This window comes from Oculina patagonica, chromosome 6 (genome assembly GCF_052425735.1).
Source record: "Oculina patagonica isolate OP01 chromosome 6, crgOcupat, whole genome shotgun sequence".
NCBI lineage: Eukaryota > Metazoa > Cnidaria > Anthozoa > Scleractinia > Oculinidae > Oculina > Oculina patagonica.
In genome coordinates this window covers 23,926,656-23,997,676 of record NC_135763.1, presented here as the reverse complement: position 1 = coordinate 23,997,676, position 71,021 = coordinate 23,926,656, and the positions used below count along the sequence as shown (strand labels likewise).

Below are 71,021 nucleotides of genomic sequence, written 5' to 3'. Positions count from 1 at the left end.
ATCTGTTATATTCTGCTGTTTGTACTCCTGTGATCTTTGATTAAGTTTAAAATAAACCACATCATCTAAATCCCAGCATAGTTCCCTTTTCAGTAAAACAAGGGATTCATCAAAATACTCCATGATAAGAACCAGATCTATTTTCTCCGCCAGTTCATCAATGTGTTTCTTGATCATCACCGGGTCATTGTAATATTTGTGCTGAAGACCAAGGTCGAATGTCTGTCCTGTGAAAAATGGTTAAACAAATTTGTAAAAGAAAACGGTAATGCTGGGCACATTTGAACAAAATAAATGGCTTTTGTTGATAACTACTAAAAATACAGGGTACGAATTCCAAACTAATAACAATTACATCAAAGTTGTATTGTATTACTCGAACATGATTTTTGTCACAGATCTGGAATAAAACGATAAACCGCTCTTCCAAGAAATGTCCTCTTTGCTGTGTTTGCCCCCCCTCCCCCTGACAGACCACAATACTTATTTGTCTTAAATACTCGAAAAAAATAACTGAATTTTTTAAGATTTTCATCGTAATAGGAGGTTTACAAATATGTTTGTGAATTTTCAGAAGAAGATTGTATTTATTACACATTCCACTCGAAATTATGTGATAATCTATACTAGTAGTACATATCTAACATAGCGGTTATCGCTCATACGTCAAATTGGGCCTATTGAACTTGCGTTTATTTCGACATTTGGACCTCTTGTCCTGCGAATAGATGATGATATTTGCGATAAAAGGCAATCCAATTTAACTTATAGGTGCAAGCCAAAATTGCATAATATTTCATAGAAGATGCGTGACTTACCATTCTTTGCCATGTTAATGTTGATGTCTAATCGTGGCAGCTGCTGCAGGTAGTTCAAAAGATACTGTCTGGGTTTGGTCAAAAACTCATCAAACGTGTTACTAGTGGTGTTCATGCCAAGCAGAGTGTCAATTTGATACCCGTAAAAGACAGATTCGAAATGACCCATAGGCTTTCGAATCATAGCAATGTAGTAAGAGTCCTGAAACAAAATATGAAATCAATCAGTTAATGAACCAGTGAGTAAACGAAAAGAGAATTCCCATTAAAGCTCTTTTAAGCCCTCCGGTCTGGAAGTTCTATTTTTTGATACGCCCTTCCACCTCCCTACGTGGTATATAATCATGACAATTTAAGAGTAAGAAAACAAGGGAAATTTTCTATCGCAGCTTAGCTTAGTTTCTTGCCCCCGGGTTGGGGATAGGGACGGAATACGTCCATCGCATGTACCTATTATTGTCATTAAAGATGCGAATATGTTCATCGTGGTGTAAGATAGGAATGAAATTTTATTCGTTTGTCTCACGATAGAATCGATTTGAGGTGTTGATCGCGACGTTTCTACTGCAATACCGCTAGTCTTCATCAGGCGATGGTCGATTGTTTACGCGTCGCTATTTATGTCACGTTGGTTCGCTGCTATTGGTACATTTCGAACCTCATTATTATTCCGACTAACAGATGTTGTTCCCTCAGAGGTTCACTTTGTAGCTGACCGGCTGTTGTGTTTTCTGATCGTAGGTGTCCATGCTTCAGGAATTTCAATTCCGCTGTCTCTATTAATGTTATTAGAATAAAGTCTTATTTTGGATAGCCTCTTTGACCCTGCGTGTGTATCGGTGAGAGTCACGATCGATAAACTTGACTTGATTTCATGTAGCCTTTTGCTCCAGTTAGAGGAGCGAAGAGGATTAGTGATTCCATAAAGGAAGATATTTCCTTATGGAAGTCGTGTTTTCTGAGGGCAGCATATTGACCTCGGTAGGTTACTATGCCTTACTTGGTTGGTGCGTTCCGCATGGAAATAATGTTATCTGAGGGCAGCATATTGACCTCGTGGTAGACTACTATGACTTTATTGGGTAGTGAGTTCCTTATGGAACTTATGTTTTCTGAGAGCAGCATATTGACCTCGTGGTAGATTTATGATGTCTTACTTGGGTGGTGAGTTCATTTAATGGAACTCATGTTTTCTGAGAGCAGCATATTGACCTCGTGGTAGATTTATGATGTCTTACTTGGGTTGTGAGTTCATTTAATGGAACTCATGTTATCTGAGGGCAGCATATTGACCTCTCGCTAGAATATTATGTCTTATTTGAGTGGCGAGTTCCTTACGGGGCAGCATATTGATCTCGTGGTAGATAACTATGTCTTGCTTGGGTTGAGTTCCACATGAACTCATGTTATCTGAGGGCAGCATATTGACTTCGTGGTAGAATATTATGTCTTACTTGGGTGGCGAGTTTCCTATGGAACTCATGTTATCTGGAGGGAGCATAATGACCTCGTGGTAGATTACTATGACTTACTTGGTTGGTGAGTTCTGCATCGAACTCATGTTATCTGAGGGCAGCATATTGACTTCGTGGTAGATTACTATGTCTAACTATGGTAGTGACTTCCTATGGAACTCATGTTATCTGAAGAGAGCATATTGACCTTGTGGTAGATTACTATGACTTATTAGTTGGTGAGTTCCGCATGGAACTCATGTTATCTGATGGTCAGCATATTGACTTCGTGGTAGATTACTATGTCTAACGTAGGCAATGCGTTCCTCATGGAACTCGTGCTATCTGAGAGTAGCATACTGACCTGAGGGTTTATTATTGTGTTTCACTTGGGTGGTGAGTTCCCTATGGAACTTCTATTATCTGAGAGCAGCATATTAACCTCGTGGTAGATTACTTTGTCTTACTTGGGAAGTGAGTTTCTTATGGAACTCATGTTATCTAAGAGCAGCATTTTGACCTCGTGGAGTAGATTATCATGTCTTACTTGGGTGGCAAGTTCCTTATGTAACTCATGTTATCTCAAGGCAGCATATTGTCTTCGTGGTAGATTAATATGTGTAACTTAGGTAGTGAGTTCCTTATGGAACTCATGTTATCTCAAGGCAGCATATTGACCTCGTGGTAGATTACTATGACTTTCTTGGTTGGTGAGTTCCGCGTGGAACTCATGTTATCTGAGGGCAGCATATTGACTTATGGAACTCATGCTATCTGAGAGTAGCATATTGACTCGATGATTTATTATTATGTTTTACTTGGGTGGTGTGTACCTCATGGATTTCATGTTATCTAAGGCAGCATATTGACTTCGTGGTAGAATAATATGTCGTATTTGGGTGGTGAGTTCCTTATGGAACTCATGTTATCTGAGGGCAGCATATTGACCTTGATGTGGATTGTTATGTTTTACTTGGGTAGGGAGTTCACTATGGAACTCATGGTATCTAAGAGCAGGATATTGACCTCGTTGTAGATTACTATGTCTAACTTAGGTAGTGAATTCCTTATGGAACTTATGTTATCGCAGAGCAGCACATTGACCTCGTGGTAGATTATCATGTCTTACTTGGGTGGTGAGTTCCGCATGAAACTCATGTTATCTGAGGGCAGCATATTGTCTTCGTGGTAGATTACTATGTCTAACTTAGGTAGTGAGTTTCTTATGGAACCCGTGTTATTTGAGGGCAGCGTATTGACTTTGTGGTAGATTACTGTCTTACTTAGGTAGTGAGTTCCTTATGAACTCATGCTATCTAAGAGTAGCATATTGACCTGATGGTTTATTATTAGGTGTTTCTTGGGAGATGAGTTCCTCAGGGATTTCATGTTATCTGAGGGCAGCGTATTGACCTCGTGGTAGAATATTATATCTTACTTGGGTGGTGAGTTCTCTATGGAACTCATGTTATAAGGGCAGCATATGACCTCGTGGTAGATTACTATGTTTTACTTGGGTGGCGAGTTCCTTATGGAACTCATGTTTTTTGAGGCAGCATTTTGACCTCGTGGTAGATTACTATGTCATACTTGGGTAGCGAGTTCCTTATGGAACTCATGTTATCTGAGGGCAGCATATTGACTTCGTGGTAGATTACTATGTCTTACTTAGGTAGTGAGTTCCTTATGGAACTCATGCTATCTAACATTTACACCTCGAACATTTATCGTCGGTACTTGTTTCTAACGGATATCTTTCTTTGATCATTCGAAAACTCACTAAGACCAGAAGACCAACAGCCAACAACGAACCCACGCAGGAATTTATATCTTCTGCGGTTTTTCTCTGCATCAATGGTGTCTCAGACGCATCGTTTTCAAATCAGACACAACTCTTCGGTCTTACTTACTGCGACCGAACGGCGTCCAAGAACCAGGCAAACAAGGCGGTGTTGTGTACAAGATTTCATGTGAATGCAGCAAAGATTATATCGGGGAAACAGAAAGAGCGATGCAAGACAGGATACAAAAACTCGACAGAGACATACGGTTTGCTCATACACAAACCTCTGAAAAGGAATGCTGCTTTTAACTGACATTTCGATAATTGAGCGGAAAAATCCTGATTTGTCGAAATTAAAGTTCGGAACCAATTACTGTCTGTGATAAACTGCGAGTTTTGTACTGAACTTGATAACGTTTAGTTCGACCTTCGTCTTTATATACAACAATTCTATCGTAAACTTTATATTAAACGCGATCTCGTATTCTGTTCCTATGATTTTATCATGTGATATTTCAAGCTGTGCTGTGTTTAAAAAAAACAGGTTTGGTTCTTTTGCAATAAAAGAGTTCATAAACGTTTTCTACACAGTCCAATTTGGGACTACCCTCGCCCGGGCGAGCAAACTAGACAAACTACTGATACTACAGGGTTCAAACCATTTACTCTGATCGCATACCTTAGGCATAAAGGATGCCATGGTGTCTGGACTGTATCTAGCATTGATAAGCAAGTTTGGAGATGTGGAGTTGAGGTACTTCTTGTCTACAAAGCTTGGATTGAAGTGCAGTGGCCAGTAGAAGTCATAACTTCTATGCTTTGGAAGCGCAAAATCCAGCTCGTTCAAATCGCCGTATCTGTACATAATGTTAGCCAATGTTCCACTTCCGGTTCGGTGAGTTTTAAGAAGCACTACATTTTTGAAAGGACGCTTGGGACCGCAAGGTATTCTTAAAAAGCGAAAAGAAAGATTTTGTATTAAGATAACTAATGAAAGTTTATTTTGACGTACTAAAATATTATTTTGCAAAGGTCGTTGAGTGAAAATTGAGTCCATGTCGAGGATTTCATCCACAACATCCTAAAGTTGTCATGGAGTTATGCACACAAGAGCAGTTGTTACAACTGAGAGCTTATACGTTATTCAATAACTCCCTCAGGGATCGCGGAGCCGGGGGGGGGGGAGGGGGCTGGGGCCTTTAGCGCTCCCCCAATATTTCCAAAAAATGTAGACTTTCTAAGAGAAGAGTCTCTAAAGCCCCCACTTCAAGTCACTAGCCGGTTCCTGTACCTTTGTTATTAACTTAGATTTTTATTTTATTTTGCAGTTTGTTATTAACTCAGATTTTTATTTTGCAGTATAGTCCGGCGGCTTAGCTCCTGAATTGTGCGATTTTTGATACAAGCACCAAACTTTGAAGGATTACAAGCATTCGCATACTAATCAATTCTTGATATAGTGCCAACGCCAATTTCCTATTTTCAGCTAGTAAACAGCAATGAAATTTTCAGCCGAGAGGCCCCCCCTGCCCCTTCCCCACGAAGTATTTCTTCTTGTACTTTTATAAACCTTTATATTATTGTTGATTTTTATTCATAAATACAGATATGAATGCTTTTAATTAGGCTTACAATTGTTATTTTTTACTATCTGTTTGATACCAATAATTTAATAGGAAATTATTGCATGGGAAAAGATTTTTCGTTCCCCGCCCTTTGCTCCCTCGCGTCTTTCGTTTTGCGCTAGCGTCCAGGTCTCTCGCGATCGGTAAACCGTTCGCTAACAGAAAAAAAATAGGAAAATATAGGGCTGTGAACAGTCTAAATTACAGCATTTCATTCTAAATTTTGTACATGCGACTTAGTATCACTACCTGGCATAATATTATCTGTCTATAAACCAGGAAAAACAAATATTTCACGACATTTCATTGATTTTAACCCTATCCAGACCGGGAGGGGCGGAAAGTGCCCGCGCTGACTTTGAACGCTTATAACTTTTTCAAGATTCAACCAAACGCTACCAAACTTTGCGAATTTATCTAAAATTTATTTGGAAAAAATTTGGTAGGATAAACTGTTGTGTCAGGAACTTGACGTCACCATGGCAACGGCATTTTGACAGGCATGTCTTCCCAATTTTGTAATTTTCGTGTTTCTATTAATGAAAAATAATTTTAATGCAATTATTTTCATCCTTTTACGGTTTTTAAGCACAGTTTTATTGATTTTGAGTACTTTGCAGTAATTTTGAGCGATTTTATGACGTTATGGAAAAAAATCGAAATCCAAGATGGCGGATCCAAGATGGCGGCTGTTTTGACATTATGATGTAATTGTCACGTGATGTGACGTCATCTTCCCACGTGACGTATACCAAAAGATAGGTGTTTGGACATACTATATATTCCGTAAGTTTCATTGTAATTGCTTAAATATTCTGGAAGTTACGGAGGTCTGAAAAGATCCAAAAAGCCCGGTCAGAATAGGGTTAATAAATTAAGGTTTCCATGGAAACCGGTGTTTTTCGGGCTTGGCACTATATCTGAAAAAATTTCTGTTGGTGACCACTTTCATTGTGCCAAGTTTCATGCTTGTATCAAAAAGTGCACAATTAAACTAAAATTTCGAGCTAAGCCGCCGGACTAGTAATTTTAAATTTGGGCAAAACATTGGGCGTTTTCCCAGTCAGCCGTTAGGGTGGTGAGCTGCAACCACTTTGCGAGATGATTCGGTTCTTCGGTTCCATCTTTATCTTCAACCTTTTTTTTATTTTTTCCATAACTTGCAACTGACAGTTACAGTTACAACATCCACGGCAAGTTTAAATATGTACAATAAGGACTTTTATTATCCAACTTTGCTTCGTAGAGTACAAATACTGCGCCAAACGAGTACAAATATCTCACGATATTTGTACTCGTGTCATTTCCCCCGACCGCGGGAATGATTAAAAAACGTTTGAAGTTTGTATCGCTGTACATTTTTACTCGTCATTTTTACTTGCCAAAATACTGCCTGACTCGTAAAAATATACAGCAGTACATGCTAAAATGTTTAATAAGATATCTACCTTGATTTGATAAAAGGTGGCTATCGGGCTGTTAAGGAATGTATGGGGTTTCATATTTTTTTTTTTTTTTGAGGATACGGAGAATTGTTCGGCTTTCTTCCAATGAAATGTCGCCCTGTCTAATGTAGTGAATGCAATCTTACTTTTTTTTCTCCCTCCCTGTCTCCCCCCCACCCCCCCCCCGTCTCCCTCCCCCTAGAATTACTTGTGGTTAGTCTAGCCCAGTCTCTAACTCCAACCCCTCTCTTTCATTTGAATTCTAGTTGCGCGCGCTAACTAGTAGAACAGTTGTGATCTATAGCTTTCCATTCTGCTGTCTAAAGGAAGTTTGCCGGAGGACATCATTAAGTCCCGTGAAGGTGAAAGTCTTACGATTTGCAAGTTGTGCGTCGGCTGTTATCGTACCTCAAACCGAGCTTTAGGCGGTTAAACACAGATAACCGGTCGGCTCGTTTTGCCAGGTACAGATAATGTTGAGCTTGCTTTAGACAGCAAAGGTCTTTAGCCACATCAATTAGGACTCGGAACTAGACTATACGGGCTGATTTGAAGGCGGTCATAACGATATTTGGCTTGAACTTTACCGTGGCTAAAGACTTAGTTTTTTACTGTTGAAGTTTGTGGAGCGGGCGTTACGCGGTCGACGACATTCAAATACATCCGGGACATTGTCGGTTATTTCTAAAAGAAACATGTCGGATTGGATAGCCAAGGAATCGCTTCAAGCGCTGATGTGAGTACATAGTTTTCTTTTTCCCTCAATTTTAGGCGTTCTCCGCCTAGCTAACACTCATAGTTCATAGTTCTCTGTGATTCGCTAGTGGGAGGCGATGCGATCGTGTGCATTTCCGGCAGCGACAATGGAGTTGACAATTGAGATAACACATGCCCGCTTCCTCAGATATTTCGCCTGATTTGCTTAAAGTTGAATCGAATGTCGATGTAGAATGCTTTAGTTCAGTTTATTTGAGACGTGCATGCTGTAAGAAAGCTACAGTTCAGCTCTCCGCCGAGTGTTTTCTTATGTCTATCTTGGTATTAATTTTGACTCACATTTCAAGTTGTAAACACTCCTAATTAAATTGATAGAATTCTTGATTTAAACAAAATGCCGTATATGCAGTCTTTTTGGTTAAAAAACACATAAACTAGAGTGCCTTACGTTAAACTTGAGCTAAAATTAGCCCTCATTCAGCGTTCGTTACAGAAATAGGGCTTCAGATCTACGGTGTCATGTCAAATTTCGGGAGACACCTTTTATCAAATCAAGTTAGATATATTTATATAGTTACGTTACTGACAAATTAAACGTGAAACGAATTGTGATTACCTTTTAGGTTCTTCAGGGAACTCTTCCCATCCCATGTTGTAATCGATACTCTCATCTCGCTCAGAATCGCTCTTTGCTTCCGTCTCATCATAAGCATTGATAAGACTGTCATTACTCGGTCTCCCCAGCGAGCTGTCACTTGTACTGTTGGCTTTTGTGTCCAGCTTTTCCGCGGTTTTGCCGATAACGCCGCTCTTTGCTTCTATATAATTCGATTCATCTGTCGAGTCAAGCGCTAAGCGGTAACCCTCCTTATCCAAATAAACAAGCTGTGACGGTCTAAATCAAATACAACGCAAATTAAATAAACTGATTGAACAAAGAAGTCAAATAAGACCATGTGACGACTTGACAGACTTGTATTGCTTTGAAATTATATTGCAGCGAATGTGTCTTTAACGGATTATTCTCGCGTTTAATTCTACACGAACATTGATAAAACAAATTATCTTGCAATTATAAATTATTCTTATTATATAAAGTTGAACGTTTTTTTTTGGTCGATGAATATTTCGAAGCCGTGAAGCTTAAGCTTTTAGCGTAAACTCTCCTTTGTCCACTGAATTTGATAATCATTAAGATGTTGCTTGATAGCTTAGACTTAATACTGAGTCTTATCGCCAGAACAGTAAGCGTTAAAACCAATAACAAACAACTGACTTATCTTTTCACCAGACTAAACAAAAATCGAAGCAATTTATATTAAGAGAAACGTTTTGTTGCAGATTTTTCTGATACATATCTATCCAAACCCGTACTCTCGCTACTCAATTTATTGACAACCCCGGACTGGTTTGAGTAACCCGTAATAATTTAACTGGCATAAAAACAATCGCATACTGTTGCATCAATCGCACCTTCCTCGGCTGATACTTTTCTTACCTCACCGAGAAAAATTCAATGTATTTTACATCGGCGGCGTGGTGATTTTCGCCTGTTCCTTTGTCTTTTTCATGTTGAACCACTTTGGATTGTGAAGCCAGATACAGCAGTATTGGAACACACATGAACACACCGCCGATTACCCAAGGAAAACTCGAGTTTCGGCTTCTCATCGTTTTGACCCTATGTGCTCGCTAGCCAAGCATGAAATTTGTAACATTTTCTTTTCACAACATGAACGTAGCGCATCGTTTCAATATTTTTCATGTTTACGTTATCCGAGCCTTCTTTACAAAACTGCAAAGCGTAAAAGCAGGTAGTGCTGGTGTTTCATCCATAAAAACAACAACGGTCCCTAAGCACTGCTGGTATCATGTTAAACATGACATTTTCAATAGCTTTGTGCAAACATTTGAAAAGGTTCAGTTCAGTCTGTGGTTTTTTGTTTTCCTATTTTTATATTGCTTGCACTACAGTTTATAACGCTGCATGTTTCACCGAGCAGCACAATTTGTATGTGTGTATGTACCTGATTTTTTTATAGAAGAATATCGAGGCTGAAATTTGCGAAATTTTAATATTATTTAAAGAATAAACCCAAGACTGAGATTTTTAAAAAAGTACATTTTTTGTGTTGAATACAATTATATGTTTTAATTAAACCCTAGGAACGATAAAACTAGCCAATAAAACGATAAAACCCTGCACTAGCCAAATGTTCGACGCTAATGATGGTTTGATGAACGGTGCATGAAATACGCATGTATGGTATACAGCACAAAAGACATGAACTTAACCTATAATCTAAGAAAATTTACAAGAATATTTTCAGCCTTACATCGGCAGACAAATAAGAATATTCATTCTGGGCCGGAAAACATTATTTTTTTAACAAAGAAAAGAGTGTACTCAATTTGTCTAGGACGTAGAGCGAAATGTCACGATTTGGGCAGTAATTGTTTCTGGCATAGTTGCTATGACAATCGTTACCTGTGTTGACCCGCTCGCTTCATAATTTTGAAGAAAATTACATTGATTTGCAATTTCCTTAACTACAATTAACTACTAATCTCAATTAGTTAACGGGGTAAAAATCGACAAGGTTCAGTTTTTCCCGTGGTATTGCGAAAAAATGAAAGAGCTCCCCATGCACGAATCGAAGCATTTTTTTAATTTTATCTTTTATTTTAAGAAAAGATAAATTACTTTTTATTTCTCTTTTTTTTTTAAAAAGGACGACAGTAGCAACACTGCCATAGTCAGTTAAAGCTTTTAATTTTTTTATTTGTCGGAATAGTTTGTTTAATTTTCGGTAGCATTAAAGAGTTAGAGCCTGTAGGATTCTTAGGAGTTGTAATTTTGTCTTCCGTTACGGCATAATGTCGAGTACATTCAGTCAGGTCAGAGTGGAACATTGCATGATGATTTTTTCAAAGAAAAGTTTTGCAGGGGGAAAAGACTTTATCAAATGGAATAAATTTTCGGCTTCTTTTCATTCTTGTTTATTGTTCCCTACAGCAACTCGAGTTATTTTTTTTGTGTCCTGATTGGAGCTATCAAACTAGTATGGAACATTCCTATAAAGTTCAAGTTGATTTTTGAGATTAAATTATGACGCAATAAAGGGGAGGGGGGTAGAAAGTCTGCACCTTTCTTTGAAGACATAACGGTGCCGGGAAATCTGTCTCAATCAAGCCGTTGCTAAGAAAGACTTCACTTAAGACTGTTTATCCCGGAAAGGTTTTGATACATGCATGCAATGCATGCACGCACGCAAGTAGAATGCGAACAGAGGCGGATTTTGCGTTCGATGTTTCACACCGGCGAGATATTTTTACATTTTCAGCCGGATTTCTCAGCTGATATTTCACGTCACTGAGAAATATATCGGCGGTGTGGAATATCAAGCAAAAAATTCAGTTGTCAGCTAGAGTTTACATGAACAACCAAAAAATGGTAAATCATCTCAGAATTATTGAAATTCTTTTGATAAGTATAATTCGCAAAACCTCACTTTTGCCAGACCTTTTTTCCCTTATCCTTTATGTTAGTTAATAGAGGAAAATGGTTATGAAACCGGCAAACTTCAAAGGAGCAAGCAAGGAGCAAATATGTTGGAATGTTTACGACCGTACACAATCTTTTGTTTTAAACACTATGCATGAAATACGTAACAGAGACGTTTTTATTTGTTAATTGCTTAGACAGAAGTAAACAATTCTTGTGTTATTTAGCCAAGATTCAAAAGGTTTGCTGATGCAAAGTTCTGCATCACACGCTAGTTTTAACTAGCCAGCTCCTTTCAAAGTTATGCAAATTAAAGTCTGACTTGCATGCAACTTTTATTAAACCATAACCAATTAACAACCAATTAAAACCAATTAAAACTAAAAAAAATAATAGTGTTCACAACAGCACGCAGCTAAGTAAAGTTTATCCAGAAAAGACTTCAATGTGCCGCAGACTACTTGTTCTGAAATAAAAGAAAATGAAATAAATTTAAAAAGGCTGGCATTCTGCAGTCAAATTACCCTTCATATAGCTAGTCTTTCTTTCGTATTGATTTAAACCTTAAGTTCTTACTGTATATCATTGCCTTTAGGTGACTGGTAATGAGCTAATAGTTAACGCAATGGACATCAGATCGAGCATAAATCTATAAATGGGTACCGTCCAACTGTCAGGGCTACCTGACAAATAGGGGGTGGGCAGCAACAGCGATACTCAAGCATTCCATCCAAGGGAAGTAGCAATACTGAGTTGCTTTATGCTACAGAAAGTGGAACATTGAGCTCCGAAAGCATGGGGCAGTTTTGTCTGAGTGTGACTTTATCTTTCCGTTAATTGCCTCATTAACATAAGGATTATGATTGATGCATGGAAGGGATGCTATTCTCTGGCAGATTACTCGCCAAAACATTGGCCAGGTCTCGACAATAATTTATGGCACCCACATATACGCAGACACCGAGAGTAAAGTGTCTTTACCAAGACAACATGGACAAAAACACGCTCAAGAACGGCCTTACCTATTACAGTAAAGTAAGGATTGGAGCTTTTGCTTTATTTAAGAAGACGTCCATCATGTGATTTTAACTTACATGGCAGTAACTGTTGCATTCGTGGAAGCTTCTGAAGTTATTTCTGTTTCCGTGGCATCCACCATAAATGAACCGCTCACATCTTCCCGTATCTTTATTGTAAAAGTATCTGATGAAATGCCCTCTGCATGGTCCTCTCATTTTTGGCAAGTGACACACTGACGTCAAATTGAACGACAAAATGACAGTTAGTCGATTAGATGCAAAACAAAACAATGCACAAATTTTTTAAAGGAGAAATTGTTAATTACCCCTCCTCAACTTCAGGAAAGCGTCTTTGGCAGTAACTTTGGTAGTAGTTTTAATATTTCCCATTTTTTTACTTATACTTATGCAGTTGTCAAGTAAATAAAAATAACCATGTACATGACGATTTTTAAATTAGAAAACTCAACCTTACCCCCCCCCCCCCCCAAAAAAAAAATCACATTACATCAAGCACCTTACAATCCTAGGTTATACGCTTTTCTAAGGTTACTAATGGTGAGTTAGATCTTATAGGTGTGACAGACTGAATTAGTCGGAATTGCAGTGAAAACGATTTGTGGACGATGGGTCACGAGTTAGAAGCATTTTATTTGAGTTCTGTGACAGTTTCGTGTAGGGTTCGTGCTCCCAGAGCAATCATAGTTCTCCTAAACTTTTACTCCTGTTTCAATCTATGGAACACACGAAAATTGTTTCCAATACGCGCGTGAAAAAATTGCCTAAGTCAATCACTTTTTTATTTTGTTTTAGAAGCAAAGGAGCAAAACTAAGGTTGTTTGTGGACAAGGAGCTCCGTATAACACTCAAGGTTTTGTGTGCATTCATGTTCAAGCCCGAGCAGAATCGGCACACGAGAAGTGTTTCGTGTTGGAGAAGACATTTGTTTCAAGTGTTTTTATTACAGACCAGCTTGCACCTAACATGTGAGAACGGAAGGATATTTGTTCGGCCCGATATGATACACATGGAATTGAAGGGATATTAATGATATCTGATAATATAATGTCCTTTAGTAAGGTAACGTAGCGTGTCCAAAAGATTTAATTGTGTGTTTCTAACCATCAACTACAAATTCCCTAAGATAGTTGCCTATTAAATACAAGAAGAAAAATTATTGGTAATGAAACCCAGTGTTTTTTATTTGTAGTTAAAGTGTACAATCAACATTACAGTAACAAAAAATATTAAACGCTGCAAAATAAAATCAATGCTATCTTCGACATCGATATTTATCGTCTAAAATGAATCGATTCTATGCAATGACAACATCCAAAGGTCTTATAAAGTAACAAAGTTAAGAAGTCTTCAAATAACGTAAAGGATATCTTTTTAAAACAATGGATATCTTTTAAATAACGTATTCATTTCTATTTTTGACTTACCTTCCTTATGGGAGTCACCATCCGAATCATCACTCCCCTCTGAGGAAAAAATATATTCTTGTGTTACCCTTCGGGATAAAAATAAAGCACGATCATGGTCTGTTTGTTTTATCGAAAATTTATGAGCCGTAGGACCAATTCAGAAGATACTGTGAAACGTAACGCAGACTTGAAAAAGGTGCATTTACCATGTCAGTCAGTGGGATAATTTATGGCGCTATAAATTGATACTCGAAGGAGGAGAAAGCAATTAAAGTTATATTTCTCTCAGACCTAGAGTTTAAAGCCGTCAAAAAAGAGCTAGCGATAACGACATCAGATTCTTCTTTTCAGTTTAAACAATTTCGTCAATCGAAAAGATTTTTAATCATCGCAGCAATTGCGTTTGTCAGAAGGCAGTAGAGTTAACTACGTATGTTATAAAAAATTCTAAATGCTTAAGTTAACAAATAAACAAAAGATAAAAACTTAAATTATATTACACGTTGCAGAGGAATGATTATAAAAAAAAAATAAAAAAAACTTACCATCTGGCACCGGCAAAGGGAGACCCCAAAGCGACTGCAGAAGAGCAAGGAAACACAGGAGAAAAATTGCTCGGGTAATCATTTTTCGTCTGGTCGATCCTGCTTCTGCAGAGTCTGTGTTACACTAATGCATTCGTTTTCTACTTCACAATTTATAGTTCCAACTCTGACATGTCAAAGAGCTATCGATATCGGAGCTCGCCAGTATTGTGCTACCCGTTGTAACACCTTAAGTAGGGTTCTCAACAAACTGTCATTAAGTCGACCAAGAAATTACCAAGAGAAATGAACTGATTGAACTGTTTTCCTTCTAACGAGCCGTTATTGTGCAACCATTACAGTACAATTAAGGGCGGATATCTAAGAGCGTAAGCCATATTGCTAATGGACAGTGTATGTTTTGTTTCCACGGAGACAAACAGCTTTGAGTGTAAATATCTAAACAGACTCCATTTTCTTTCATTGTCTAGAACTATTAAACTTTATAGTTCACCACTAAATGTTTTTGCGATTCTGTTTGGTTTAAATTGATCACGTGACGCGATAGTGTTCATCCGCGTAGGGCACTATCAGCCATTATAGTTCATTACTAAATTTTCTCCGATTCTGATTGGTTTAAATTGAACACGTGACGCGATAGTGCCCGCGCGCCGGAGGGCACTATCAGCCCATAGTGCCCTGCCGTGCGCACCCGTGCATTTTTTTGTAAACAAGCGTGCCTGCAGACAAAAAAAACCCAACCAAATTCACTGCATTTAGTGGGTTTCTCGTCTGGTTTTGTTTCGTTTGTCAAATTTCGGCTTTCAATTGAGTTTTTATCCCCAAAAGTAAAAATAATTCACGATGCTTGTTTTTGTATGTGCGCGCGGAAGAAAATTTAGTAGTGAACAATAAAGACAATAGAGTGTTTCTGTCTCGGAACTATCGGTCTGATAGTTGCCCCTTGGAAATTTGATGTTCTTAAAACTAGCATATTTGCCCTCGAAGCTTCGCTTCTCGGGCTAATATTTGTTTTAAGAACATCAAATTTCCGCGGGGCAACTATCAGCCGATAGTTCCTCGACAGAAACACTCTATTGTTAAATTATAGTTCACCACTAAATTTTCTCCGATTCTGATTGGTTTAAATTGAACACGTGACGCGATAGTGCCCGTCCGCCGGAGGGCACTATCAGCCCATAGTGCCCTCCCGTGAAAAATGCCCGGATCGATAGTGCCCGCCCGTGACTGTTTTTTGTAAACAAGCTGCCTGCAGACAAAAAAACCCAACCAAATTCACTGCATTTAGTGGGTTTCTTGTCTGGTTTTGTTTCGTTTGTTAAATTTCGGCTTTCAATTGAGTTTTTTATCCTGAAAAGTAAAAATAATTCACGATGCTCGTTTTTGTATGTGCGCGCGGAAGAAAATTTAGTGGTGAACAATAAAAACAATAGAGTGTTTCTGTCTCGGAACTATCGGTCTGATAGTTGCCCCTTGGAAATTTGATGTTCTTAAAACTAGCATATTTGCCCTCGAAGCTTCGCTTCTCGGGCTAATATTTGTTTTAAGAACATCAAATTTCCGCGGGGCAACTATCAGCCGATAGTTCCTCGACAGAAACACTCTATTGTTAAAATAGTGCCCGTCCGAGAAAAATGCCCTGATGGATAGTATTCGCCCGTGAAATTTCCACGGCCAACTATCAGTCGATAGTTCCTTGACAGAAACTATATATTGTTTAAGTAGTAAGATTTGGTATTAAGGACTTTCAGTATATGTCACCCGTTGTAACATCGTAAATAGGGTTCTCAACAAAACCGTCATTAAGTCGGCCATGTGATTACCAAGAGTAATGAAATTAACCTTTTTTCCTTCTAACGAGCCGTTATCAATAATTGCACAACCATTAAAACAAGTAAGTGTCGAATTCCAGCGGAAAACCACTTTATTACTAAACCTCAAACGGAAAATATTGTCCTTGACTGTAACTATTTTCTTGTCTTCTGACTTCTGACTAATGACTATTAAATTCAATCTCGAAGGTTCATCAACGATATAGCTAAAATAAAATTGTAGACATATTTGGGTACGAATCTCAGTGACCTTGGAAAACATAAGACAATCTTACCTAAGAAAGCGAGTACAAACAGATGTGATCTACATTTAACAATTATTCGCCGAAGGCGAAGTGATTATTGTTGAATAATCCCCGAGACGAAGTCGAGGGGATTATTCAACAATAATCACTTCGCCTGAGGTGAATAATTGTTTTAGTATAATTTTTAGAGGTGATCATCAAGGACTTAAAAAAATAACGATAGCAAACAAGAAAACAGCAAACACAAGTGTTCGCTTGCATACGGTGTAAACCAGTTTAATTCATCGATTGCAATCAGAATTTATTTAGTTAAAGCAATAAAACGGAACAAAACAAACACAATGAGAAAGATAGATGTCCGGTACCTTTGTATGATTGTGGATGACTTCTAAGCGAATGTGCGAATCCTCTAAAAATGAGTAGCTCCGGTGAGAAGAGAACTAAATAATGTTTGCTCAATCGATCCAACTGAGTTTCTCATCGATCGCCAAAACCGCCGTGTTTACGATCATTTCTAATGCCTTGAGAACCATCTCTTGAAAATATTTTCGGTCCAAAAGCCTTGGTAGTTAATTTGAAAAATTTCCAATGTTCAAAATATCCAGGACTTGGACTGGTTTCTTTCAAATCAAAGAAATTTTCATTCAGCAAAAGCGGCCATGTTTACTTCCCTGGATGTCAAAGGTGGCGTGGCTAAGTAGCCAAGCCTTCAAAGCTATAATCACCTCGCGCGGGGTGATTATAGCCTCATAAGCCGAGCTTCTCAACCAATCAAAATGCTTCAATTCTTATAATCACCTCTGAAATTATACTAAGAAAAAATAAACACTTAGAGTAAATGCCCAATGGCAATTAAAATATGAAGAGCTAAAACGAATACAACACGAGACAACAACAGAAACCTTTATGGATGTTCAAACCAAGGTCAGCAAGAACTTCCAAGTTCATTTACCGTGGAAACAATTTCTTCAAATAGAAACACTCGACCAAATAACCAACACAACCTTGACTTGACACTTCTTGTCTGAGCTGAATCTTGACTAACCTTGGGCTATTAACTCGAGTCACTATAAACCCAAATATATCCACTGAAGAAGGCTATCGATCAGAGCTAAGAGCTCTTTAAAATAAACTAATTGGATAAACAACATTGAATCTCTGTGCGGCTATCGGGCCCTTAAGTCACAAGATTCTCACGCCCTATAGAATACACTTCATAACTCTTGTTAACTCATGTAGCTAACGTACAAATTAAAAATAAAACTTTTTATACCATAACTGAGAGAATTCTCGCGCGCTGATTGGTCAAAAATCATGGTCGATGAGAGTATAGACCATGAAAGTGACGTCAGATCACGCCACGCACACGCGCGGGCTAGAAATGTGTAAGTTTGGTTTCCATGAATGAAAGCGAATTTCATCTTGTTTTGTTTGAATCAAGTACGCGTTTGTTTTCGGAATTCAGGATTGGACTTCTACTCAGGTGATCTGTCGAAAGAAAATTGACCAGGCTTTTAAATTTTTGGTCTTACTGAGAAGAACGGTGTTAGTGAACCGGCAGCGGACTGTAGATGTTCAGTGAACAAGCGCTAACAAGATCTTCAGAAAGAAAAATAATCTTGCTCGCTTAAAGCGATAGGCACACACTCAACGAGAGACGAAAAGGTAATTAAAACTGTTATTGTTTGCATTCTTGTTCATCTTCTTTTGTATCATTGTCGTTTTTACGTGTCCGGCCGGAATCTTTACGTCCAACCGGCAAAGTTTCTTCACGGTCAGGCATCGCTTTTGATAAATACTTGTTCTAGTTTGTTATGAGGGTCCTGAAGGGGTAAAATGGGAACTGGGATTTGCCCATTTTGACTGGGATTTGCCTATTGTTTCACTGGGAAAATGGGATTTGAGTCACTGGGACTGGGATTCAGGAACAAAAAATGGGAATGGGAAGCGTGTCTAAACATGCATATTTTACGTTCTGTAATAATCTTAAAGTATGACATAGAATAGTTAAAACTCTGAAACGAAACCACCGCACTGTACGAATGTCCACCAAGTGTCGATAAGTTTTCTTGACAGCGATTAAGTAATTCAATGGAACAGCTATGACTGGGCATGGGCAGTATATTCAAAAGAAGTGATAGTAAGTTGTTGTCAGTCAGGGTAGTGGTAGGTAAGAGATAAAAACTTAATAGCTTTAGGTAAAGCTACTAAAAAATTCTAATTCTCTACAAGACAAACGAACAAATGAAAAGTGATGTTCTCAACAGTATAAGTGATTATAACTTGCAGAAATAAGTTTTTGGATAGTCTAGTCCCTGAACTATCCCTTTTGCGCCCTATAAAGGGGTTGAACCCAGGTGCGAGAGGAGAGAGTCCAATCAAAAACGACAGAGATGTGTAGCGTTTCTTCCATGTAACGTGCACGCTAGGGTAAAAATAGCTCGCTAAAATTAATGAAAAATTCAACTATGAACCAAAGCGCGCGATCTACAAGAAAATATGTCGTAACCTTTTTGTAAAGCCGCGATTAAAAGGTCTTAAAAGAATAGGTACTAAATCCACAAATATTATTGAAATTTTTAAATTTATCATGCATGTCTAAAGGTGCTGTGGAATATGGTTTGGTCCCCCCCCCCTTTTTAAGGGGAGGGGGGTGGGCGGACGACGGATTTCTGAGCATGCGCATGCAAGTTATTCTGGACTCGCTCTTCCTGCGCCTAGGTTCAACCCCTATGTATCTATATAGGGCACCGAAGGGAAAGTTCAGGGAGTGGACTACATTAAGGACAATCAAAACAACACAGATCATAATGCACTTAAGACCAGACTCTCCACGCACTGGGAATTTCACTGCTGGTACTGGGATTTAGACAAAAAATAGACTGGGAAATGGGATTTGGGCAAAATTTGGGCTGGGAAATGGGATTTGGTACCCCCCCCCCCCTTCAGGACCCTCTGTTATGGTATAAAAAAAATCGACCACATTTTTTCATGGTCTACACTCTTATAGACCATAGAAATGACGCCATAAAATGTCCAAAACTTTGCAGTGAAACCACTCGACTACGGCTCGTGGTTCCACTTGAGTTTTGAACATTCTCTGACGTCATTTCTATGGTCTATAAGAGTGTAGACCATGGAAAAATGTGGTCGATTAGTTAAGTAGCCATTCCCTTTGTTTTGGCAGCGGTAACTTATTTAGCTTTTGCAGAAAAAAGCGACAAAACCTTGCAGCAAAAGTCAGTGTTCACTTTTTAACCAAACTGACGCATACAAGATACAATCCGCAAATTTTGTGTCAAAGCAGCTTTCCTGTTATTTATAGTTGAATAAACTCGATTAAATGTGCTATCGAATATCCACCGACAAGCACATTGCACAGTTTCAAGACTCGCGCTCGGTAAAATTTTGTCAAATATTCCGGCTCTATGAAACTAAATGTTTACAAAGAAATTAATTCTATGATTCTAAATGACAAATCCGTAGCTTCATTGCAGCTAAATGCAATGTGTCTCCGGGGCGTAAACATTTAAAGTTACAAGTAGACAAGATTAACTTTGAAAACTGTTCCGCCGGACCATATTTCAAAAACTCCTATCGCAATCCGTTTTAATCTTCGACCCTTTTGGCCATCCGTACCTTCATTTGCAATTGGTGTGTTATTTAAATATTCCGTCACTGTTTTAAGAGGTTAAAACGAATTTGATGGTTATTTCCTATGCCTAAGTTTTCTAAAATCCGTGACACGGTACCTTTAATGTTTTATCAAAAGTTCAATGTTCTAATCAACAGAAATAGTATATGTGCCATTTTCAATAACCAAACAAGTTGTAAAATTTGTTTTGCGATCCCAACTTTGCGTCGTTTACTGATTTGTTTCCGATATTTCGTTATTTTACTAGTTAGAAAAAAATATACTTTTACAACATACAGCGCCACTGTGACGCAGTCCGATCCCATATAGCGATGTTGCCCTAAAGAAAAAGCGCGGTGTGTTCCGATCCCTGGACCAGACTCGTACCCAGTCGCTTCTCTTGCTTTTTGAGCGGCGCGCAAGGCATCAAGGGAAGGACGAACTTTTGTTACTTTTTTATGTCCTTCCCATCAACCTCTTCGAACGAAGCGAAAACGAAAAAACGAGTAACGACTGGGTACGAGCCTGTCCCTGGACCTTAAACTTCAGCTCATTAGATCATTTTTCCAAAAAAGTGTGAGGTATGCAAATTTTATCTTTCACACTGTTAATGTTTTGATACCTTTAGATAGTGAGTAGCACTTGTAATACAGGTAAGATCTAACCTTGACTGTTCCAGTAAAGAATTAACAATTGGATGAGTTTTTGCAACCAATTTTGCGTCCATATTTCAATAGTGGTATCGTTTTTTGGCTGCCACCACGTACACGACCTCGATGTAATAAACAAATTAATCCTATAAGGTACCGCCTTTACCCTGGTTTTTACATCTTCTCAGTTTAATGACTTAAAGTTATCTGCAGTAGATATTAATTGCAGGTTGCTTAATTCTCTTTCGCAAGGTTTTGCAAATAGTGACCTTAAAATCAGAGAGCACAAACTAAAGTAGACTCAACATTTACAGACAGCGATGTGGTAATTAATGACATTCACGAGGACGAGTACGCAGCATGATAAAGATTGTTTAAGGAAATTGTGGTGATGTCGAAACTTTTTTTAATGCGGTTTTACATTGATTCCACATTAAACGACAATTGCGTGCATGTAAATGTTATTTTTTACATCATTATTCATACTGATGTGTTGTTTTCCCGCCATCAGTCCTCGAGCCCCGAGTATATTTTTCTATTTACTATATTGAGTGTGCTCAAAATACATTGAAAGTACATCTACAATAACTGTCCACTGATATAAGGGTAAAGCTTGAGCAACATCCGTTTTGTTTAAAGGTACAGTGTCACCATGATTTAGTGCTACATGAAAATGCAATAGAGGTGTTAGTATAACTAGAAATTCACTAATAGTGGCCTGGAATTGTTAAAATGTACTGCGCTAGTCATGAAAATTGTCAAAAGGTGGTTTGGCTACGGACGGATAGGGCAGTAGTGGCCTAAAACTTTGTATACGTCTTCTTACCGACGTTTTCAAATTTGACAGTGTAACTTAGAACTCAAGAAAATCACTTATAAACCATTGATTACATTTAATCACACCTTGTAGAAGGACAATTGTATCTTCAAATTACAGTATATGTAAAGCGCATTTGAACATAAAACATATGGAAAATGCGCTATATAAATGCATTATCATTATTATCATTATCATTATTTATTATTTATCCTTTTCTTTGTTTTTCAAAGGTCATTTGTTGATCACGAACACTGAGTGCACCCTCATAATTCTATCATAGTTATCAAAAAAAAACTTTTAAGAATTCTCGTGAAAATGCTGTGTGCGTTTTTCTTTACAGCTTTACGGACTAACTTACAGTTGTCGATGGTTTTCAGTTTGCTTGGGACGTTGAATTCGGGCTGTTGGGAAAAAAGTCTGCAAGACATTTCTGTGGCATATATAACAATGCCCTTAATATGAATGACTTACTCATACTTAGGTTTGTCTTCGCTTGTGAGGGAATGGGGGTTGCTGTATGTGGCATGCGTTAATGTAGGTGTGAGGTTAATGCAAAACTTTGTAATGTTCTAATTTTCTGTCGTACACTGAATGAAATTTCGTTTCTGTTTTCCGATCATCCCGTAAGCTTAAATGATTTGCTGCTTTTCTTTTTCATTCAGTCGCTCTTGTTGTACGTTTACAAGTATCTTCCGAATTAAACCTTTCGCATCAATCCTATTGTTTTGCGTAGTTGAGTTAAATATAACATTTCTGTGGTTTTCGGGAGGGCCGATTGCTGCATTTCTTGCGTTTCAAAGCTCGAAAAAATTGCTGTTTTTAACCAACTTTGTTGTTGTTACGTTATAAAAGAATTGGTTCATGCTTTTAACCGTGCGTATATCGAGTTATGGATGCACTTGAGAAGTTTGGAGAGCACTCTAGAAGCTAGAGTTACTCTCGGCTATCGCCTCGAGCAACTTTTACGCTTCTTTAGTGCTCTCCAAACGTTCCGCGTTCATCCATAACTCGATATACGCACGCTAAGCATGAACCAATTCTAAATTCCAACATAGTAGAGAAGACCGTCTACTAACAATGATCACGACATGGAATGGCTTTACAGTCAAACCGGATGTTCTTTTGATGGGAACTTTGCAATGTTCCAATATTGATCGACAATTTGCTCGTCGCAACTTACAACTTTCAATTCAAATTTGCTCGAGCAAGTTGCAAAGTCCCGGTTTTCATTTTGTCGTATAAAAAAGGTTATACTACCTTTGTTTCAAAGAAACAGAAAATAATTACCCCTTATTCGACTGTTCATCAACAGAATGCGAGAAATAAGCGACAGGCTCAGTTTCATTGCTAAGCTAGGAATTACCCTTCAAAATTACAAACGTAAGCCGTAACTTGCGGAGCAAATTTGAATTTTTATGTGGAATTATTGTGTTTCATACGGGAGAAATGAAAACCGGAACTTGGCAACTTGCTCAGGCAAATTTGAATTGAAAGTTGCAAGTTGCGACGAGCAAATTGTCAATCAATATTGGAACATTGCGCCGCAACATTGCAAAGTTTCCATTAATAGAACATCCGGTTTTACTGTAACTACAAATTTAAACTATATTGAATAACTATTGAAACTGCAGAATTCTTGGTCTTAAAAAATTACAATATCTCTCTTGTTTTTCTTGGGTGAACAATTCGATATACGCACGCTGAGTAATGAACCAATTCTAAATTCGAACATAGTAGAGAGGACCGTCTACTCACTATGATCATGGCATGGAATGGCTTTAACTACAAATTCAAACTATATTGTATAACTATTTAGAAAATAGCACAAAGTAAATACGTGCGCTGATTGGTTAAAAATTGTGTTTCTATAACTCGATGGAGACACAGACAGTTGTCGTAGACACGGCAATCAATATTCACGGCGCTAAAATAAGCAATGCAAAAATAACAACTAATAATTGTGCCAAATTTTAATGTCACAGCTGACAAAAACCAGGTTAAGACTAAACAAATATTTGCACATTTTAAAACAAGCGAGTAAGATGTTTACAGAGCCCGCTACACATTCAAAAATAGTCTGTGAAAGAAATTATCGAAGCGGCTGACCTTTCAAAGAAGTATATGAATTGGCGCAACTTCACTCCATTCTAGGCTTTGCAGCACTTCAGAACTATTCACAGCTCCTCAACTGGACAAGATATTCGTCCAGAATGCCGAGTCAAACTTCTTTTAACAGAAAAATAATTCACTTTGACCTCCAAGGTTCGAGTCGCTCGATCGTCGGTCGTCAAACCATTCGGTTAGTTCGATGAAGCGAAATAAAACCACAATTCTTGACTCCTTCCAGTGCTGGACTTCAGTTAAACCATCGACTTAGTTATTTCTCATAATTACGTTACATTACTTTGTTTGTTTGGCCAAACAACGGTGAATTTTAGCCTTGAAGCAAATGTTGAACAGTTGATTTATTTCTGTTCATCGACTCCCGAACTATGATTGGTTGATTACTGTTCATGGCGTGAAACCGCGAGGTGAAGAGAATCTACGTTTTGATGTTAAATAAAGCGCTAAATATTACTTTGATGTGCGTTATTTTCTTTGTGCTGTTTTCTAAAAGAAATAGAAAACATGTTTTCCGTGTTTCTATCGAGTTATAGAAACACTCGTGAAAGTTTGAGAGAACTCGAAAAAGCTGTGGAAACACTCGTCTATCGACTCGTGTTCCCACAGCATTTCTCGTTCTCCCAAACTTCCACTCGTGTTTCTATAACTCGATAGAAACACGGAACATGTTTTCTATTTCTTAATGAAACTGCAGAATTCCTGGTCTTAAAAAATGACAATAAATCTCTTGTTTTTCTTGGGTGAACAATTCCAAACAGAGCAAAAAGAAATACATTTTTCATTATCGTGTATTTAAGTTGCAATACCTGTAAAGCGGTCCATCGCATTTCGGGTCAGAAAAACATTTTCCCTCAAACTTTGCCCAGCTGTGAACTATCTTAGGGTTTGAGTAAGTGCAACGGCATTAGTGTTTGAAAATACGTTAAAATATATTTTTTAGAGCTCTTAACAGTCAAGGCTGCAAAAGGCCTCATTCTGAGGGTGGCCAGATCCAACAATTCAGTGCATACGTTGACGGGCTCGCTGCTCAAAAAAGATTTGGGCAGTAATTGGCATAGTTACCGGTGTTAACCAGTTACTCCTTTGTGCTGGCATCCTCACTTGATAATTTTGGAGAAAGCCACGATTGACATGCTATAGTTTCCAAACAAAAAGAGGAACATTCCGTTAAATACAACTCAGCCTAAAATAATCTAATCCCAAATAGAAAGCGGGTTGAAAATCGACACGGTTTAGTTTTTTTCTTTCCCGCGGGAATGGAAAAAATTGAAAGAGCCTCCCGTGCAGGAATCGAAGCAATTGGTAAAGTCCTGGAAAGGGTATGTTTAAGTGGTAATCAAGATCAAGATCAAAACTATTCAATAAAAACCTCACGATTTCATTTCTTGGAGATGTATGTTAAGTTATACCATAAATAGTGGTTCATAAAGCACTCAAAAGAAACATTCAGACATTGTTGATCCGTTGCAAGTTTCTTTATTAACTATTTCATATACCATCTGCATGATCACAATTGATCTCCATTGATTATTGTGCCGTTATACACTTATTTTGGCCTGCTGTTGTTCGTCTATTTGGTTGTTTAAACGTAACGTCGAGTAAATCATCTTGATGAGAAGAAAGCAAGCAAGCAAATAAATTATTTAAATAATAAACAAGAAAACAAGCAAACAAACTCAAGGAAGCAAGCAAAAAAAACAAGCAAGCAAGCAGGCAAGCAAGCGAGCAAGCAAGCTAGCGAGCGAGCGAGCGAGCGAGCGAGCGAGCGAGCGAGCAAGCAAGCAAGCAAGCAAGCAAGCAAGCAAGCAAGCAAGCAAGCAAGCAAGCAAGCAAGCAAGCAAGCAAAGTAAAAAGCAAGAAAGTAAAAAGCCAGCCAGTAAACCAACCAGGTTAATATAATTGCTGCAACTGGGAGTATGTTGTATAACCTTGCACTGAGCTAAATTTTTTATTAAGTTCTTGAACTTGTCTCATATGAGCTAAAGATTTACACATTTTATTTACACAATAACACTGAACGTTTTTCTTTTGGCAACTATCCAGCGATCAAGAGTTTAATGTAGGATGTATTTACTTATTCCAAAGGCAAATTGTAATGTAAGTGAATTAAACTTCATGCACAGTCTCCCCAACTTCCTTGGTACACAGGATCCAGTGAACACCAAAGCCTGTGGTGATCAGCTGTGGTGCAAGACCTGTAGGTCTCTCCATAGTACTCGAAAGGAATGCTGCAGCATTGACCAGATGTTGTCTTGGGATGGCAAACTGAGCAAGATAACAACACAATATCTGGCGTTACTTGGCGGTACCTTGTGTTAGAAAAAATGCTGAACATACACAGTTCCCCATTCAGTTTTTGAAACTTACAAATTTATTAAACCGCGCGGTTATGCTCGTTTGCGGACTTCCACTGGTATTTCGTGTGTTTAAAACGGTTCCTGTGAGAAACATTTAATCTATCCTTAGAAATAGAAAACTGCTTGGGGGTATTTTTCAGAAATGCACTTCCTAGCCTTCTGAGAGCGATAGCACTAGGAGGGGGTGGGGGAGAGGGAGCTGAAGCGTATACTGAAAGGAATACTTAAAAATGTTCCGGCTGAACAAAACCTCGTGAACGAAATAAGTCAGTTTGAAATTATGCTTAAAGAAAGAAAAATCGTTAAAAAGAGTTCTATTCCATCAAAACAGAATAACACAGCTTTGGAATAGAGTCATCTACAACGAAACGAACAACTAGTCCGTTCAGTTACTGCTCTTTTTTAATTAGAAGTCGACTCTACGTTTGGCGTCGCTACTTATTTTCTAATAACCATAAAATTTTAGAGGTTCGCTACTTTTGGGGGCTCGTTACTTTACAGTAATCACTGAAATAATTCAGTTAAAATTGCTTAGCTGACCAGACTTACCAGCACACTTCAAAGATGGCGCACAAACCAATTCCTCACCGCAGTCCGAGTCTTGGTTGCACGTGAAAGGTCTGAGATTGTTTTCCATGTAATTTGAAAATGGAACTGGCGCCATATCTTCAGGATGCGAAGAACGGGTTTTGTCATTGAGATCACACATCCTGTGTTCCTGATAGAAGTTGATGCTATGGCAGCGAGGATGGTCAAAGCATTTTACCACACACTCGTCTATTCTTCCAGCGGGCACGGTGCTGATGGTGTGGTTTTTAAGAACTTGTCCATGTATGGAATAAGAGACTTCGGTGCATTGACCGTCTGGACTTGCAGTTCCGTTATTTGGAGACCAGCAAATGAGTACAAGGAAGATGATTCTCTTCATTCCTGTGAATGGTCATTGACATTTTATTTTTTTGTTGTTTATGTATTCTACGTCTGAGATTTATTTTTTGTGTTCCTTGGTAGATACGGACTAAAAAACCAATCCATCGCCATAATCATAATCATAGTCATATGATATGGGTGCTTATATAGCGCATTTAGCGCATTTACAAAGCTCGTGATCAATGCGCTTCACAATTCGAATCTATGAGATGAGACCGGACATCAGCATATAAGGCGCCTATGGCAGCCGCTATCCGTCCATGTGTATGATCTCACCCCACCACCCAACCCATGGAATAGAACAGACCACAACACCGGGAACTTCATGCCCTACTATTTGCGATGAGTGTGTGGGTTTTTTAACGTCCCCTGCTGATTATAACACTGCAGATGCAGGAGACAGGGCCTACGGTTTATCGTCCTTAACCGAGAAGACTAGAATGTCTAACCAGATGTAATTACAAAGGAAGCACATTCTCCTCAGTTATTTTAAGACCCTGAGTGTTGGTCCGGTCTGGGAGTCGAACCCGAGACCTCCCGCACGACAGTCCGGCGCTCTACCACTGAGCTAACCGGTCGGCGGTAATAGTCATAACAAAGCAATGGTTTGGGGAGCAGGGATGGCGCAGTTGTGAAAGCGCTCGCCTCCCACCAATGTGGCCCGGGTTCGATTCCAGCCCGGTGCCATATGTGAGTTGAGTTTGTTGTTGGTTCTTGCCCTTGCTCCAAGGGTTTTTCTCCGGGTTCTCCTGTTCCACCCCCTCCTGAAAAACCAAAATTTCCAAATTCCAATTCGACCTGGATAGAGGACACGCACGAAAACCAGTTAGAACTGATGTGGCTTCCTCTCTAAATATAGCATTTTTTTCACATAGATGTCATACAAAACGATGGATAGAATAATCGATATTAGTAATAAAGAGGTATTTTTACGAACCTATTAAGCAAAATCAAACACATATCATAGCAAGACCATTCCAGTGAATTTATAATGCAGTGCGAATGTTTTACGATATCGCGCCGGATGCCCAAAAATCGTTTGTGAATTTGTTTACGTACGTCTGTCGAACTCAAAGCCGGAATAATCAGCTCTGCGCAGCTGTTCTTGTTTTTGACGGAAAATACAGAAAAGTAAAATGAAAGGAAACAATATGTTCCTGAAGTTTTCTCAAAGTAGATTTTTATACCGGTGTTGTTTAATATGTATGTAGTGACAAGTCATTCATTCATAATATATTTCACTCCATCCTTGCAAACTAGCACAGTTTTTATTTTCCACTTTAAGTTTTCGATTTTTTCTTTACCTTCCCCCACCACTTACGTTTGCGCTCGTTCAAATACCCTATGGTAAATATTTTGCTCGCGATCGCGCGTTTTCGGCGACCTTGGAGAAACAGACAACCTTACGAACTTTTAGCCTGAGGAACAAGAAGTATTATTTCAATAGCCTGACTTAATTATAATTCCTTGACGGATTTCTGAAAGAGACGTCCGAGAAAGGGGAACTAAAAGCGGGGAAATTTCATGAAGACGTAACGCTAAAGGGATCCGTACAGACGACTCACCCAGTATTTCTTGGATTCCAATATCCCAGAGTGTCAGCAGGCTAAATTTTCATTTATTTCCTGTGAACGTTTTGTCCTAACCTTCTGAGCGTGTGCCTTCTTGCGTAAAACAAAATAGAGAGAATGTTTGAACGGCTTGCGTTTGCGGAAAAAAAAGAACTCTATTCAACTTTTTCCGCAAACGCGAGCCGTTCATACATTTTCTTTTTTCAGTTTTTATAGCGCACATATTCATTTTGCCTCCATGGGGTGCATGCTAATCAAACCAAACCCCTTCATTTTAATTTTCCATTTTTGATTTTTATACAAAGCTCCGAGTCAATCGCATCAAAGTTAGATTGTCGCCTTATGGCGATTTGATAATAACTTGTTTCAGAACTTCTAACAGACTTTCCAACCGGCGAGCAGAGTTTAGCGGGAAGGTACATGTATAAGAAAGCACTACACCCAGAAAGCTTAATTTTTGCGTGTTCTTACCTTAAAGGAAACAGCGTTGCACCTTATAATTCTTGCTTCTTCTTCAGTTCGTTTAGGTTCCGACAGTAACAGAAAATTTATTACATTCAGTGTTTACAGAAAAGTAGTTAATAGTTCATCTATTATTAATAAGACTTATCGCTTAAAATTAATGGATGGCTTGTTTAATTTTCGGTAGTATGTCAAAGTAAGAGCCTATCAGAAGCTCAGGAATTTCAATTTTGTCTTCGTTATGCATAAAGTGAAGTACATTCAGTCAGGCCAGAGAAGAATATTGCATGATGATTTTGTGAAAGACGTTTCGCAAGGTAAAAAGTCTGAAAGGGAAGTCTTTGACAATGAATGGAATAAACTTTCGTTTCTTTTCATTCTCGTTTATTGTTCCTTACAGCAACTAAACTACAAGTATAGTGTACTGTCAAATAAAGATCAACTAAAATTATAGTGTACTGTCAAATAAAGATCATCTCGAAATAAAGGTTTACGTAAGACCTTCGCAGTTCATATTCGGCAAAAGTACACTTACGCACGAATATCATTTACATATTTTCCTTCGATCGAGTCGACAGAGTCGAAATCCTTTTCTTTTAAAATTTTCACTGTCGTTCCAAAAGTGTCTGGCTAAAACAAAACAAAATGGGTAAAGTAAAACTTATAACTATCATTTTTATCGAGCTAAATCAACGTTAAGTAACAAACTATTGTTAACTTTTCTCTTCTCTTTAACGCTATGTGACGTCACGCGGAACTAAAATTACAGAGGTATTGTATTTTGTAGGTGGAGGTGGTTTTATTGGAATAGTCTACCAAAGGTAAATTAAGATTACCAACAGTATGTATCTTTCGTTATTTTAAGCCTGAAAGGAATCCCCGGGCTTAAGATAGTCGAGAGTGATGCCTGCTATGTCAGTTGTCATTGCCATCACCCGGGATGACGCTGCCTCCAAATGCAACTTTACCGTTTACTGTGGCACGATTAATTTTTTATTTAGTTATTAAGCTAGCTAGCTAACAGAAATAGTTAACAATTTCTCACCGAAGTGGAGGTGAATAGTGATGGATCCACCACATTCACAGACACTGGGGGGAATAACTAGCGGACCAAAGCGACACGCGAAGGCAGTTTGTTTCTCTGATTAGATAAGAGGTAAAAAGTTTCTATGCTAATAGAGCAGTTTTCAATTGAGTGTCGTAAAACCAAAACCAAAGTAATTACTCTGGCCAATCACAAAGGACGCAGACAATCCAGTGAACCAATCCAGTGAACCAAAAATCGAAGCAAATAAAAGGAACTGGCACGAAGCGCGGGAAAACGTGCGCGAGCGAGTCACGATTGGTTTTGGTTTTACTCCTGATTGGCTGAGAAAGTGGCGCGAGATTTTTAAGCTAATCACCAAGCGTAGTAATGCAAAACCAGAGCAAACGCAATTTACTTTCGACACTCAAGTGAAAACCGCTCTAATCTGCGAGTAATCAGTGCGCGCGAAAAGCACTATTCATTCGTGTGGCATATACCAAAACCAGTAAGTTGGTAGGTTAGTTAATGACGTGTTCAACGAGCTTGTTGATGCAATGTTTGGCGTCAGACGCTAGTTTTAAACCAGAAACAAAGCAAATTACAGTCTGACTCGCATGCGACCGTTATTTAACCAAGAAGCCATAAAAACTATAAAGTATTAACAGTGTTCAAAACTGCACGAAGGAAGATTAGCCAGAAAGGACGTCAACGTGCCGCAGACCGCAAATTCTGAAACAAAAAAAAAAAATGAAATAAATTGAAAACTGAATGCTAGCATTGTGCTGTCGAATTACCCATCATATAGATAGTCTTTGTAGTTTTTCTTTTATATTGATGTAAATCTTGAAGTTCTTACTGCGTTTTTTAAAATTGCCTTTAGGTGACTTGCAATGTTTTGTTTATTTAACCTGTGATACTTGGAGGTATTATTTGGAGGTGTGATGGCCTAATGGTTAGAGCGTTGGACTTCGGATCACGCGGCCCGGACTCAAGCTTTATTATATTGTGCACTTGGGTAAAACACTTCACTCTAACAGTGCCTCTCTCTACCCAGGTGCATAAATGGGCACCGCCCGACTGTAAGAGCTACCCGAAAAAATGAGGGGGGTGGGGAGGTAACAGTTTATACTCTCCCATCCCATTAAGGGGGAGTAGTAATACTCCTTCTTAATTGCTTCATGCTACAGAAACTGGGGCAAGTGCGGAGGGGACAGTTTTGTCCGAGTGTGACTTTACCTTTCTCTCATTAACAGGGGTAACGGTTGCTGCACAACAGGGATGCTATTCTCTGGCAGATTACTCACCAAAATCCAGGCCAGGTTTCGTCAACAATTTATGAGTCCATATATAAACAGAAACTGGGTGTTAAAAGTCTTTTTCCCGAGAAAACGAGGTCAAGGACACGATCAAGAACACGACAAGCCTCGGCCACAGCCATTGATTTACTTATTACAGTAAAGTAAAATTAGAGCTTTTGTTTAATTTAAAAAGGGCTCTATGTCTGTAATTTTCACTTACCAGGCAGTGGCTATTGCATTCTTGAAAGCTTTTGAAGTTATTCTTGTTCCCTTGACATCCACCATAAATGAACCGCTGACATCTTCCCGTGCTTTTGTTGTAAAAGTATCTGACGAAATACCCTCTACAGGGTCCTGTTTCTTTTGGCAAGTAACACACTGACGTCAATTCGACTGATGAAATAACAGTAAGTCGATTACCTGCAAAACAAAACAATACATCAAATTTCTAAAATGAGTAATGTTACCAAAACTTCGACTTCAGGTGTGTCACTGTGTCGCTGGCAGTAACTAAGGATACTCTGGCAGTAACTTAGGTTTGACTTTTGACTCTTTGTCTCTGGCAGTAACTTAGGTTTGACTTTTGACTCTTTGTCTCTGGCAGTAACTTAGGTTTGACTTTTGAGTCTTTGTCTCTGGCAGTAACTTAGGTTTGACTTTTGACTCTTTGTCTCTGGCAGTAACTTAGGTTTGACTTTTGACTCTTTGTCTCTGGCAGTAACTTAGGTTTGACTTTTACTAATGTAGATGTGAAGCAAATAAAATAAATTTTTCATACGACGATCTTGAAATTATAAACCTCAACATAGAGGCTTTCTACCAAAAATCTTGACATAAACCATTTAAATCTCATACAGCCAGCAAGCACATTTAATTTTGAAACCCATAACACTTTTCCATTGGCGCGAAGATTGTAAATGTCAAAGAATTCTTTATTGAAAAACTTCTGTGATAATTATCTATGACGCAAAACTATTTACAATAAACGGTTCTATGATACAGTCGTTAAACTCAATAGCAAAATAAGTTATATAGAAAATGAATAAAAGGCCTACTCTGGAACCCAAAGTCGCCGTAACTTTGGGCGACTGCACTGGCATTTTAGCTTTTTTGTCCATACGGGCGTTTTGGGCGATTTTGGGCGATTGGCGTTTTGAGCGACTTTGGCTTTTAGTGACCCCAGGACGACTTTTCTTGGGGGGGGGGGGGTTTCCTCTGCAACTTTTTTTTTTATTTTCACCTCTCTTTTTTCGATTTACTATTTTTAGCGGGCGGTCTCGGCCTTATCATGTTAGTATAACGTTGTCTCCCTCTTCCAGGGGGGGGGGGGGCTTTTCCGGCTCTTTTTTCCCCCCCTCCCCCCTCCTCCCCCCCTCCTCCCTCTCTTTTTCTTGGCTTCTTCCCGCCTCCCCCTCTCCTTCTTTCTTCCTTCGTTCTTCTCCTCCTCTCGCTTCTGCTTCTTTTCTCCCTTCGCCCCTGCTCGCCGCGCCTCCCCTCTTCTTGTCCCTTCCTTTTGGGGTGGCCCGGCCCTCTCTCGGCCTTCGCCGCGCCCTCCTCTTCTTCATCCCTCTCGCTCCCCCCCCCCCTCCGCGCCTCCCCTCTCTCCCCCCTCTCTCAGTTTTTCTCCCTTCGATACGCTGTTTCCCCTTCTATTTGGCAACTTCTCTTCCCCGGGTCACCTTAATTACGAATTTTCGGCGTCTGATCTTGTCTTTGCTAGTGACTTATCTCCATCTTGTTTTTTTAACTAACATCTAAGAGCATTTTGTTGGAGTGATCTCAGTGTGCACATATCTGAACCAGCCTTCTCTCTCTGTATGCTTAACTGGACGCCCGTTGCTGCATACCGTATTGTTATACATTCGCTTCAATTTTTCTTTCCAGGCCCTGCAAACAATTTTTTTCATATTTGTCATCCCCCCCCCCTCCAAAAAATATGTCCGCCCTAGTCATTGGATCTGTCTGGAATCATCATGGTCACCTACATTGTTACAGAAAATATCTATACTTAGGCGACTTTGGGCGACTTAGGCGATAAGGCGATGGGCGACTTTGGGCGATTTTAATAAAAGCTGAGAAGCGTTTAAAATTGGAGTTTGCGATTTAAAATGCAAGGGAAACATAATGGTTACATTGTGCGTTTAATGTGATCTGGAGAACGCGAGTGGCAATCAAAAACAAAAGAAAAACTATTTAAACTACTTAAAATTCACACCTTCTACAATTTCAACGTCAATGTAAATGTCAAAGACGGTTAAAAATTATTTGGGCATAAATGTTATTTACCGAGGTTTGAAAAATGACTGGAAAATTCCCCAAAGGAAACAGGGGCAATATTTTTAATCCTGTGCGAGGTTCAGGTTTTTCAGTCAGTCCCAGTCATTTAAATGTTTTTACGTTTGGTTGGCGTCAATGGGATACAAGAAAAGAGGACTTACCGACACAGGTGTTATAACACTGAGACATGGACCAGAATTTGTTTCTGTTTCCAAGGCAACCACCATAGGTGAATCGCTCGCACTTTCCAGTGCAAGCGTTGTAATAATATGCCGGGAAATATCCATAACAGAGTCCTGGCTCCATGGGCAACAAACACTTTGGGAGGGTGTCTAAATAAGAAAAATAATAAACATACTCATTACCCTCCGGCACATAATGCGACTCCGAGGAAATTATCTCCTTGCAGCTAGGGGTCACGCATCTGTTCTTCATCAATTTATAATTTTTAACTTCGCGCGCCTTTTCAGGGCTTTTTTTGCCAAACTATCAAACAACCATTAAGTATCGACAGCATTATTACTAAATCGACAAAATTCAAGCTAGAAACTTTGCCTTTTTTTAGCGGGTTCGCTGATAAACATATGCTTGTTTTGGAACATCATACAAACACTGACTTCGTCTCCAGTTGTCTCATGCAATAACAAAAGCAGGCGCCTATTTTTTTCTCATAAGGGACGACTGGGGACAAGTCAGATACATGCAGGCACCGTCGCCCTACTAGACTCGTTCCTAGTCGTTTCTTACGAGATAATTGCAAGACGCAAAGGATGTTGTGAAGGAAGAAAGGCCGGAGACGTATATCTCCCTTCTCTGCCTACTTTCCATCATTCTCCACGCCTCCTGCGTTTGCAACAGAGAGACGACTGGGGACGATTCAGCGACAGCTGCCGTTTGGTGCGCGGTTAGGAAGTGAAGGCGGTCAATGTTGGCTATCTCACGTGTTTCATGACAGCTTCAGTGTTTTTTTGAACTGTATGTACTAGGTGGCCGCTTTGGCGCGTGCGCGTTTCCAGAAATCAAAAGTGATAGAATTGCACAAAGATCTGTAAATTGCGATCATTTAGAAGAAAAAACTATGAGTTTTATTCAGTATTTGGAAGAAATCCATGCAGAGAGACACTCAACTGAACTGTTGTTCATATCTTTGTCATTACCAACATATAAATTCTCAAAACGAGAATTTACCGCATATCTGATACGGGCTAAAGTTGTTTGATCATTTACTTTAAATCGAGAAATGGGTGCGACCAGAATGCCAGTTATTTTATTATGTCTATTACAGGAATGGTTCAAATGTTGCAGATCGGCCTTATCTTGGTTAATCCTTGGTTGAAATTTCAAAATTAATTAGAAGGTAACGTATAATCAGATAAAGATAAGTACAGTCGTAAAAGCAATGTGATAATAAAAAAATTTCTAAATCTTAAATTTTTTTTTCTAAATCCTTTTAGGCCTTGTCACAGTCAAGTTCCCTTAGCATTCTTCGACGCGTATTTAAATACATTGCGCCCAGTCATCATACTGAATCGATATTTTTATATTCTCCTTTTCTCGTCATGTTCGAAATTTTTCTCGTATCCTTTTTACTGAAACACCCAATCAACAGCTTGTTTAGTTCAACAGATACCTGGATCTTCTGTTCATGTTATGTATGGAAATGCCTTTGAAGAGGTCGTGCAGAGTAATGACATTCGCATGTATGGCCTACGGATCCCCCCTTCAAATAATTGCTATCGGGCCCAGTTGCATAAAGAAACTTAACATTAATTGAGAATTTGTGCAACTTTTCTCTGTGTTCCTAAGGATTTTCTCCACACCGGTTGTTGTGATTCCCAATTACTCTTTAAAACATTTTCTGCTGATTTATCCATGACTGATAGGGTGCAAAAAGACAGCCAGGAACACAGGGAATGGCTGCAGAAAATCTCACTTAATCTGAAGATGCTCTTTGTGCCACCGGGCTGGGCCACGTATTTTTGAAGTTTGATACGAAATTTATAACAACAAAAATTCAGCTAGAATGAATACCCGGACTGTTTGTTTGTTTACGTCTCTTGCATTTTCTCAGGAGGTTATGGAAGAAACACTTGACTAAAGCAACAAAGTAGCTTACAATAACAACTACTGAAGGTTACACATTAAGCAAAGCTGATAACTTCAAAAAGGCAAACCTCACGTACTTGGGCACTTCATCTGGCAATCCTTGAGAGTTAAAAAATTATTTTTGTTCCCTTTACAGCCACCGTAGATAAACTGCTTGCATTGCCCGATCTTCTTGTCAAAAAAGTATCGCCTGAAAGCAGCTCTGCATGGTCCAACATCCTCGGGAAGGAGGCAGGCATCGTCCAAATTAGGGCAATATTTTGCATAAGCTTCCAAACCTAACAGTTGTATAAACAATAGAAATGAAGTGGTCTGCTCCATTCAACGGAATGTACAGCATAGTGACATTAAAGCAATGCAAAACCTTACAACTTAATTAAGCTTTACATTCGATATTAAACACTTTTCCAAAAGCAAGAGATGTTGAAACATCTAAGGCCAAATAATACCTTTGGCGGATAATCACGAAGAGGTCGTTTAGCTTAGCTAATGCCCTAGGATTGCAAAAAAGAAAACCGACGCTCAAAGGTCAGTCTCCGTTTGATCAGTGTAGTGTATTTTGATTTTCTCGCCGGTTGTTTACATCGAAAGCAAATACAACCACTCCATGCACCAAGAAAATGGTTAATCTTAATGGCGTCATTTTTGAAGTTGGGAATATAAAAACAAGCCTTGGTTTAAGGAGGAAAAAGCATGAAAAGTGTAGTGTTTTTATACCTGTGAAGAAGACGACGACGAAAATGTACGTCGAAAGAATTCCAGCCAACCTCATGTTGTTTTTGAAGTAATTTTCCACAATTTACACCAACTGAAGACAGCCGTGAGCTCAGTGATATATCTCAGCGTGAGGTACTAACTGTCTGGAGATGTCAGGAGCTTTAATTTATATCCTATCAGACAAGCGAACACCAGCGTCATTTTGAAGTGTTTCCTGAAAAAAGCCTGCCATAGCTGGTTTCAGTAACAATAACATCCGGTTTATGTTTTGATTCGCTAGAAACTTCCAATGCCAGCGACCATCGTGACGCAATACAAGTGAGGCAAAAAGGTGATTGAGTTCATTTTGACGTTAAATTTAGTTAAATGCTGTTTTGGTTTTAAACGTGACTTCCGTGATGTTTATAAAATTAATTACAAGATGATCAAGGATCAGGAATATTTAAAAAGGGATTACTTAACAAATAACGGTGTTTCCAATTAGGCGCAATAAGCCTCTTTTCAGGCTAAAGAAAGAAACAGTTCTACGAACAACTAGCGATCTTGAATAACAACGTCTGATGAATTTTTCATTTATTAATGAATTTTCAGTTAAAGGGCTTTTAAACTCAATGCAAAGTTGTTTGTTATTGAAGATAACTTCTCCATTATCCAAGAAGAAGTACGATGAATAGGGTCTGCGTTAATCTAAACTATTTTTTTTATTTGCTCTGACACATGACAACGAACTCAACTCAACACCAACCACTTTGTTTACCTTTTTGATTATCTTTGCATCAAAACTTCATCTTATAAGCCTTGGCTTTAGGGAGGGGCAAAATTCGACGTGCTAAAAATTTATCTCTCAATTTGTTTATCAATACCGTAAAGTTGTAACAGTTGCTTGCAGCTGGACAAATGAACGCCGTTTCAACCACAGAAGCATGTTTCTTCTTGCTTTATTCAGGGGACAACTGTAGGTTGGGCTTGGGATGGCTTGCAATGGACATTGGCATTAAACAGCGATCAAAACTTGAGGGGGCGAAATTTGACGTGCTTATGGTATCGTGATCAAAACACTCTTCAATCACGTTCCAGAGATTTCACAATCGCATCATCACAGGTTCATAGCGTACTCCTTGACTTAATTAGGGAGGGGCAAAATTCGACGTGCTAAATATCCGAAGTCGACGTGAGTACGGGAATGTCCAGCCTGGAAAAAAATGGATTTTAAAAAAATAATGCCATTGCCAAATTGGACTCAACCTTCGGCCTTGTGTTAAATTTCAGTTCTTGCAATAGCTATTATCCAGTTATTTCCAATGTCGAAAACACTCAGTCCCTGTACGAGGGGGTGAATAGGGGTTCCTCGCCGATCCGTCATGCGTCCGTCGATCGTGTGATGCTCCGCCGTCCGTGGGCTCTCCTGGGTGCGCATGGGGGGTTCGCTACATGATCGCCCTCGTGTTCTCTCCTCCATCCGTCTCGTGATTGCGGTTGTCTCGCCACGTCCAGCATTTCTGAGGATCGTTGAGATCCTCGCTTTTCAGCATCCATCCGGCCCAAAGCGTCAGCTTCGGATCCATCATCTCTTCGAGAGTGTCCTCGTCGCCCCCCCCTCCTGTACATACATTAGCTTTTGCCTTTATGTTTTTCGATGCACAGTTATATTAAAACATAACCTAGACTGCTAACATTTTTTCCCTGTATAAATCTATGAAATCCACTTTTTTGTTAACGAGAAAAGCTCTCTTGATAACATCACTTGGTTACGATGGCCACGTGTACACACAACTAATAAACGAAGGTGAAAAGAATATCTTTTTCTAACACTTACAGTAAGAACGTAAGCTGTAAACTTTGATTGTTGATTTGTTTTGGGCCTACTAAAGAGATTAAAGCACATCTGGTAGCGTGGCCGAGTGGTCTAAGGCGCTGGTTTAAGGCACCAGTCTCTTCGGAGGCGTGGGTTCGAATCCCACCGCTGCCAAGTTTATTATTATTTTTTTGCAGTTAGTGTCATAAAAATACAAGACTGATTTGTTTGAAATGTAACGCGGACAGTCATGAGTAATGCGAGCCAGTGTAACCTTTCAGAAAAAAATAGGTTTATATCTTATTCATGAACAATATTTTCCTTAGTTTCTTATTTATATGTACGACTATTAAACAGACGAAATGGGTGTGCAGCTCGAACTACGAGTCCGAGTTTATAATGCCGTACTCATCAAGTTCATTGTTCAAACGTACAAAACTATTCAAAACACTACTCGGACTTCCAGCCTATGCGCCGCCTGGTACGAAAACTCAAAAAACCAGTGAGAAAAATGGGAACTTACTCCCCAACCAAATACAGGCGCATGAACCTTTGGGGGTTAAAGGTAAAGTACAAAGATAATAAAAGTGCATAAAATAAAAGTTGAAAAGTTCGAGAGCTGAGATGAATACATCAACCATCAGCTCTTATATACGTTACAACAACAGAGTCAATTAACGCCACAACGGCTCACGTGCGTTCATACCAATAAGGTACTATTTACACTCCCCCCCCTCTTCTTTTTTTCCTTCGCCTCTTGCAATTTTTGCATAAGAGACGACTGGGGACGAGTCAGCTATTTACATTCTCTGTCACTGCTACTTACAGTTTAGTTTCTCCTCATGTAAATACAAATATTTAAAGTTGTTTTTAATTGATCTGAAAGCAATTGCGGGAAAAAGTTCCTTTATAGGGATAAAAAACAAACCCCCAAAAAATCTGGTAACAAATATTCAGCGAGACATATCCGGTAGCGTGGCCGAGTGGTCTAAGGCGCTGGTTTAAGGCACCAGTCTCTTCGGAGGCGTGGGTTCGAATCCCACCGCTGCCACGGTCATTTTATTTTTGTTGTGATTGTGAGAACAGATACAGGGAACTGGAAACAAGGTGTGTGCGAGAACCCAACTACTACAAAAGAAAAGGTTTGTACTTTTGGTTTCATCTTATAAGCCTTGGCTTTAGGGAGGGGCAAAATTCGTTGTCCTGAATACCTCACAATTTTTTTTATCAATATCGTTAAGTTGTAACATTTGATTGCAGCTGGACAAATGAACGCCATTTAACCATAGAAACATGATTTTTTTCTTGTTTCATTCATCAGGGGACACTTGCAGGTTAGGCGTGGGATGGCTCGCTATGGACTGGCGTGTTAAGAGCCATCTCGTTTTGAGGGGGCGTAATTAGACGTGCTTATGGTATCGTGATCAAAAACTCTTCAATCACGTTCGCAAAACAGCTTCGTGACATACTCCTTGGCTTAACTAGGGAGGGACAACATTGACGTGCTAAACATCTTAAGACGGCGTTAGTGCGGGAATGTCCAGCCTGGAAAAATGTATTTTAAAAATTCCTGTTACTGCCAAATTGGAATCGGGCTACTGCCTTGTGTTTAATTTCAATCCTTGCAGGTTTTTATTCAGATCCAGCTATTTCCAGTATCTTAAACACCCTGTCCATGTACAAAATTTTACTTTTGCATGACATTTTTCGATAGGTTGTTAAGATTCCGCTAGCTGCTTGAGTGCAAGGAAACTATTAGCTGCTTTAATAATTCGGCGATTGCAGCTGCAGCCCTAATCGTTTCTTTTAAATTAAACCTAAACTGCGAACAATTTATTCCTTTATAAAACTATAAAATTCACTTTTTTTTGGAACACGCGAGAAAAGTTCAAAGGGCTTCTATTCAACTGCATACATTTTCATGGGTTACATCCCAGATTTATGTACAGTCTGGAATTAGCAGTAATACAATAGTTCTTTCCTTGTCTATCCAATGGACGTTCCGCTGATGTGCTTCGAATTCATAAAACGTCAAAACAAATACACCAACGTTCTCTTTTCCACGTATACGCCATTGGGCGCTTGTGTCTTTTACTACAAAATCGTGATGTTTAAAAAACAATATATTTTTTTGTAAACGTCGAAAATACATTGCTTAAATATAAAAAGACATCACTTGATTACGATGGCTACGTGTAGGTGTCTCCTTATACTCAACTGATAAAATAAGATGAAAACAATCAAAACTTATTTTCTATCTAACACTTGCATTAAGTAAAAGCTATTGATTTGTTTTGTTTCCACTTAAGCACTTCTGGTAGCGTGGCCGAGTGGTCTAAGGCGCTGGTTTAAGGCACCAGTCTCTTCGGAGGCGTGGGTTCGAATCCCACCGCTGCCAAGTTAATTTCTTTTTTATGCGGTTTATGTCATAAAAAATACAAAACTGTTATGTGTAAACTGTAACGGGAACATTCATTGATAAGGGATTTCATGCGAGCCGATGTAACTTTTTTGGTTACCTTATTACATAAAATTTTCGCGACACGTTAATTTCGCGAATTTCGCGATTCCACAAGTATCGCAAAATTAAAGTGACGCGAACAATAAGTGTCGCGAACATAACATGACGCGAAAATTAAGTGACTCACAATTATGTCAATAATCAAGAAACAATAAGTTTAGTAATGATAATCAATTTTTTTAGCGCATTTGCCATATGTAAATGTTCAAATGCGCTGTACACATACTGTACCACTAGAGGAATGAATTTTCAATGTAAATGGATGTTGTACAAGCATGACGTACTTGTAGACATTGTAAGAACTGCTCTGTTGTTTCTATTTCCGAGATATAAGTCTCGCCCTGATGAAGTCGTTTTATTTAATTCAAGGGTATGTTAAATAATATTGCCAAGGAATGTAAATTGTGTCTTACTCAAAAACGCGAAATTAAAGTGTTTCAAAACATAAAATTTTCGCAAAATCGCGAAATTTAAGTGTCGCAAAATATGCGCACCTCAAAATCGCTAAATTAACGTGTCGCGAAAATTTCATGTTATAAGGTAGTTCTCGCTAGCTATAGAAGAATACGAAGTTTGTATCTTGTTCATTAAACAATAGTTTTGCCTTGATGAGTTCTAAAGTTTGATTGATCTGAAATCAACTGCAGGAAAAAATCTTCATCGTGAACAAGAGCTAACCTGGTTACAAATATGCAACGGGACAGGTCCGGTAGCGTGGCCGAGTGGTCTAAGGCGCTGGTTTTAGGCACCAGTCTCTTCGGAGGCGTGGGTTCGAATCCCACCGCTGCCACGGTCATTGTTTTTTTCATTGTTCATTTGTTGTTGTGACAAAAATTCAGGGAACTGAAACTAAGGTGTGCGCGCGAAAATACAACCGCTACAAAAGAAAAGTTTTGTACTTTTGGTTTCCGAATATTATTACTTGGGAGGGCCAACCATATGTCATCGCATGCCATGTACTTTAGGTAATTTCATTAAAATAGAACTGCCCATAGATTTTCACTCAACAAAAATTTTCACTCACATGTTTCTTTGGCTCGAGAGAACGTACATGTTTAAACAAAAAAGATGGGGGCGGGGAAGGGGGGAACCCGTATTCGTTTAGGAGCTGGAGGACCTTGTATACACCACATAATTCCTCAAATTTATCAGTTTCCAAGAACGTGTTTAGCCTTCACGCTTTCTAAAAAGGCAAAGCCACATACACTTCCCGCGCCGTGCTTACAATCTTAAACCACAATGCAACTACCATTAGTTTGACAAGTCCCTTCTGTTGCAAATTTGGAAAAATGACCTTTCGAGCTATAGATCATGGCTGGAGATAAATGGAGGATTTTGAGTCGCGTTTAAGTTCATATGGTGAAGTAGAGAGTTGTATCACTGGGGGAAACATGGTAGGAAACATAAGCAAGTGAATTAAATGAGAAGCTTTAATTGGTCTTATGGGGAGCCAAGGCACCGATTTGAAAAGTAAATTTCTGTGCTGAAGTTTTGAGACTTTTAGTGTTGCTATGATGGATGGAAAGACTGCAAACATGACTTTTCATAAAAAAAAACAGTGCTAAGCAGAAAAGAAGTGTAAGAATCACTCGAGGCGAAAGCTGAGAGAGCGACTGTAGCTTCTTGAGTGCGTAGAAAGTTCTTTATCGCTCCAACTAACGTACAAAGTTCTTTTCCACACCAACTAACTACAAAGTTCTTTTTCACACCAACTAACTACAAAGTTCCTTGTCACGCCAGTTAACTACAAAGTTCTTTGTCACGCCAACTAACTACAAAGTTCTTTGTCACGCCAACTAACTACAAAGTTCTTTTGTGCATCTGTACAGAAGTCCACGTTTACCTTAAGTTTATAGCATAGCATCAACACTTAATAGTAAAAAGGTCACAAAAAATGTTTGTGTAGTCTTAAATGACAAGATAAACAAGGTCGTGAAACTTCATTGTCAATTCACGATTTCACTTTCATTTGCACTACGGCTTACTAAAAATCTCCTAACATGTTACCATAAAAGCTCTTTCTGCGCCGCTTTGTTTGAAAACCAGTGAATCGTTTAATTGTGGACGAAATGCAAAAAGGTAAAGAGCTTAAAATGGTCCTTAAACGTCATTAAAAAATTCCCTTAATTCCAGAAGAAGACTGGGCCGTTGAGAACGACTTGCAGGTTTCGAATAGTGCGGTTACAAACATGGAGCATTGCATATCCGGTAGCGTGGCCGAGTGGTCTAAGGCGCTGGTTTAAGGCACCAGTCTCTTCGGAGGCGTGGGTTTGAATCCCACCGCTGCCACGGTCATTTTTTGTTGTCATACAACAAATACAGGGAACTAGAACTGAGGTGTGTGCACGAATACAACCACTGCAAGGAATAGAGTGAATAAAGGAGTACTAACAAATCTTTCCACCGAATGCCGGGGCGGATCCAGGATTTTTCCAAAGGGAAATGGCGGGGGCTGTTAGGTGTCTGTCACTAGTTAACGCTAAAATAAACAATTAATTTTAGTGTAATGGCTCAACACCACTATAAATCTTGTAAATTCTTTGTCGTCCGATTCCAAACATCGTGAAATGGCCAAATTCTGCGTATCTGGAAAACGTTAACCACTCAGGACTCAAGCTAAGGATTCGAGACAGGACTCGAGTCAGGATTCTAACAGCGCTTTGGTTAGCGTCTATGACACACTGTATGAGGACCGGCTTTCACTGCAGTTTCCATGCGGTTAGCTTTCATTCCCGGGGGGGGGGGGGTACTCCCTATAATGGCCTATACGGGGAGGCTCCGCCCGAAAGGGGTACCTTTTTCAGGCTTCAGGTATATAAAAGGGTAGGGATTTCACGAGTTAAAGTATATGAAAGGATATGGAAATCTGTCATATGGCTATTTAAAAGGGCCTTTAATTAAAATATTTCGAACAGACGCAATTTATGGCTGTATTATTTTAATTTATTAAGCGCTACATAAAAATGACAAGAAAACGTCCTATTTTAAGTCCAGCCATGTCTCTTAGGTATATGAAAGGGGTACCTTTTTTCAGTAAAGGTATACGAAAGGGGTACAATTTCTGTCAAAAATGGTATATAAAAGGGTAAGGGGTTAGAACTTGGGGCGGAGCCTCCCCGTATAAAACTTTTTTGAGTACCCCCCCGGGCTTTCATTACGGTTTGTTTGCGGTTAACTAACAGTTAGCTTTAATTTGTTGGTTGAGGCACTACTACAATATATAGTGTAAAAATTACATTAATATAATAGCACAACAAGGGCTTTTACAGTTTCACACTGTTGTGGCTAAAATTAGTTCTGACTTTAAGTCCCGAGCTCGAGTCCTGAGGTCGAGTACTGGCCGGGGCCGGGTTGTTCAAAACACGATTAAGCTAATCCAGGATTAGCGTGATTTTTGATTTCAGTTTTTTTAGCTTTTCAGTGAGGTTTTCTGTCTATATTTTCTGTCCTTCAGCTTTGACGTCAACTAATCTCAAGCTCCACAAAACATAAGCAATAATAACAATTATGTACTAGAGAAATTCAACCCTCGGTCGACGTTTAATCCTTCTGGGTGTTAATCTGCTTTTGAGCTCAAGTCCTTGCTCCGCGAATCTTAGCTCGACTCCTGGTATTGGTTTTAGTTTATCTCAACTTTAACACGCATTATCTATCTTTCCAAATAATAAAAAAATAGTCCCCAAGGATTATGGATTATGTAGCCTGCATATATGTTTAACTAAACTGAAATGTTCCCACATTAAACTGATTGGGACTCCATATAATATTCATTATAAAAGCTTAATGAAACAATACAAACAAAGAATCGATACAATGTTCTTGTGTAATTCACGCCTGGTTTAGTATACAAAAAAGTTCACGATGTTTGCTTTAAATGAGTTGCCTTTTTTCTGAGTTGGAATTTTTCACTCATTTAAATAGCAATGTTCTTTTTTACCTTTTTATAAGCAGGGTCACTGACATGAAATTTTTCTCATACTTAATTTTTTTTCGCAATATCAAGAACACAGAAGTGACTATTAATATAACAATTGCTGTTCTCAATATCAAGAAATCAAGAATAGCAACTATTAATATAACAATCTCTAAATCTATTTTGATCGGCGTTATATTTAATATCAGTGATAAAAATCAGAACGCCATTGAAAAAACATGCCACCATTATCATGACTTGTTTGTGTTAATACATTTACTCTTCTTTTTTACCTAATTTGGTAAAAATGAAAAAGTTCACACGTGCCAATAATGATCATGGGAACTCTACGTTTTCCGTTTTTACAATTTAGGAGTTAAAGTTCTTTCGTTTTAAAAAATCCATCTTAGCCTAAACAATTTCTTTTTAAAAAACCCCTTTTTTCGTGGGAATGTTATACGTACAAAAATAACTTTAACTTATTTGCGACTTGCTTTTTTTATGTCCGTTGTCTTTGGATGGTTGCCTAACAACTTGTCTATTTTCTTCTTTGAGCCACTTAGTCAAGTTTGCGTTCAGAAGTTAGTCTAATTTGCATTCACATGTCCACCCCATCAATCGTTTATTACCTAACAATCGTTGTAAGCATGTCCAAAAGCCATACCAATCTACTGCTTTTATTGCGCAACTGTTGCAATTTTTTTAAGGATTTGCAATTAAGTTTTCACGTTCAAGCACGTCACTTAGTTGTAGTGTGCATGGATTGGCCTTGAAAACTAACCTCGCGTCTTCTTTTTCTGTTAATCCAGCTGTTTCTATTAACGTTAATTGTGATCTGGGTATTCAATAGAACTTTGCATATTGGTGGCCTATAGGAAATGAACAAGTTTGTATTTTTGCTCGTGAAGAATTCATAAATTTGTTTTCCTCTCAGGAGGCCTGTTCTGTAATTTTCTTTCACTGTCGAGCAGCTTTGAGATTTGAAAAGTCTTCTTAAATTTAGTGTGGCTTAGAGTACCTTGTTTCCACATGTCTGCAGAGAAAACGTGCAAATTCGCGTTTGTAATGTCATTATATCTATTAGTATTCAGCACGTGCAGTTGCTCTCTCCTTCGACCAACACTACCTATCGGTTTTGTCTTTAGGCTTTGGTCGAGCAACATTAATTAAAATAGCTGTATATGTTACTTGCAAAAGAAATTGCATCGATCTTTTGAAAACGTCTTGAAGGGGGGGGAGGGGGCTTTATAGGGCGAGGGGGATTATAGAAAAAAAAGGGGGGGGGAGGGGCTCAATTCTAACCATACATCAATATGGGTGACATAAAAGAAATAATGTGAACTTTTTAATATTTATGTGCTGTTAAATAACATTTTCACAAAATAGTATATAAAAAAAAGTAAATGTCTTGAATAAACTTTAGAATCGTAACGTTGCCTTGTTTCCTTGTCCATATACCATCTACCACCTAGAAATATTTAAACTTCCATAGGGGTGGTTGTTAGAGAGGGGGACTTTAAAATGAAGGGGATGGGGGGCTTTATCGGGAACTCGGCTTGTTACATAAGTAAAGCGACCTCGTTCACCAATACCTCTGTTTGTGAAAGTTTTTTTTCAACACTTTTAATAGCGAATAATTCTTGTTCGAAGCGTGCCTGGATTAACAAAAGTGAAATCTTACGAATTGTTACGAAGAAATGGTACTAGTATTTATCTGTTAAAGGACGCCAATGTCGACCAAACGACTTTGCTTCATGATTCCACTGTTTAATTTGGTTTTTCTTTTCCTAGTGTGTATCTGTTGTGGTTCAATTTTATCCTTGGTTTATATATATTTTTTCCTTTGTTTGTGGGTATGGTAATGTACGGTAATGAGTTTGAAACAAAAGGGAAATTTAATTTTAAACTTAGGATAAAATTAAACAACAACAAAAGGAACGAAATTAAAAGCAGGTTTATTTGTAGTCATCTCCGGGAAATTGAATGAAATGAATGGAATGGGTTACAAGAAGGAAAATTTATTCCATGCATGTCAGCAAAGGTAGAAACAACCAAGCTCTATAAAAGGGAGAAGAAAGGAAATTAAAACAACAAAGCAACAAAGTAGAAACAACTGAGAAGGTCTAATGGAATTGAAGGACCTAAGTAGAACTGCGCGCTGATCTATTGTCACAGTCGATAAGGATTGGTGTATTGAAATACACATTACAAGTAATAAAAAAGATGTATTGATTATCACTGAGCTATTGCGTGCTCACAGGGATCATAATCGATTATGGCTGCTTGTGCTCCGTATATTCAACAACTCTGAATTCCTTTTGATTGAATTTATTCGAGAAATTGGAACATCAGAGCGAGATCAATAGAAGTTCGGCACATGACTCCAGGCCAGGGCAGATGATCTGCTAAGAACCACTGACCAAAGAAGGAAAAATAACTCCTGAACGTACAGTGTTGCCCATCGGGCAAATAAAACGACATCCTTAAGCAACTGCAGCGATCACCTAATTAAGATCTCCATTAAACAGTCCTTTAGAAACAAATCATTAATAACCCTTTGTTGTATTTTGGCGGGTTGGAAGCCTAGCTCGTTCTTTTTCGTTTGCAAATTGGGACGCTCAATAGTTAGTTCTATATATAGAGGAACACAAGTTGCTAACATGAACTCAGGAAATTAAGGTAAAATAAAGAAGGTAGGGTTTGAAATAAAACTGACAGAAAAAAAAAACTTGCTAGCCTCAAAGCAGCCCACAGTTGCTTGAGGTTGTCGTTTTAGGGGGTGGTGGAAAGAAGCGCCATTGGCTTGTACTTTTCAAGACCTAGGTGAGTCATGCGTGGCACAGGCCTCTTTAAAAAAACAAATTTGAAGCAATAAGTTTGAATTTGCGCGCGGAATTTCGGGGGAATGTTCGAGAGACATCTGATACTTTAGTCGAGGAAAGATCTTGAACACTGTCTTACATGTACACATACAGAAATATGCCACGGTTTTAGCTCAACTTAATAAAAAAAAAAAAAAAAAAAAAATAATAATAATTTCATCTAAAATTTTTGAGAAAAACACTCATATCAGAGTATTTTTGTGATAATGATAAACGTTTTTTTTTTCGGATCAAAAACAATTTCGTGGTTTAAGTAAACAACTTTGCGCTATTTTCCCTGAGAAGGAAGCGATTATTTATATTACCGCAGCATTAAGCTAAGGGGGTAGATTCCCATTAGGGATATTAACAGTTAACATCATTAACACAATATTGGATAGTGGTTGTAGATGTTGTTTTCTTCGTAACTGATATGAAAAAAGTGAAAAGTGTTTCAATCCACTGAAGGGAATCAGAAGAACATCACTGTACATAATAGAAAAATGACAAGCGTAGACATCTTAAAGCTTATTAAGAGTTATTCTTTATAGCCTACGAAAAACCTGCAAAGTTTGTAGATTCTGCTTAACAACAAAAACATCAGGAACAACAACAATAACAACAACAACAACAAAAATAAAAAGAAAGAAACAACAACACCGACCAAACAAAAACATCCCTTTACTTTTTTTTACATATATTGCACATTGTCTGCATGCTGAAACATGAACTATGAAATGTGTTTTTGTTTTTATCGCCCTTCGGCTCGTACCCTTACGGATAAAGGCTGTCCTTCTTGATCAGCGATATAGATAAAATTTGGCTGCTCGGTTTTATTTTTTGCAGCCTAAGTGCAGACGCCTTTGCTGAAACAGGAGACGTCTGCACGCGCATGTTTTTTTCCGGTAAATTGACGAAATATTCAAATGTAATTCAACTTTTACCTGAACAAGCAGAAAGGATAACAGGAAAAAAGAACATCTTTAATTGAATTCAATTTTTCTTTGTAGGAATTTATCATATGACGTCTCAAATAGTTGTTTATTGTCAGCGATTTAATTTGCCGGCTCGAGATCGAATCACGTGATAACATTTGCCACGCTAAAATTTTTCAAATGGAAAAATGTAGGTAAAAAGCTGTTAAAACTATGTGCACTTAACTTTTTTGATCACTGAGAACTAAAGGTTGAAAAATTGATCTTTGATCTCAGTCATCTAAAACTAGTGTACGCAGTTTAAAAACAGCATTTTACCGAAGTATATTCATATTTTTACTCGGAGAAATGTCCATTTAAATGAAGCCAATGTTTCCACAGTTTTTCTTACAAGTAGCAGTTTCTGATTAGCCCTACCACACGGGAAAAGTGTTTTCTAATTTAAACTCTCTGATTCTTTTAGCTGGATATTTTCAAAGGTCGGTTTTTTGGGTGTTGTATGAATGGCTATTAGGCAACTACCGTGTTGGCAGTAATTTAGCCGTGCTTATGTTGCGTGGCCGTATATTTTCTTATCGTTTTTATCATGCAACTTCAGTGTAGGGTTATGAAGTGCTTGTTCTCTCATTGTGTGCTTGAAGCAAAAAGAGGCCTTTCACAGCGTTTCGCATTGTTAAGTACTGGTAAATCTAATGTCCCGGATGACCAAAAATTCCTCGGCAGGGAGCTGGGATTCATTTATCACTATCTTAATAGTGTTATTCTACCTAAGTAAGCTACTTCGTGGAAAACTATTTAGGCACGAACCTCTGTGGAGGCATTTTTATTTGAAACAATTCAATTCAGCTAATTGACTATCTCGATAGTTCTAAAACAAAACTAAACAATAATAGAGGCTTCTGACACAAAACAAAACAAAAACGATTTATCCTACAATGTTTACGTTAAGATAAGTCGTTTATCCTAAAATGTTTACGTTAAAAAAATGTTTACGATAATTCCCCACAACTCAATCCCAAAATGTTGGCCGCTTTTTCAATCAATCACTGCAAAAGCTATCCTTGGCAGCGGTGGGATTCGAACCCACGCCTCCGAAGAGACTGGTGCCTTAAACCAGCGCCTTAGACCACTCGGCCACGCTACCGGACATGGATTGCTAGGTATCTTTAACCAGTTTCCATTTGATCACGCAGATTCACTGTTTTAGTTGCAATTAATTTTAGACCGATAACATAAAAAAAAAATTGAGAAGAAAAGAGACTGATTAGTGAAGATTTTTAAAAAGCGTTAACTAATACAACAAGCACGTATTCGACGTTGAGTACAACGTTTTTTAAAAAGCTAATTTAGATAACTATCCTGTCAAAGACTTTACAGCTCTTTTTGTGTGCTCAACGAAGTAGTCAAGTAACATTTAAAGAATTCATAGCATAACTTGGAGGGGGTAACCAGATGATATGAGTCATTATGGCTAATGTTCACTGAATACCTTTATTTCCTATCTACAGAAAATGGTCTAACCTGTTGTTTCATAACAAGCCTAAGAATGCAATCAATTCAAAGAGAAAAGAAATTTATTACATAATAAATATAAATTAAAATGATCAAGAACATTGATAAATATACGTAATGGTAAAATCAAGCAGGATTGCGAAAGCTACTCTCGACTTACTAGATACTCATTTCGACTTATCTGCTTTAAAAATGGTTTTTGAGAGACACTTTTTATCCTGTCATTTAAAGTCACTCTTAAAGGAGTCTTATGTGATCTGACTCCAAACTATTTCCAATATAACCCAGCCAAACTGACATATGTCAGGACCCAATTAAATAAATGAAGATAACTCGATATGATAACGGAATAACTGTATGCACACGTATGAAGCCCAGTATTTATTCCTGTGGATTCTCGCACGTTTTCCAGCAAACGTCTTATTATTGAAGTCGCCCGTTTTCTGCTTTTTGTTTACCTTAAACATGCTGGTTTTTCTTTAATATGTTACTGCTTGTTTGATTTATTTTTGTAAGCGCTCAAACCACATGTTTCCGTGTCATGAACAACCATTATAAAAGCATTTAATACCGTGCATTTTTTTACAATATACTTGCTATTTTAAAAGCATGTAATGTAACTTTCATATCAGTTTTAATCACTCCATGCTTAACTTCTAATGTTGTTACAATTTCACAATCGATAGTAGTTTTGCCTTTCATAGCTCTGATTAACAATACCTGTATTAATTGCTTCTAATATTTTCTTGGTCTTGTTTAATATAAGCACGTTCGAATTTTAACGAGCTTACTTGCTCCTAGGCTGCCGTTTTTTTGCTAAATACAAATGATCTCTTGGTCAATTTCTATGTTTATTTTCGTATAGGACTGAACTTCATGTAACATTGAGCTCATTTTTTTTTGCCGAAAATGTTTTTTATGACCAATAATTCTGATGAAATTATAATCATGCAATTCTAATAGTTGTTAAATATCGTTAAAACTCACAGGAAAAACCATTCCATGGAATCATTCTAGGTCGTGTGAATCGCCCATAGATATATCACCTGTAAAGTGAAATGGCGACTTGGATAAAGTGAAAGTAAATGAAGAAGCGTTCTCAAGTTGAATACTCGGAAAAAAGATTTTCCGAGTTCCCCCAACGGGAGTCGAACCCATGAACTTCCAGAAATACCGGTTGGACGCTCTAACCACTGAGCTTTGGGAGACTCGTCAGGTCATGGGTTCGACTCCCGTTGGGGAACTCGGAAAATCTTTTTTTCCGAGTATTCAACTTGAGAACGCTTCTTCATTTACTTTCACTTTATCCAAGTTGCCATTTCACCTTACATTTATCCACATTTATCATTTGGACATATTTGAGCCTGCAGTTGGCAGGACATGTGTCACACATAAGAACCTAGTATATGACCTCGCTAACCACGAGTCTCCCATAGCTCAGTGGTTAGAGCGTCCAACCGGTATTTCTGGAAGGTCATGGGTTCGACTCCCGTTGGGGGAACTCGGAAGCATTCAACTTGAGAACGCTTCTTCATTTACTTTCACGATATATAACCTGTTAAGTCATTGTTGTCGTTTTCTCATTGTACTTTGAAAAACAAAATCATTGGCGGGGAGCGGAAGACAAAATATTTTGGCGCAACACGAATTTCCGACCCTTTAAGGACTCCAACTGGTAATAACAAGAAACTTCAAAACTGTTGGAAGTTCATAACGGACATCCGCTTTTGCCTTACACTTCGCCACGAGCACTTCACCTTGAAATTGTAAATGTTAACATTGATCCAACAGGAACTCTGTTATTGCAAAATTCATTTGTTGTTTAAGTGTTTATTGGTGAAAAGCATCAGACGGATGCACGGATTGTCCGGATAGCCCGCTATTACCGGTATTCATTCTATCATATTGCTGATAAATCGTTTCCATGGTCGTGATAAAATTTGGCAAAACATGTTTGCTTGTCTGAACTACATCAACAACAGGAACAAGGTTACAATTATTCGAAGAAAAAGTATTTCATTTTGGTTTACCGCAACACCAATATGGCCGCCAAAAATGTGTATACATGGAACAATGCAGATCTTGCATCAATACAGCGAACTTTCCCATCAAAAACTTTATGCATCTTACATGCCTGGATGTTTAAAAATAGCGCTAAAATACTGTCGAGGACCACGCTTTTCGTGATCAGAATATTCCAAAACGCTTATCTCCATAGTAATATCTCCGTAGATATCTAGAGCATGTAAAAAGGACAGCTTTGTATAGATATTAAGCTTTTAATGACGTCGGATATAACGATCCAGACTATTCAGTTACCGAATTACACACTTAAGGAAACAAAATTTTTCTTCGGTGATAAGATCTGAAGTGAACTTCGGGAATAATCAGCAAGTTGTTCTAACCCCGAAAAGATAAACTTTAAAAATTTCAGGTTATCGGTTTATCACTACTGATGTTATAGTATTTATCTCTCTTGGAAGCCTTTGAACGATGGCGTTTTCACATCCATCACATTAACTTTGAAGAGCTTCGTAAATGCAGATTAACTAGATTTCATTATATGAACCCCGTCAGTTAACGTGAATGAAATCCTTTCCACTCTAATCCGGATAAATTTGAAAACGAATTATTATTTCTCTTCGGTGTTTTCGGTCGCCGGCTAAATGGTGTAGTGTGGACGGCCGAAAACGGAGCATTTCGTAAACGCTGAAGTCAAATGATCATGTGATCTCTATCACAGTCCCCTTCGGACCATTCATCCAAAATGGTAGTCCAGTCCCTGAACTCTCTCTTCAACGCGCCCTTTATAGGGGTTGAACCCAGGCGCGCGAAGAGAGTCCAGGATAACTTGCATGCGCATGCTCAGAACGAACCAATCAGAAACGAGGAGTGTGTTGTCACTTGCTTGGGACGCGCGCGCTAGGCTAAAAATGCTCGCCCAAATGACGAATTCAACTACGTGACCAAGCGCGCGAATAAATGCAAGAAAAAACTGTGCTCAATTGCGTCCAAAACCAATTCAATAAACAGCTACAAAATACTAGAAATAGTTGACGGATAGCGATTTGTGTTTTGGCTGTTAGCTTTTAGTAGACACTGACTGGAAAGCTATTTTTTTTAAAGTTATTCCGGTGATCCTGCTTTAGTACACGGTCGCGTAGTTGAACTCGTCATCTGTGCGCGCGCGTTTTCAAAAGGGCTGCCAAATATGGGTTTTCCCCCGATTTTGGGGGAAAAACTGGTGCATGCGTATGCAAGTTATCCTGGACTCTCTCTCTCGCGCGCGCCCAATAAAAGGGCGCGCGCGAGAGAGAGTTCACGGACTGGACTACCAAATTGGCGGACGAATTGATGTTTATCTTGTTCTCTCTGCTATCGAGTTTGACGGCTTGTTTGGAGTTGAACGTTGCGCTCTTCAATCCTTTTTTTATCTTTAAGAATTGATCGCTGTCTTTAAATATTCAGCGGAGGACAAGTTGAATAAGTGATCTGGATAATTGCAAAGTTCTTAAGTAAAATAGAAATTAATTTAGCAGTTTTTTGTTCGATGTTATATCCTTGACGTCGGCAAAATCTTAGTGCGGACTTGATGTTCTACTAACGTTTCGTTTTCAAATTTAACCGGATTGGTTTGGGCAGTGAAATTTTTAAAATTGATATGAAATCGATAGTGTGGACGAAAAACATTTTATCTGTTTTCATGGAGAAAACTCTGTTTTCCAATTTATCAGCATAAGTATGGAGAAGGGGCCAATGTCTCGGTGAGCTGACGAGAGTTAAACTCTCCTATACTATCATTCGAACGCGGCTAAACGGGGCAAAGGTTAGAACAAGATGTGTCAAAATCACGTAGTGCGTGAGTGAAGACTCTCGTCTTTTCCAATAAAAATTTTAGAGGGTTGATATTCAACAAGAGTAGCTAAGGGTTCCTGAGAGTGTTCCTTGTGCGTTCGAGAGTTGCCAATCAAACGATAGAGCGAGAGCTTGAACTATGGTAAGGGTTACTCAACTGTCATCTTTCGTTTGCCCTGGGCTGAAGTATTAAAAATATTGGCAAAGCTGTTCAAGAAAGTACAAAATTTTACAAAGAATAATTTACGCGCACCATTACAGAGGAATCCTGGCCTCAAGAGTCCTCATTGGCCCGATGAGAATAAGTAAGTAAGTATTACAGAGGGATCCGTGAATATGGTCAGCTACAGCTAGTACCCTAGATGTAAGAGGAATGAAGAACTTATGGTTCCGAGTTCAAGCTAGAGAAAATGTATTTAAGGCACTTGTTCGAGTGCCAAGATTTGTTTCACCTTAAGTCTGAAAGGGAATTATTTGGTTATGGATTCATCAGCACAAGATTGATTAACAGCACGAGTCAACACGCGGATATGGATATTTGCGGCATCTTCTTGATGAGTGAAAGTCCAAGGTCAGGACGATTTCACCAACATAAAAGAACCCGGCAGTACAAAGCAAAGTTAACAACACGATTTTTATAGTAAACAACACTAAAACTGTATCTGTACCCAAATAAATATCAAATTTACAAAAATTACTAGCGATAAAATGAAAATGAGTACATGGCTGCCCGAAATAACCTTCATGGGCTTCCCGAAATAACCGTCATGGCTAAATATGTTTCAACTTGTAATTATAGCTAGGCGCGTTTTAGTACACAGTTTCATCTACTTAGTTTGGTATAATGTCCTATGATCGCAATTAATCCAGACAATACTCTCCGTTTTGACTCGGTTGTGTCTTATTGAAAGATTAAAAGAAAAACTGCCTGCAAACCTCAAGACCAGCTTTGACGATTAATCCCTTGCGAGAATTGCTATCGCGCATAGTTTTATTTTAACTCGGGTCACAAAAGGATGTTTTAAGGCATCATTCCAATATTTCACTCACAATCGCTTTCATACACACAGTAATTTCCAATTTTTACCTTAGCAAAGAGATGCATAAAAAAGATAAACAGATACACGCAAAACTGATATACGACGTCGAATTCCAATTTCGTAATTCGTACAATGATGTATTTGCGTGGCCATTGCTGGATAATTCGGAAAGTTGTTCTCAGATAATATCTGGAATATCATTATTCTTTCTATACCCTTACGCTTTCAGCCTTCCGAATGCGTTTAATGATATCACTAATATATTGTTTGTACTATTAATAAGTTTAAACTTCCATGCTTTGATGTTCCCGAAAAAGATCCGATTCGTGTACCCGCTGCTGTAACAGCCAGATTCCTTGGATGAGCGCCTCTTGCGTGTTGCTTGTGACCTTCCAAATTAGTTTGTTAAATTTCAGAAAAGTTGAAAAATTGTATTGGAAAAAATAACAACAATTAAGTTCTATTTACAACGGTGCAGGCAAGATTTTCTGCTCCTCTACAAGTTTTAAAAAATAATTTCCATGGAAATAAAAATGATTCTTTATAGGTATAACTCGCTTGGAAAACAAAACAAATTTATGTTGTACTAGAGGTAGGCCATATCAACTTTGTAATACAATGTTTTTACGACGTAAAACAACATTAAAACTGCATAATGTTCAGTCTGATAAAAGGGAAAGTGTACATTACGGCTCCGCTTGACACTGAGAAAAACTATTCCAACACAATATAGTTTGTTAATTAAAATGTTGGGAAAATAATTCTCAACGACAGTTATTTCAGGCGAAATTAATCTTTAATTAGCTATGAAACTGCACTAGACGCTCCCGCAACTAAATATTCCCTCCGTTTAGGAAAATTAAGCATTTTAAGAACTCTAACTAAATGTAGAAAAAGGAAATTCCTTGTCACAACAATATTTTGCCAAATTTCAAAGGAATCCGACTCGAACTTGAACACGTTTTTATATTGTAACCGATTTCCATCCACATCGATCATCGCTTCTAATTCTCTTCCTGTAGATTAAGCTTGTCATTTGTGCTCCTTTGGTCAATCTACGGGTCTGTGTTTGACCTTTTCAAAATCGTGCTAAATATACGTAACATTAATCTTAACTTTCAACATAAGAGCTACATCTCATTGGAGATGACTAAGCTATATATTAACTTTGTATTGATCATGGTCCTTGCTAACGAGACACAATCTAAATGAGTTTTATACTTAGTAGGGCCATAGTGTTATTCTAAAAACACACCATTGACTCCAAAAGGGGTTTAAGGGTGCTAGAATGATAACAAAGGTGATAAACACAAGTGGTGGATCGATTCACAGGATTATCAACGATTGCTGTTATTTTTGCGCATGTTTAGTTGTAAACCTGACCGAGTTTTAATTGGGCGTCTTGCATGTAATGTTATTTAAGGTCAACTAAATAAATTGTTCTGGCTATTCTTTAAAGTGTACAGGGCATAAATTTTTTATCTGGTTTAACTGTTACTTCAAAATGTGAAAAAAAGAAACGGTTCGAGCGGTTGAGATATTTTAATCCATTGGTTAATTAGGTATTAGACTCTCCGGCATGCCATCGGCTGACTAAATATAATTGAATTGTCTTGAAAATGGCGTCCCACAGTAGTCTTCTGCGTTCATTTGAAATGCGTTTTAACTTTTAACTACAAAACGTGTAATTTAACATATTTGAAATTATCAATAAAATAAAATATAGTATTTTTACCTCAGTTATGACTCTTTCACCAGCTTTTGCCTTACATTGCTATAAGTGTAAATGATGCTCTTCCATTTTTGGAATTAAGGTTATAAGAACTACAGCTTACTAAGTACTGATAAAAAACAAATTCGTAAAGAAAGTTCCTTTTTTCTGAGAGACTGGGAAGAATTTGAACCCAACTTGAAAACGTGAGCCACTTGTCTCAAAGTTTGTCCATATTGTAATTACTTTCCTATCATGGCTATCTTTTGACATTATCATTTCTTAATGAGTTCCTGTCATTTGTCTTGATGTATTGTAAGTATGTTCACGAGCTTCCCAAAATCCATGCAAAAAATAGACAACGGTGGATGACTATGACGATCCAGTTCTATCTCAAGCTGTTTTTCATTTTCGTTTCAGCAATTTTGGTTAAGTAGATTCTACTTTCTTCCATGCTCCTCCGTCGCTTTCCCTCCACTTCCCTCACTCCTTCTTTGTCCGCGTGTCTCTCTCCTCTGACTTGGGGGACACAAAATGATTATATGTAACTGACGAAAATTGGATTAATCGTGCCAAGTGAAAGAAAAATCCGGCGGCTACCACCACGTGTCATAATTATGCTTGCAATATAAGGCATGTTTAATGAATTCTACCGAAACGGACAACCATTTTAAAAGTGATTCATTAAATATATTTTCTCTTTGGCGGTTTATTTTTGGCACTTCTCGCTTCCTTTTTCATATGGAGAAATTCGTGAGAGCAAATTGCTTGTCAAGGTCTCCTCTTTTTTGAAGAAATTAAACCCAATAATATCACAATAAATAATAAGAACGCAAAGAGCGCAATCTATCGATTTTATTTTGCCCCTTTTGGCATTCATATGACTGGTATAGGGTGACTCCAATGAAGCTAAAAAGCTCAGTATCAAATATTTTTTTCCATTACATAATTTATGTACATGACAATTTTCAGTCAATGTCTAGTTAGAATTGCCGGATCCAAAACAATGCTCAAAAAGCAGTTTATATCAAGCTTGCACTATACTTTTGTACCTGCTTTAAAGGGACACTGTCATTGGATTTTTCCTTGCTTTTCAGTTAAAAGTACTAAAGTTGGTGAAGTACTCTAACTCTACACAATCGTGCCTAGAACATCAGATGAGATATAGTAAAGTTGTGGGGTGGGGGCCGTTAATAGTTTTGCTGTTTTTCCGGGTCACCATAGCGAACTATCGCCTACTTTTTCGATCTAGTTCATGATGCACCATTCATTTACTTCAGTCCGCATGTCTGTTAAAACTGGACTATTACATTTCTTGATATTCCGAATTAATATGGTTTAGATTGGTTTGAAAACTGTAAAGTTTCTACATGTAGGCCATTTGCTGGAAAGTTCACGACAACTAAGTGGGAAAAAACCATGGTGTGAGGAAAAATATTCGGTGAACATTGCAGAGAACAAATTCAGAAACACACAGGGGAATTATTCTTCTTACATGAAATTGTTTCAACAACTTTTCTTAACAAAGACTTCGGGATCAAGTACAAAATTCAAACCTAACAGAATATTATAAAATTGATAAACAATTTAAAAGGAATGAGAAGCAAACCAAACCAATGACACAGCTGTTGTATTAAATGCCCTAGTAATATAAAATACTGTCAAAATCACGCGGTTATGAGGCACTAAAAGTTAATGCAGTTATGGACAGTTGCATCTCGCCAGATTAAGCCAAGTAAACGGTGACAGAATTATCACCTATCAAATTTACCACCCCATTACTCGAAAAGAAAGATATGTCTGAGCTAAATCATTCTTATATGGGGCTTTGCTATGCCACATTCCTCTCATAAGGAAAGAAATACGTAAGTCTGAATGAGTCAATTACAGTGTATATAAAGAGCCATTTTTATATGTGTCGCAGAAGTTTATTCAACAATTCTCTTCAAACAAGACCAAACTCAACGCCCCAAGCAAAATCAAAGCCAACGACAACTTCGTGTTAGTTCATCGGCTGCAGTCAAAGAAAACACACATAATTAAACAAAACGGATGTTGTGCAATTTTCTCCACTATATCAGTGGCTTTTGATGCATTATGGGCCCACCAATAGAGTAGATAGAAAGAGAAACGTAGGGCCCGAAGACTGAGAAAACACCACGTCAGTGCAAAAACAACAACGTTAACGTAGTTGTCCTTTATAACAGAATTATTGCAGGAACGCACGAGAAAGCGTTTTTTCATCACTATCATTTCCTTAAATAAAAACGATCACGACCGCATCGAATTCGTCCTCATCAATGTATTTAACTACCACGTCACTGTCTGTAAATGTTGAGTCTATTACTCTCTGTTTTTGAGGTAACTATTTCCAGAACCCTGCGAAAGAAAATCAAGCAACCTGCCATTAACATCTACTGCAAATAACTTCAAGTCATTCAAGTGAGAAGATGTAAAAACCAGGGTAGGGGCGGAACCGCTTAAGATTTTTTTGTTGATTTCACCAAGGTCGTGTACGTGGTGGCAGCTGAAAAACGATACCACTATTGAAATATGGACACAAACATGGGTGCAAAAATTCTTCCAATTTTTGCTTCTTTATTGGAACTGTTATGGTCAGGTCTTACCTATATTACAAATTCTAACCACCATCAAAAGGTTTCAAAACATTAATAACCGTGAAAGAGAAAACGAAAAGTCAGTTACACGAAGAGCACTAAAATGTGCATGCTTCAATTGTTTTTGAGAAATGATCTAATGAGCTGAAGTTCAAGGTCCAGGGATCAGAACCCACCGCGCTTTTCTCTAGGGCAACATCGCTTCATGGGATCGGACTGCGTCTCAGCGGCGCCTGTATGCTGTAAACGTTTATATTTTTTAAATGGTAAAATACCGAAATATCAGAAACAAATAAACGACACGAAATTGGGATTGCAAAACAAATTTTGCAACTTGTTTGGTTATTGCAAAATGACACACAAATATTTCATCAGTTGATAAGAACATTGAACTTTTGCTATAACTAGTGAAAAAAACCCTGACCAAGAATGAGTCCTCAAACTGTTCAATAAATGTGCGTGTATACAGTTTCTTGGCGGATATGAATTCAATAGCACATTTAATCAAGTTTATTGGCTCTGAATTGATGGAAAGCGTTTGATACACAAGTTATGAATTATATCCCTTTATGTGTAAGGCAAAATAACTGTCAAACCGTTACAATCAATTTGTCTGATTTGTCTTACAATGGCCATCGATCTTTGCTGTATATATGTTTTTGTCGCCTCTTTCTGCAGAAGCAAAATAAGCGTCTGCCACCAAAACAAAGCGAATGGCGGCAAAATTTCATTTTCAATTACGTGAGTTAACTATGAAGAAAATCATCACAGTCAAGGACAAATTTTTCCGTTTGAGGTTTAGTAATAAAGTGGCCTTTCCGCTGGAATTTGACACTTACTTGTGTAATGGTTGCGCAATAAGGGCTTGTCGGAAGGAAAAAGTTCAATTTCATTTCTCTTGGCAATTACATGGATGAACAAACGACAGTTTGTTGAGAACCCTATTTAAGATGTTGCAACTAATAGCACATACTGAAAGAAGCCCATGATACTAAATTTTACTACAGTTTTATAGTTTTAAATATCGAAAGAAAATGAATCTGTTTAGATATTTACACTCAAAGTTGTTTGTCTCCCTGGCAACAAAACATAAACTGTTCATTAGCAATATGGCTTACGCTCTTAGACATCCGCCCTCGATGGTGCTATCTGTGTCAACAACTTATTCGTTTCTCGTATAATGTCACGTATCCGAGGTTTACCGGACAGTCTTAATAATAAAAACAGCGCTGCTTTATCAGAAAATGTAAAATGGTCTAGTGCTCTACCAGTTCGTAAAGCATAGTTATTCGTCCAATGAGTTGAGTTCAGAAAATTTATTGAGGCGAACAAAAAAAAAAGGAAAAGTATTTTTATCTCTGTAGCAACGGGCTTGATTTGAGAAACATAGCAATATCGGTGAAAGGCAACCATAATGCAGTTCTAAAATAACACTTTCCTGATAAGGCTGTTTGGCGAAAAGTAACAACAAAAATCAAATTCTGGGGCACTGTACAAATTCTGGGACACATTTCCTAAAACGATTTAGGACCCAAACGTCAAAAGTTACAAGTTTATTCTCTCCGGAATCTATGGCATTGCGTCTTGTTGTTATTTATCTTGTGAATCGAGCATTCGAGTGATTCTAAAATTAAAGAAAATTTAGGGTGATAATATTACGCTTCAGGATACACTGAGTTGCGTTCCAATGTTGCTTACCAATATCAATAGCTATTTGACATGTCAGCGTCGGAACTATAAATTGCGAAGCAGAGAACGAATGCATTAGTGTTACACAGACTCTGCAGAAGCAGGATCGACCAGACGAAAAATGATTACCAGAGTATTATTTCTCCTGTGTTTCGTTGCTCTTCTGCAGCCGCATTGGGGTCTTCCTTTGCCGGTGCCCGACGGTAAGGTTTCTAATTTCTTTTTAGTATTCATCTTCAACGCCTACTTTAATTTTAGGCTTCTATCCTTTGTACATTGTACAAACTTAAACATTTAAGTTTAAATTCCTTTTTTTACATTGTTAGCGCTTTCGTCTTTTAGTCACGCAATTGTTGCGATGATTAAAAATCTTTTCGATTGAATAAATCTTTTCATTTGTTGAAAAAGAAAAACTGATGTTGTTATCGCTAGCTCTTTTTTTTTAACTCCCTTAAACTCTAGTTCTGGTAGCATCCATTTGTGAATAAAACTAATTTCATTAAAAATAATTTCATTAAAACGCTATTCCAATTCGAGTCAAAAACGGGCTATGGCTTTAATTGCTTTCTCCTCCTTCGAGTTCTAATTTATAGCGCCGTATATTGATCCGCTGACGGACATACTCCGAGCACTTGCTTTTTCAGATCTGCGTTCTGTTTCACAATAGCTGCTGAATTGGTCCTACTGTAATATGCGGTTTATGTGTCTTCGATAAGCGAAAAAGAGCATGATTATGCTTTATTTGCACGTCAAAGGGTGATTCTAGAATATATTTGACAATAAAAACGCTTCCAATAGTAATACAACCACTCAAAAATGAAATACGAGTTCCCCTCCTAATACGTTTTTTGTTCCACAGAGGGGAGTAAACCCGATGGAAATGACATCGAAGCATTTGAAGTAGAGAGCGTGGAGGTTAGCGTCAATGAGGTCAGCGTTGAAGGCTTGAACAGTGATGCAGATGATTCAGATAATGACTCCGATAACGGAGGTAAGGAAAATAATAGAAATATTAAATAAATACGTTACTTAAAAGGGATCTATGGCAAATTCTGAAGGGAATTTTCCAAAGAATGCCTCAGTATAACCGATTTTGACAAACATAACTCCGTGACTTAAGCCCTTTTGGATGTTGCATCGCATGGAATCGATTCATTTTAGACAATAAATATCGATGTCAAAGATAGTGTTGATTTCATTTTGCAGAGTTAAATATTTTTTATTACTGTTAATATTGATTGTGTCACTTCACTACAAATACAAAAACACCAGGTTTTCATTACAAAGAGTTTGTTTTCTAAAAAATGCAACTTTCTCTGAGAATTTTTAGTTGATGTTTAGAAATGGTTAAGACGATTTACTGGACAATTAGATCTTTTGGACGGGCGGAATTACGTAGCGAACGTGTAAACGACAATATAATATCAGATAAATGTGTACCATATAAGGCGACAATGGATTCCTCCCATTTTCACATGTTAGCTGCAAGCTGTGCTGTAATAACTACTTGAAACAAATATCTTCCTATAACGTTACACTTCTCGTGTGCCAATTCTGCTCGGTCTTAAGCATGGATGTACACAAGACCTCTAGTATAATTCTTAGCTCCTTGTCGAGAAACAATCTTAGTTTTGCCGCTATGCTTCGTGAAAAAGCTGAAAAAGTAGTGATTGACTTGTGGCATTTTTTTTCACGCGCCTATTGAAAAAACTTTTCCTCGTTTTCTAACGAGTAAACGTTTAAAAGAACTATAAATGCTCTGGAAGCACGAACCGTACAGAGAGAGTTTTCAAAGCTTTTTTAAAGACGCTCGCGCAAAAAGAAATTCTAGTCTAAAATCAAACTTTTAATTGATAGATTTTTTTATTCTTTTGCGAAACATCGATAATCGTTAACAAAAGTAATCAACTGAACACAAAAGTAGGGGGCACCGACCATTCATGAGAGTAAACTGCAAGAGAAGCTAACGGACGGTTACACACCGTATATGTTTTTAGAAAGTTTCATTGGCGTACGCGCTCGACACATTACGTGGCGTGACGTTGCGATATGAATAAAGTGCGCAGTAAGAATGCGCATAGACAAATTGCACGAACTTCCTTAAATTCTTCGAAACTGTCATAAGTGTTTCTATAAACCGATCACAACAACAAGAAAATGTCCAATTCTTTCAAAATACTGCGATAAAAAGGAGGAAAAGAGTGCGATCATCAAAACGTCAATTCTCTTTGCTTGCACGATCAATATGTCAACAGCTCGTGTTTACTTCTAAAACTGCCAAATAATCTTAAGCATGATCATCCTAATAATTGCTTCTTCATTGTGTCAAAAGATAAATGCATACGTAACGTAACAAATTTTTAAGGAAGGTATCAAATAAATTAAATAATCTCCTAAAAGAAAGGAAAACAAGGGATAAGATTTTTTCAGCTATGCTCGTCATGCTCTTTGTACATTCCAGTGCCTTAAAATAAAAAAAAATTCTTTATCCCGAATAACCAATCACTGATCGAAACATCGACTAGTATCCCTAGTGCCTCATTTATTTACCGTTCTCCTTGAGATTGTTTTTACTATGGCTTATTAATACTAAGTAACCAAGTCCAAGGATGACAAAATTGGAAAGCTGCATCACAAACGTCTGAGAACCATACAATAATAGCCAGTCTCTAATCCCGTTAACGACTGCAGTACCACAAAAGAAATTTTTTAAAGTGATGGAAAAGACATCTTTTCCTGATTGAAGAGTAAATGAGTAAATCTTTGATACTTTACTCAAAGTTCTGTACGATAAAGGTTAGACAAGAACATTTCCAAAAATATAACGCGAAGTACCGTTAACTTGGCGATTTTGTGCAGTAAAAAAGGAAACCCCTAAGAGTTTATTTTAGAGCTGCATTATGAAGCACATTATTTTTAAACGAATTTTAAAATATTTCTTTAGATCAAGATAGTGGTGATGGCAATGGTGATAACAGCGGAGACGAAAGAACATTTCCAAAAATATAACGCGAAGTACCGTTAACTTGGCGATTTTGTGCAGTAAAAAAGGAAACCCCTAAGAGTTTATTTTAGAGCTGCATTATGAAGCACATTATTTTTAAACGAATTTTAAAATATTTCTTTAGATCAAGATAGTGGTGATGACAATGGAGATAGCGATGGTGATGACGGTGACGATGACCGTGGTGATGACAACAATGATGACGGTGGCAATGACAGTGGTGAAAACGACGGTGAAGATAGTGGCGATGACGGTGGCGATGGCAGTGGTGATAACGATGTTGACGACAACGGCGATGACAACGACGGTGAAGACAGTGGTGATAACGATGGTGATGACAGTGGTGACGGTGACGATGAGAGTGGTGATAACGAACTAGATGACGGTGGTGATGACAGTGGTGAAAACGATGATGATGACGGTGGCGATAACGATGGTAATGACGGTGGCGATGACAGTGGTGATAACGATGATGATGACGGTGGTGATAACGATGGTAATGACGGTGGCGATGAAAGTGGTGATAACGATGATGATGACGGTGGCGATAACGATGGTAATGACGGTGGCGATGACAGTGGTGATAACGATGATGATGACAGTGGTGAGAACGATGGTAATGACAGTGACGATGACAGTGGTGATAACGATGATGCTGACAGTGGTGAAAACGAAGGTGATGACGGTGACGATGACAGTGGTGAAAACGATGGTGATGACGGTGACGATGACAGTGGTGAAAACGATGGTGATGACGGTGGCGACGACAGTGGTGAAAACGATGGCGAAAACGAAGGTGATGACGGTGGCGATGACAGTGGTGAAAACGAAGGTGATGACGGTGGCGATGACAGTGGTGAAAACGAAGGTGATGACGGTGGCGATGACAGTGGTGAAAACGAAGGTGATGACGGTGGCGATGACAGTGGCGAAAACGAAGGTGATGACGGTGGCGATGACAGTGGCGAAAACGAAGGTGATGACGGTGGCGATGACAGTGGCGAAAACGAAGGTGATGACGGTGGCGATGACAGCGGCGAAAACGAAGGTGATGACGGTGGCGATGACAGTGGCGAAAACGAAGGTGATGACGGTGGCGATGACAGTGGCGAAAACGAAGGTGATGACGGTGGCGATGACAGTGGTGAAAACGAAGGTGATGACGGTGGCGATGACAGTGGCGAAAACGATGGTGATGACGGTGGCGATGACAGTGGCGAAAACGAAGGTGATGACGGTGGCGATGACAGTGGTGAAAACGATGGTGATGACGGTGGCGATGACAGTGGTGAAAACGATGGCGATGACGGTGGCGATGACAGTGGTGAAAACGAAGGTGATGACGGTGGCGATGACAGTGGCGAAAACGAAGGTGATGACGGTGGTGAAGACAGTGGTGAAAACGAAGGTGATGACGGTGGCGATGACAGTGGCGAAAACGAAGGTGATGACGGTGGCGATGACAGTGGTGAAAACGATGGTGATGACGGTGGCGATGACAGTGGTGAAAACGAAGGTGATGACGGTGGTGAAGAAAGTGGTGAAAACGAAGGTGATGACGGTGGCGATGACAGTGGCGAAAACGAAGGTGATGACGGTGGCGATGACAGTGGTGAAAACGAAGGTGATGACGGTGGTGAAGACAGTGGTGAAAACGATGGTGATGACGGTGGCGATGACAGTGGCGAAAACGAAGTTGATGACGGTGGCGAAGACAGTGACGAAAACGAAGGTGATGACGGTGGTGAAGACAGCGGCGAAAACGAAGGTGATGACGGTGGCGATGACAGTGGCGAAAACGAAAGTGATGACGGTGGCGATGACAGTGGCGAAAACGAAGGTGATGACGGTGGCGATGACAGTGGTGATAACGAAGGTGATGACGGTGGCGATGACAGTGGCGAAAACGAAGGTGATGACGGTGGCGATGACAGTGGCGAAAACGAAGGTGATGACGGTGGCGAAGACAGTGGCGAAAACGAAGGTGATGACGGTGGCGATGACAGTGGCGAAAACGAAGGTGATGACGGTGGCGATGACAGTGGCGAAAACGAAGGTGAGGACAGTGGCGATGACAGTGGTGAAAACGATGGCGATGACGATGGCGATGACAGTGGCGAAAACGAAGGTGATGACGGTGGCGATGACAGCGGCGAAAACGATGGTGATGACGGTGGCAATGACAGCGGCGAAAACGAAGGTGATGACGGTGGCGATGACAGCGGCGAAAACGAAGGTGATGACGGTGGCGATGACAGTGGCGAAAACGAAGGTGATGACGGTGGCGATGACAGTGGCGAAAACGAAGGTGATGACGGTGGCGATGACAGCGGCGAAAACGAAGGTGATGACGGTGGTGAAGACAGCGGCGAAAACGAAGGTGATGACGGTGGCGATGACAGTGGCGAAAACGAAGGTGATGACGGTGGCGATGACAGTGGCGAAAACGAAGGTGATGACGGTGGCGATGACAGCGGCGAAAACGAAGGTGAGGACGGTGGCGATGACAGTGGTGAAAACGAAGGTGATGACGGTGGTGATGACAGTGGTGATAACGAGGGTGATGACGGTGGTGAAGACAGTGGCGAAAACGAAGGTGATGACGGTGGCGATGACAGTGGCGAAAACGAAGGTGATGACGGTGGTGAAGACAGTGGCGAAAACGAAGGTGATGACGGTGGCGATGACAGTGGCGAAAACGAAGGTGATGACAGTGGCGATGACAGTGGTGAAAACGATGGCGATGACGATGGCGATGACAGTGGCGAAAACGAAGGTGATGACGGTGGCGATGACAGTGGCGAAAACGAAGATGATGACGGTGGCGATGACAGTGGCGAAAACGAAGGTGATGACGGTGGCGATGACAGCGGCGAAAACGAAGGTGATGACGGTGGCGATGACAGTGGCGAAAACGAAGGTGATGACGGTGGCGATGACAGTGGTGAAAACGAAGGCGATGACGGTGGCGATGACAGTGGCGAAAGCGAAGGTGATGACGGTGGCGATGACAGCGGCGAAAACGAAGGTGATGACGGTGGCGATGACAGTGGCGAAAACGAAGGTGAGGACAGTGGCGATGACAGTGGTGAAAACGATGGCGATGACGATGGCGATGACAGTGGCGAAAACGAAGGTGATGACGGTGGCGATGACAGCGGCGAAAACGATGGTGATGACGGTGGCAATGACAGCGGCGAAAACGAAGGTGATGACGGTGGCGATGACAGCGGCGAAAACGAAGGTGATGACGGTGGCGATGACAGTGGCGAAAACGAAGGTGATGACGGTGGCGATGACAGTGGCGAAAACGAAGGTGATGACGGTGGCGATGACAGCGGCGAAAACGAAGGTGATGACGGTGGTGAAGACAGCGGCGAAAACGAAGGTGATGACGGTGGCGATGACAGTGGCGAAAACGAAGGTGATGACGGTGGCGATGACAGTGGCGAAAACGAAGGTGATGACGGTGGCGATGACAGCGGCGAAAACGAAGGTGAGGACGGTGGCGATGACAGTGGTGAAAACGAAGGTGATGACGGTGGTGATGACAGTGGTGATAACGAGGGTGATGACGGTGGTGAAGACAGTGGCGAAAACGAAGGTGATGACGGTGGCGATGACAGTGGCGAAAACGAAGGTGATGACGGTGGTGAAGACAGTGGCGAAAACGAAGGTGATGACGGTGGCGATGACAGTGGCGAAAACGAAGGTGATGACGGTGGCGATGACAGTGGCGAAAACGAAGATGATGACGGTGGCGATGACAGTGGCGAAAACGAAGGTGATGACGGTGGCGATGACAGCGGCGAAAACGAAGGTGATGACGGTGGCGATGACAGTGGCGAAAACGAAGGTGATGACGGTGGCGATGACAGTGGTGAAAACGAAGGCGATGACGGTGGCGATGACAGTGGCGAAAGCGAAGGTGATGACGGTGGCGATGACAGCGGCGAAAACGAAGGTGATGACGGTGGCGATGACAGTGGCGAAAACGAAGGTGATGACGGTGGCGATGACAGTGGCGAAAACGAAGGTGATGACGGTGGTGAAGACAGCGGCGAAAACGAAGGTGATGACGGTGGTGAAGACAGTGGCGAAAACGAAGGTGATGAAGACAGCGGCGAAAACGAAGGTGATGACGGTGGCGATGACAGTGGCGAAAACGAAGGTGATGACGGTGGCGATGACAGTGGCGAAAACGAAGGTGATGACGGTGGTGAAGACAGTGGTGATAACGATGGTAATGGCAATGGCGATGACAGTGGTGATAACGATGGTGATGACGGTGGTGATGACAACGGCGAAAACGAAGGTGATGACGGTGGCGATGACAGTGGCGAAAACGAAGGTGATGACGGTGGCGATGACAGTGGTGATAACGATAATGATGGCAATGGCGATGACAGTGGTGATAACGATGGTGATGGTAATAGCGATGACAGCGGTGATAACGATGGTGATGACGGTGGCGATGAAAGTGGTGTCGAGGGAGATAATGAAGATACTGACGACAATGGCGATGCGGGAGACGACTCTGGGAATGGCGACGGAGATGATAATGACGACAACAATGACGACGGATACGGCCAAAAAGATATGGAAACCATTAAAGAGATGATCATAGATGCCATTAAAAATAGAGGTGATGATGCAGACAGCGACGATGACAACATAGCCGACTTGGTTAGAGAAGCTCAGATGAGGGGACTCAAGTCCTCCGCTGTTTCTCAAGCTGGTGGAAATATTTTGTATAGAAGTTTAAGCTTGCTGATATGCCTTTTATTTTTCCTATTATGAAACTGTCAAAGAGTTACAACGAGACTTTGAACAATTACACCAATAACTTTTTCTGCCATTGATACCAGTAGTTTAGAAAGAAAATCCCGAGAAAAAAATGGCAGAAAGAATGGCATAGAAGTCTCACGAGATTCGAGTTCTGTTCATTGTAATCGAAAAATTTGTATTAGAATTAAATATAGTTTTCAAAGAACTTTTACGAGACGACGATAATCACTTCAGATTTGACATGTTTGTAAATAGATGTAAATAGTAAGTCGAACGTTTGTCCGTTGTGCTGAACCATGTTATTCACCTGAATCTTCACCTACATTAGAAAGTGTGAAATGCAAAATCGTTGTATTTATTCTCCTATTTATATTAAATACCAGTAGAAGTTAAAGAAAGGTTCTTTGTAAACTGCATTTTAGCAATAGTGCGAGGGACACTTCATGCAACGAATCACTGCGAACGGAACACTAACTGCGAACAACGCAGGATGTAAGAAAAGCTTTTAAATTACAAGCCATGCACAGGCGATAAATTTACAAACTCCACGACTGCTCTTCAGCATTCCGAGTGTTCAACTTAATAAATGTGCTGGTATATATCTTCTATGTACTTTCAACGTTGATTACTATTGATTTATTAGAGAAAAAACGTGATAAAACGTGAACTTCTAGTAAATCAAATAACAGCAATTTAAAATTGCACCTCAAATTGGAAACAAATCTGGGGGGGAGGTGCTTGGGTTGGTTCTTGCTATGTGCCGCTGGCGTATATAGTCTATTATTTGGCAAATTATAGACCCATCTTAGTCACGTTTGTATGAATATAAAATTTTGCGATCCCAACTTAGTCACTTTCTGTTCATGCATCTACCTCTTAGACAATTTAACTCGGTCTTCTATTGTGCAACTGCTTAATGTTAATGTTGTTATTTCAAGAACACCGATTGCACTAAATACGATAACATTTTTACCGGGAATCCCTATATCGACTTGCCACAATTTTCTTACCGCCAAAATCTCGAAAACGTGCGACCCCATTCTAGTAACGTTCTTGAAAATGCAACCCCATTTTAGCCAATTGAGTAGTGACAGAAACCCATAAGGGTTGAAACGTGTAACTCCCTATGATTCGCATTGTACAAAGCGTTTGCACATTCGTTTACACTAAGTACCATATTTGGAAAATCACGAGAAACATTCAACCAATCAAAATTGCTATATTTGGATTAAATTCACAGCGCGCGCAAGCTCGCGCTCGATGGCGTAATCTTGTTTTTGAACAAGCTTGGTTGAATAAAGTTAAATTTGGTTAAATTCTCCTGTTTCATCGTCTTGAAGTAGTCTGGAGAACTTTGCTTCGATAAACTATGTATTTCTTTAGTTTCTGTAAGAAATTTACGGTGTTTAGGTCGAAATTCAAGCAACTTACCGCAAAACCAAAAATTATGTTACGTGTGTCATTACGCGTTAAAGCATTCGCGTACAAATTCTTCGTGTTTCCAAATATGGTACTTAGCAAAATGAATATTCAAACGCTGTGCGCGCGCGTTACACGTTTCAACCCTTATGGGTTTCTGGTAGTGAAAATGCGACCGCTACAGCGGCAGGATTTCCATTAGCCCATAACTGGGAAATGCCCCCCCCCCCCGCCCCCGATTTTTAATCACTCCCCTGAGATGCCTTCGGCAGTCTGAGTTGCAATGTTTAGGTTCTTTGTGTGACCTCAATGTACTTATCATAGAGATTGTCAAAACAGAACATCCCCATACTCGTTTATTACATTTTCAGCGCGCCACAAATTAAAACTAAAGCCGTATCTAGCAGTACGCGTTTTATCTATCATCATGAAAGCATAAGCTATGCCGTTTCTGTAACCACCGTGACTGAGGAAAAGCGTAACTGATTGGCCATTAATGCCACAAGGATCGAGAAGATACTTGTCGCTGATGACCACGTAATCTGTGCCGCGTTGCATGTAAATATTGTAGGAATCGTAACATCTCTCCTGGTTAGTTCGCCATTTCAAGAACAACAGATCGTCGTGATCGCTGCACGCGTAACTAACATTTCTTTGAGTGACACGAAAATGTAGCGTTTGTCTCGTCCCAGTGATTAGAACAGGATTTATATGATCGTGGTCAAACCGGCGGTCGAGAATTGGCGTTGTTAATAAAAGGTCACTCATTGAAGCCGTCTCTAACAACACTTCGAATATGCGTCTTGGTGACTCTCCTGTTCTGTCGAAAACTTTCAACATTCTGTTTTGAAGAATAACGTCATTTTCTGTAATTTCGGGACTTGTCGTTATTAAATGTAGTCTTGGTAATTCTGTGCTTTGGTCGATAAATTGGAACTGACGCGGCTGGAAGGAAGCAACAGCCAAATCATC

General features: G+C 39.1%; 4 protein-coding genes and 6 non-coding genes across 13 annotated transcripts in view; 6 read left to right on the top strand and 4 right to left on the bottom strand.

Moving 5' to 3' along the window:
- Positions 1–11,525, bottom strand: part of LOC144658651 (galactose-3-O-sulfotransferase 2-like) — a 12,987-nt gene extending 1,462 nt beyond the window's left edge. Inside the window, exons 1-5 of the mRNA XM_078519111.1 lie at positions 9,341–11,525; positions 8,459–8,737; positions 4,735–5,005; positions 819–1,020; positions 1–227 (exon numbers count right to left, since the gene is read on the bottom strand). The exon at positions 1–227 is cut by the window's left edge and continues 9 nt beyond it. Of these exons, the coding sequence (XP_078375237.1) occupies positions 1–227; positions 819–1,020; positions 4,735–5,005; positions 8,459–8,737; positions 9,341–9,513 (1,152 nt within the window). The 5' untranslated portion in view covers positions 9,514–11,525. The remainder of the gene's footprint in view (positions 228–818; positions 1,021–4,734; positions 5,006–8,458; positions 8,738–9,340) is intronic.
- Positions 11,526–11,657: 132 nt separating this feature from the next.
- On the bottom strand, positions 11,658–14,494 carry LOC144658653 (PI-actitoxin-Axm2b-like). The gene is made up of 4 exons (XM_078519113.1): positions 14,339–14,494; positions 13,812–13,850; positions 12,442–12,599; positions 11,658–11,813 (listed from the first exon to the last, which is right to left on the bottom strand). Exons 1-4 carry the CDS (start codon positions 14,418–14,420, stop codon positions 11,805–11,807), a joined length of 288 nt encoding a protein of 95 aa, XP_078375239.1. The 5' UTR covers positions 14,421–14,494; the 3' UTR covers positions 11,658–11,804.
- Positions 14,495–29,330: 14,836 nt separating this feature from the next.
- Positions 29,331–36,610, bottom strand: LOC144658652 (carboxypeptidase inhibitor SmCI-like). The gene is made up of 5 exons (XM_078519112.1): positions 36,389–36,610; positions 35,749–35,949; positions 33,727–33,897; positions 31,509–31,708; positions 29,331–30,719 (listed from the first exon to the last, which is right to left on the bottom strand). The coding sequence occupies exons 1-5, from the start codon at positions 36,441–36,443 to the stop codon at positions 30,696–30,698; spliced, it is 651 nt and encodes a 216-aa protein (XP_078375238.1). The 5' UTR covers positions 36,444–36,610; the 3' UTR covers positions 29,331–30,695.
- Positions 36,611–38,275: 1,665 nt separating this feature from the next.
- On the top strand, positions 38,276–38,357 carry Trnal-aag (transfer RNA leucine (anticodon AAG)). Its single transcript has one exon. It is a non-coding gene; the product is annotated as a tRNA-Leu (tRNA).
- Positions 38,358–39,152: 795 nt separating this feature from the next.
- Positions 39,153–39,234, top strand: Trnal-aag (transfer RNA leucine (anticodon AAG)). Its single transcript has one exon. It is a non-coding gene; the product is annotated as a tRNA-Leu (tRNA).
- A 1,265-nt stretch (positions 39,235–40,499) lies between these two features.
- On the top strand, positions 40,500–40,581 carry Trnal-aag (transfer RNA leucine (anticodon AAG)). Its single transcript has one exon. It is a non-coding gene; the product is annotated as a tRNA-Leu (tRNA).
- Positions 40,582–41,412: 831 nt separating this feature from the next.
- On the top strand, positions 41,413–41,494 carry Trnal-uag (transfer RNA leucine (anticodon UAG)). Its single transcript has one exon. It is a non-coding gene; the product is annotated as a tRNA-Leu (tRNA).
- A 1,417-nt stretch (positions 41,495–42,911) lies between these two features.
- On the top strand, positions 42,912–42,993 carry Trnal-aag (transfer RNA leucine (anticodon AAG)). The gene has a single exon. It is a non-coding gene; the product is annotated as a tRNA-Leu (tRNA).
- A 6,482-nt stretch (positions 42,994–49,475) lies between these two features.
- On the bottom strand, positions 49,476–49,557 carry Trnal-aag (transfer RNA leucine (anticodon AAG)). Its single transcript has one exon. It is a non-coding gene; the product is annotated as a tRNA-Leu (tRNA).
- An 11,326-nt stretch (positions 49,558–60,883) lies between these two features.
- On the top strand, positions 60,884–69,236 carry LOC144657073 (uncharacterized). 4 transcript variants are annotated; one of them, XM_078517367.1, is made up of 7 exons: positions 60,884–61,041; positions 61,698–61,829; positions 63,967–65,898; positions 66,043–66,618; positions 66,871–66,978; positions 67,195–67,914; positions 67,978–69,236. In XM_078517367.1, the coding sequence occupies exons 1-7, from the start codon at positions 60,960–60,962 to the stop codon at positions 68,640–68,642; spliced, it is 4,215 nt and encodes a 1,404-aa protein (XP_078373493.1). In that variant the 5' UTR covers positions 60,884–60,959; the 3' UTR covers positions 68,643–69,236. The 4 variants fall into 4 exon arrangements, with proteins under 4 accessions (XP_078373493.1, XP_078373495.1, XP_078373496.1 ...); XM_078517369.1 differs by lacking the exon at positions 66,871–66,978 and having other exon boundaries at positions 66,043–66,366; XM_078517370.1 differs by lacking the exon at positions 66,871–66,978 and having other exon boundaries at positions 66,043–66,546; positions 67,447–67,914.
- Positions 69,237–71,021: the final 1,785 nt, after the last annotated feature.

Excerpts from the sequence above, each read along its gene's own strand:
- LOC144658653 (XM_078519113.1), bottom strand. The coding sequence starts at position 14,420 with ATGATTACCCGAGCAATTTTTCTCCTGTGTTTCCTTGCTCTTCTGCAG. Across the intron at positions 13,851-14,338 it reads CCCTTTGCCGGTGCCAGATG|AGGGGAGTGATGATTCGGAT; the intron begins GTAAGTTTTTTT and ends TTTTTTCCTCAG. Across the intron at positions 12,600-13,811 it reads TGGTGACTCCCATAAGGAAG|TGTGTCACTTGCCAAAAATG; the intron begins GTAAGTCAAAAA and ends ATTTGACGTCAG.
- LOC144658652 (XM_078519112.1), bottom strand. The coding sequence starts at position 36,443 with ATGAGGTTGGCTGGAATTCTTTCGACGTACATTTTCGTCGTCGTCTTC. Across the intron at positions 33,898-35,748 it reads TTGCCAGATGAAGTGCCCAA|ACACCCTCCCAAAGTGTTTG; the intron begins GTACGTGAGGTT and ends TTTCTTATTTAG. Across the intron at positions 30,720-31,508 it reads AATGCAATAGCCACTGCCTG|AATTTGCGGTCTGCGGCACG; the intron begins GTAAGTGAAAAT and ends TTTTTGTTTCAG.
- LOC144657073 (XM_078517367.1), top strand. The coding sequence starts at position 60,960 with ATGATTACCAGAGTATTATTTCTCCTGTGTTTCGTTGCTCTTCTGCAG. Across the intron at positions 65,899-66,042 it reads TGACAGTGGCGAAAACGAAG|GTGATGACGGTGGCGATGAC; the intron begins GTGAGGACAGTG and ends GCGAAAACGAAG. Across the intron at positions 67,915-67,977 it reads AGACAGCGGCGAAAACGAAG|GTGATGACGGTGGCGATGAC; the intron begins GTGATGACGGTG and ends GCGAAAACGAAG.